General features: G+C 43.1%; 1 protein-coding gene and 1 long non-coding RNA gene across 2 annotated transcripts; both read right to left on the reverse strand.

The window, feature by feature from the left end:
- Positions 1–29,903: 29,903 nt before the first annotated feature.
- SPRY4 (sprouty RTK signaling antagonist 4) lies at positions 29,904–47,374 on the reverse strand. The gene is made up of 2 exons (XM_043988755.1): positions 47,200–47,374; positions 29,904–34,699 (listed from the first exon to the last, which is right to left on the reverse strand). The coding sequence occupies exon 2, from the start codon at positions 34,648–34,650 to the stop codon at positions 33,748–33,750; it is 903 nt and encodes a 300-aa protein (XP_043844690.1). The 5' UTR covers positions 34,651–34,699; positions 47,200–47,374; the 3' UTR covers positions 29,904–33,747.
- Positions 47,375–59,558: 12,184 nt separating this feature from the next.
- Positions 59,559–70,777, reverse strand: LOC122742857. The gene is made up of 4 exons (XR_006354957.1): positions 70,603–70,777; positions 68,297–68,392; positions 63,698–63,867; positions 59,559–59,698 (listed from the first exon to the last, which is right to left on the reverse strand). It is a non-coding gene; the product is annotated as an uncharacterized LOC122742857 (long non-coding RNA).
- Between the last annotated feature and the right edge of the window lie 1,312 nt (positions 70,778–72,089).

Raw genomic sequence — 72,089 nt, forward strand, 5'->3', positions numbered from 1 at the left:
TACCACCGCCACCCACAAGAACTCAATCAATTCAAAATAAGTTATACATGAATAGTCATGGAAAAATTCCCATATTAGCTAGTTGTGAGAGAAAACAATCAAAAAAACCAAAACTTCAGATTAAGGAATTGTCAAAGAGGAAGTGAAAAAAAATTTTAAAATGTGTTTCCATCTGTTTTCAGATACTATCAGTTCTTTCTCTGCAGCTGGGCTGCAATCTTCATAAGTCTTTATTAATACAAAGCAATGATTAATGATGAGAATTTCAATCAAGCAATTTATCAAAAGCATTTATTAAGTGCTTTCTATGTTCTGGGCATGATGCTACCACCCCTGAGGATACTGAAACACAAACTAGGAAGACGACATGTACTCATACAAGTTTATACAAGATACTTACAAAGTAAATAAAGTACCCTTAGGGGGAAAAGCACTACCTTGGGGCGGGGAGGAGGGGACACACACCAGGAAAGACTTCCTGCAGGAGGCAATGCTTGAGGATTCCAGGAGGGAGGGGTAAGAAGGGAGAGCATTCCAGGTAGGGGTCCAGCCATTGAAAAACACAGAGATGGGATGGAGCACTAGGTGTGAGGAACAGTATGTAAGCGCATGCAGCGAGGCCATCGTAAGTGTAATGAGACTAAAAAGATAGGATGGGGCCACGCTGGGAAGAGCTTGAGCAGAGGGGTTTATATTTCATGCCAGAAGTAATCAAGGGGTGCTATAGTTTATTGAGTAGTGATGGTAAGGTGACCAGTTCTGTGCTTACGGAATATCGCTTTGGTGGCTGTATGGAAAATGGCTTAGAGTGGAGAGAGGCTTGATGTAGAGATACCAATTAGGAAGCTAATGCAATGATCTAGGCAAGAAATGACGAGGGCTTGAACAAGGGTGGTGACTATGTGAGTGAAGAGAATGGAACTTAGAGGGGAGATGTACAGATAGAAATGTCGAGCTTTGACAACTGATCAAGGGAGATCAAGGAGGTGAAGATGCCGCTCAGGTTGCAAATGTGGATAAATTTGGTGGTGCCCTTTACAGTAATAGGGAACTTTAGAAGAAGGACACATTTTGAGGGAGAAGATAATGAATTGAACTTTGGACAGGTTGAGTTTGAGATGCCTATGAGACTTCTAGTTGGAAAGGTCCAATAGACAGTTTGTGAAACAGTTGTTTAGGAAAGAGACAAGAAATGGATATGCAGACCCAGGAGTCACCTTCATTGAGGTAGTAATTAACCCATGGGAGCTGATGAGATCACCAAGGAAAGAGAATAGAGAGGGGAGAACCTAGGACAGAACTATGGGGGTATACTCACTGAAACGAATGAAGATCTAGCAAAGGAGACAGAGACAGGCACATGGGAGAACCAAGAGAGAGCAGCTGTAATGAAAATCCAGGGAAGAGAGAGGATTGTCAACAGTATGAAATGCTGCAGAAAAGTCAAGAAGGATGAGAACTGAGGAAAGGCCATTAGATTGATCAATGAGAAAATCATCGTAACTTTAGAGAGAGGTTTAATTGAGTGATGGGGTCAGAAGCCAGATTTCAGAGGGTTTAGAAGACAGTGAAAGGGGAGGAAGTAGAGATACAAGTGTAAATAGGTTTTTTTCAAGGAGTAGTTTAACTGGGGAAAGGAGGAGAATAATAGTTAGCAGGAATGGTAGGATCTAGTAAGGCTCTATTAAGGATGGGGGAGATGGACATGTTTATAGGCAGAAGGGAAGGAAGCCATAGATAGGGAGAGATCAAAGATTAGGCAGGAGAGATGATAGTGGAAAGGGATACATATATGTAAGGGGGTTGGCCTTGGTAATAGCAATCTTTTCATCAGAGACTAGAGCAGAGGTTCTATTTTTTTTAATTATAAAAGTATTTTATTATTTTCCAGTTACATGTAGAGATAGTTTTCAACATTTGTTTTTATAAGATTTCTAGTTTCAAATTTTTCTCCCTCCTTCCCCTCCCTTTCCCTTCCCCAAGACAGCAAGCAATCTGATATAGGTTATATATATATATATATATGTACAATCACATTAAACATATTTATGCATTAGTCATGCTGTGAAAGAAGAATCAGAGCAAAAAGGAAAAACCTCAAAAAAGAAAAACAACAGCACCAAAAACAAAAGAAATAGTATGGTTCAATCTGTGTCCATATTCCACAGTTCTTTTTTTTTTTCTGGATTTGGAGAGCATTTTCCATCATGAGTCCGTTGGAACTATCTTGTACCGTTGTATTGCTGAGAAGAATCAAGTCTATCACAGTTGATCAACACATAATGTTGATGATACTGTGTACAATGTTCTCCTGGTTCTGTAGAGCAGAGGTTCTTAAAGTTGAGTTTGTGAACTTAAAAATTTTTTTGACTATTTCAGTATAATTAGTTTCCCCTGCAATTCTATGTTATTGCATTTCACATATTTAAAAGCATTATTATTTTTTTAAAGCATCATTCTGAGAAATCTGTAGGTTTCACCTGACTGCCATGATAAGAAAATGGCTAAGAACTCTAGTAAAGAAGGCAATCAGGGGAGATGGCATCAGGAGGGTTTGAGATGAGGATAGGGGATCTTGTGATGGAGTTCTTAATTTTCTCTGCAAGGTTTGAGGCGCAGTCCTCAATGAAGAGGGAGCAGGAAACGTTGGGGTGCTGTAGGAGGCTTGAAGAGAGGATAAGAACAGGAAATCCATTAGGGAGGAATACAAGAAATTGAGGGCCCACTTGAGATCAGATAGCATACATTTGTGGGGGATCCATTTAGCAAGGTTGTGTGATTTCCTCCAATTCTGTTCGGCACAAGTGAGTAAGAGCACAGGAGAGGGATGTTGGGAGTAACCAAGACTAACAAAGCATAAGCAGTCATGAGATAAAGGAACGAGGAGGGATTCAATTGTAGAAGGGAGCCAAGAAGGTGATTTGGGGCTAATACCTCTCTTGGCATCCCTCCAATCATATAGGCTCTGCTCGTGGAGAATCATTTGTTCAGCTTTTTGTTTCTTCCTGCTCCTTGATAACAAGCTTTAGCTTTATGTCGCTCTTCCTTCCACTCATGAACTACATATTGCACCCAATTCATTAAACACCTATTAAGCCATTACTAGGTGTGAGACACTGTGCCTGCATGGTGCTGGGGACACAGATGAAGAATGACGCGGTCCCTGCTCCCAAGTAGTTTGTGGGAATATAAAAGAAGGACATGTATATAAGTAAATATGACACAAGATACAATGTGAGAGAAGCAAAGGAAAGCTGCTAAGCAACGTGGTTTGAGAAACTGGAGGAAGGAGAGAGCGCTTGGAATGTTATTGACACAATAGATTGAAAGATAGCTTCTTTCTCTAGTCCCTGGGAGAGCTGGCTGGGGGGGGGGGGGTGCAGGGTGTGGAGATTAAATGGGCTAACCATATTCCCTAGACTTCTTTTTTTTTTTTTTAGTGAGGCAATTGGGGTTAAGTGACTTGCCCACGGTCACACAGCTAGTAGGTATTAAGTGTCTGAGGCTGGATTTGAACTCAGGTCCTCCTGAATCCAGGGCCGGTGCTCTATCCACTGCGCCACCTAGCTGCCCCCCCTAGACTTCTTTACAAAGAATTTACTGCTACTACACCTACTACACCAAAGAGGACCAAAAGAACTTTGGAATGGAAAACTAACCCTGCTTATTTCTATTGAACAAACATACACCAAGAACCCAGGCTCTTATGTGCTTAGCTCTGACAGGAGATAGAAAGAAAGCTAAGACACACCCTGTGTTATGCTCCATTTATAAGGTTTCATCCTGCCTTCCTCTTGATCATCTATTCTGGTGGGGGGGGCAGGGGGAAAAACCTTCTGAATAATTAGATAAATGCAGATTAAAGCAATGGTGAGGTTCTACCTCAAACCCATCAGATTGGCAAAGATGACAAAAAAGGAAAAATGACAAACACGGGAAGACCTGCAGGAAACCAGGTATATTCACGTACTACTGGTGGAGTTGTGGATTGGTCCAGCCATTCTGGAAAGCAGTTTTTAACTATGCCTCTAAGATGATTAAACTGATCTCGAACCCTAAACTGATCTTGGATCCAGTGATACCAATACTGGGTCTATTACCCTAAAGAAATCTAAGAAGAAAAGGATCCTTCACCATCTGGATCCAGTTTGACATTCCATAACATTTCACATCATTCTCCTTCATGCATGCTATGTTTCAGCCAACTAGCTTAATTGTGGTTCCTCTACCCCACATACCATCTCCCCCATTCCTATGTCTTGCGTATTTAGAATGCATTTTCATCCTTATTTTCTTTCAGAGCTCAGCTCAGGTACTACCTCCTGGGGAAAGCTTTTCCCGAATGCTTTCTTTCCTTCCTCAAATTCTTCTATTTACCTTCATTTTGTATGCTACCCTTTGGGGGTAAAAGTGGAGCAGGCTCTCAAAAAAGATGTATAGCCACACACTTTTAAGTTTAAGCTATATCATTAGCACCTTCCGATCCCTTTCTTAAATCTAGACAATTAACAAAATGATAAATCGAGCCTCAGTTTGTAACATTTGCTGATTTCTGAAGTGTAAATGCTCACCATTTAACAATTGCAATAGTGAATTGAATGGAGCTGGTTCTGGAACTTCCTTGAGAGTAGGGACTTGGCATTTTGGTGTCTGTATTCCTAGGACCTAGTAGAAAATCTTCCCCTGATGCTGATTTGTATTTTGATCTATTTCTCCCATTTCTAGCACAATTCCTTGAATATAGCACGCACTTCACATCTTTATTGAATTGAAATTAATTGGACACACCAGTTTATTTAGTTATCTTCAGTGAACATTTTTTGACTCTTACACTGGATTATAGGTTCTCTTAGGACAGGAATCACATCTAGTATCTTCCTGCATCCCCAAGACCTGTCTTTGCTGGCAACTTTGCCTTCCCTTGGATCCCTCCAGATGTGATAAAGCCACTTTTCCTCTGGCCAAAACAAGATTGTCCCTTCTCTCCCTTCACTTCTCTCCTCCTCCTCCAAACTTCTACCCCCAGCATAATGAAAAGCAACTGCTAATTTGGGGGGGGGAGGGGAAGGGGGCAGATTTACCATTTGAGTGACTTGGCAAATTTGAAAGTCATATAAACCCACAGATGTGTTATACCTCTCCAGTGGTGATGATTGTTTAGTCTTTCCCTCTTCTGTTAAGTCTAGACACAGCAGGGGATGATTGATAGATTATTGGATTTAAGAGTCAAGTAGAGGGGGGCAGCTAGGTGGTGAAGTGGATAAAGCATAGGCCCTGGATTCAGGAGGACCTGAGTTCAAATTTGGCCTCAGACACTTGACATTTACTAGCTGTGTGACCCTGGGCAAGTCATTTAACCCTCATTGCCCTGCCCCCACCAAAAACAAAACAAAACAAAAGAGTCAAGTAGACCTGGGTTCAAATCCCATCTTTGGCACTTATTAGTTGGGTGACCCAGGGCAAGTCACTTGACCTTTCTAAATTTCACAAATTATTGAGGGGTTACAACCTGTTTCTGTTTAAAATCTCAGGTTCTTGTTTTTTTTTTAATTAATAAAGTATTTTATTTTTTTCCGTTACATGTAAAGATAGTTCTCAACTTTTGTTTATACAAGCTTTTCAATTTCAGATTTTTCTCCCTCCCTCCCCTCCCTCCCTCCCTCCCCTAGACAGCAGGTAATCTGATATAGGTTATATATATATACACATAATAACATTAAACATATTTCTGCATTAGTCATGTTATAAGAGAAAAAATCAGAGCAATGATGAAAAACCTCAAAATAGAAAAAAACAACAGCATCAAAAACAAAAGAAATAGTATGGTTCATTCAGCATCTATACTCCGCAGTTCTTTTTTTTTTTCCCTTGGATTTGGAGATCCTCTTCCATCTCAAGTTCCCTGGAACTCTTCTGTGCCATTGCATTGGTGAGAAGAATATAGTCCATCACAGTAGATCAACACTCAATGTTGATGATACTGTGTACAATGTTCTTCTGGTTCTGCTCATCTCACTCATCATCAGCTCACGCAAGACCCTCCAGGTTTCTCTGAACTCCTCCTGCTCATCATTTCTTACAGCACAATAGTATTCCATTGTATTCATATACCACAACTTGTCCAGCCATTCCCCAATTGATGGGCACCCCCTCAACTTCCAATTCCTTGCCACCACATAAAGAGCAGCTATAAATATTTTTGTACATGTGGACCCCTTTCCCCTTTCCATGATTTCTTTGGGGAAAAGACCTAATAGTGGTATTGCTGGGTCAAAGGGTATGGACAGCTTTATCGCCATTTGGGCATAATTCCAAATTGCTCTCCAGAATGGTTGGATCAGTTCACAGCTCCACCAACAATGGATTAGTGTTCCAATTTTCCCACAGCTTTTCCAACATTTATTATTTTCCTTTTTTGTCATTTTAGCCAATCTGATAGGTGTCAGGTGGTACCTCAGAGTTGTTTTTATTTGCATTTCTCTAATCATTAGAAATAAAATCTCAGGTTCTTGACCAATTGACAGGTCAGATCATCAGAAATTCCACTACCTTCAAGGATCCCTGCTTAACTCCATCTATCCTTTCCATCTTCCTACCTCAAAAATACTGACTCTCTACTTTTGTGTTTTATTAAGCCCTTACTAAACCTAGAGTTCAGATTCCCTCAGGGCAGGCAGATTATCTAAACTGAGATACTCCTCCCCCCACATTTAGGAGGCTATGGCAGCATTTGCTGATTTGGGTTTGCTAGGAACAGCACCCTTCTCAGCCTCAACCCCCTAGATTTCACTGACCTAATAATTGGCCAAAATTCAGCATACTTTCACTTTTCAATTTTGTCTTTAGAGTCCAACGAACATAGCTGTAAAGTGTTCTTTTCTTTGTCTTGTTTTTGAAATCATCTCCATTGGTCATGCTGGTCACACTCTATCCCTCTGGTCAAGGACAGGAAAAGGACTAGAATTTTGCAAAGTGAACAAGAGGCATTTTGTATCTTGTGTGTATCAGAGAATAAGGTTTAGCAGAATATAATAATAGCCTAAACTATTTGAAAAGGGATCCTTCTAGGAAAAGGGGTCCTCACCCAAAGATCTAGTGTTTATTCACAGAGGTTCAAAACAAACACTTATTAAGCATCTATTACATGCAAAGCACTGTATTGGGAAGTGGGGGTAAAGAGACAACAACCAAAGGAATTTACCATTAAGAATCTTACTTTCTACTAGGGAATAAGTAGCTTGATCAACAAGTTCCCTGTCCATCATAGATTTCCTAAACAGTTTATGAGTATATAAACTGATCCTTGAAGGTCACATCCAATCTGGCTTGTGTGTTGGTATTCTTATCTTAGTGTCTTGACTCTAGACCTGAAAGGGACTTAGGGGCCATCTAGTCTAACTTCCTTATTTTACAATTCAGGAAATATAGGCCCTAGGAGGTTAAGTGACTTGCCAAAGGTCACACAGGTCGTCAATGTCTATAGTGGAATTTTTACCCCAAGCTTTCTTACTCTAGAGCCAGTGCTCTTTCTACTATACCCCAGGTGGAGTTGGTACCCTCATGGTTGTTCCTCCCTCCATCTTGAAGGGGCTGCCCTCAGTTGGCACTTGATGATTTGTGAAAACTGGGGTCTTGAAGAGAATCTCTTAATTAGAAAGCACCTCAAAGACCAGCTGACCCAGCCTATATCTGAACAAGAATTCTACCACCTTTGCCTCAAGCCTTTGCTTGAAGACTTTTGGTGAGCCCTCCCCCACTCCTTCCCATTCCACTTTGGGAGAGCTGTAATAGCTAGGAAGTTTAGAACATGTTATACCTGAGGCCAAAGTCATTGCTACCAGTTCTGACTCCCCATTTGTCAAGACTGCTCCCCTTTAACCCTGGCCTGTCACCTTATGGATGCATACGGGGTGGGGGTATGGACCAAACTAGGAGAAAACACTTAAATTCCAAGGGTAAAGAAAATCATCATCTCCCCTACTAAGGAAGGCATCTATAATCAAGCATTATTAGTGCATAGGCCTTTCTGAAGCAAAGAATTGTTTCCCATCAGCCTCAGACATACAGTATCCCAAGGCCTCCTCCACTTCTCTGTGGCCCAGTGATTATTTCCCTTCTACTCCCAATACAGGGTAGCCTCTTCCCAGCTGGGAGTTGGGCAGCTTTGTTTGTTGGAGCATTTTAGCCCTTAATGCTGAGCTTCAATTACCGTATTGCCTCTTTAAACAGAGTTCAAAAAGCCCAAGAATTTTTATAAATAGCCCATATCCTCTCCATAGCAGCTCAGACGGGCTATTTATTGCCCACTTCCCCAAAGACAGACAGACCAACCTACAGGTTGGAGTGCTTAAAAAACCACTGGCCCCTCCCTCGGAATGGAGGTTCCTACTATTGTTTGTGAGCCCCAGCTTCCTTTTTGCATTTTATGACCCCCTGGTTGGCTAATCCTAAAATGGTGTGGGGAGAAAGGAAGAGAGGGGGAGGCAAATGAATAAGTTATAGGCTTGCTGGTCTTGCTTTAGAAAGTCATAGGCTTTTTGGCTTGTGTTTCTTTTTCAAATATTAAAAGTATTCATTTTATCTTCTTCCCCCCTCCCCCATCCCACTGAGAGAAAAAAAAGGAAGCACCCCCCCAACAAATATGCATAGTCAAGCAAAACATTCCCACATTGGCCGAATCCAAAAATATATGTCTGATTCTGAATATTTAGTCCATCACCTCTCTGGCCGGAGGTGGCCAACATTCTTCATCATGGGTCCTCTGGAATCATGATTGCATTGAGTAGAGTTCTTAAGTCTTTCGAAGTTGTGTTTTACATTGTCATTACGGTATGTATCCTTCTCCTGGTTCTCTGAATTTCACTTTGGGTCAGCTCATAGAAGTCTTTTCATCTTTCTTGGAAACTGTCCCCTTTGTCATTTCTATCAGCATGATAGTATTCCGTTCCATTCATATACCATAACTTCTTCAGCCATTCCCCAGTGATGGATGGCTTGTGTTTTAGGGTACCTTGGAAGGAGCTTATTCAAAGTTTGACTGTGGGTGAGGGTCCTGGAGGAACCGTTAGATTTGACCTGTGAAGGATGGAAGGAAGTCTTCTGGTTGGAAGACATCTCACTAAGACAACTGGTCTAAGCAGGTTCAAAGAATGACAGGAATCCATTAATCAAATCTTTGTTCAGTTTTTACACTAGATCTGCACTGTGCTGGGCACTCCCAGAGAACGGAAGGAAAGTCAAAAGCAGAATTTGGGAGCGAGGTAAATGAGCAGAGGATCCCAGGCTCATCCACGTGGGACAATTAGAGAAAAGATTAAGAGAAGAGGCACCTAAATGCAAAACTGTGTGCTACTTCTAGCAGGAAGAGCCAGGGGGAGGTCAGGAAGGGGAGAAATCAGGTGGTACAGTTATCAGGATTGCCTCATGGAAGAAGCAGAAATTAAAGAATAGAGAAATATATAGATGTGGGGGAGGGCAAAGGGAGAGGGCAAGTGTTTCAGTGAGAAGGAAAAACATAAGCAAAGGTCATGAAGGAAGAATGAGCACAAGTAAGAGGGCAAACCAATAGTTTGAATAGGTATGGGTATGTCTTACATGAGTTGAATCTCACATTTCCACTATTCCCTAATACCTCCTACGTATATTTGGGCATTGTTTTTTTTAAAACTACTACAGCTTATCGATCTGAAAGACAAGGCAGATAAGTGACCTAGAATCCTCAGAGAAAGACAAAAATCACCATCCAATCATGCATTTGACAAATATTTTTTGACTATACATATGCAAAGCACTAGTGATAGGGGCAGAGGTGTATTGTATAGCTACAGGGGTCCCTATCTAGTATGGGAGAGGAGATATTCAGACATGAAAAGTTAACAATATGAGATGTCACAAAATATTATGGTAGGTTGTCATAGTGGAGAGGTCCCTGGCCTGAGCTCTAATCCCACCTCACATATGTACTAGCTATGTACTAAACCCTCTCTGGGTCTCTTTCTTCATCTGCAAAATGAAGGAGGAGAATGTTAGACTGACCTCTAAGATCCTTTTTAGCTTTAAATCTAGTGATATAATAATTATGCTTACTTGGTTACATTTATCTGCATCCATACCTTTCCTTCATTAGATTGCTTCACTATTGCAATGAAGATCCGTAGTCAAATACGTTACATACAACCCAAAAGACATTTCTAGATTTGTGGTGGAATATTTTTCAGAATCTCTGGATGCCTTTAAGATTCAATCCAAGTGTCACCTTTTATATGAAGCCTTTCCAGAACCCTCTGTTGTGTACTTCCTCCCCAAACTCCATTGTATTCGTATATATGTATGTTTCTTTGTTTATATGTATGCATGCATGTATGTATGTATGAGGACAGGTCTTTTCCATTAGAATGCGTTCTCCTAGGGACAGTTTTGCTTTCATCCCCACTAGAGTAGCACAATGCCTGGCACATAGTAGGAACTTAATCAATGTTTGTTGACTCATTGATTGAGGATTTATTCAGAAGAGTGGCTTTGGTGGCAAAATCCCCACTAAAGCATTGGTTTTAGAGGAAGGTTGAGTGTTATGAAAGGAAATCAGTTCTCAGCTCTCTTCTCCCCTTCCAGCTGTTCCCCTTCCCCCTCTCTCCTCCAAAGAACAATGAAGCCGCTGCAGAGGAAAGCCAAATTTCAAGCTAACTTATTCACCCACCCCCAGCCAGCCTGCCAGAGATAGCATCTGAGGCTATCAGAGGAAACAATTAACTTCCATTAATTGTTTTGCTCCCTCTCGGGCTAGGGCAGAACCTTAGGTTACCTAAAGGGGAAGTAGTGGAGGTCTCCTAAAGGTTAGGACCTTTTGTTTGAGGGTCTTGAAAGTGCCTTAGTTCTCAGGTGATCCTTTTGGGATACAATAATTGGTCTCCTGTGAAGGCACTCGTTAGCCACAGAAGCAGTCAGGTGGTGCTGTGGACAGAGCACTGGGTTTTGAGTTAGGATGATTTGTGGTCAGATTCAGCCTTGTAAGACTAACTGGCTGTGTGACCCTGGACAAGTTATTTAACGGCTGTCTGCCTCAGTTTCCTCCCCTGTAAAATTGGAATAAAATTAGCACCTATGGGGCAGCTAGGTGGCGCAGTGGATAGAGCACCGGCCCTGGAGTCAGGAGTACCTGAGTTCAAATCCGTCCTCAGACACTTAGCACTTACTAGCTGTGTGACCCTGGGCAAGTCACTTAACCCCAATTGCCTCACTAAAAAACCAAAACAAAACAAACAAACAAAAAATTAGCACCTATCTCCCAGGGTAGTTGAGTTGATCAAATGAGGTAATACTTATATAGTGCTTAGGGCAGTGCCTGGCACATAGCAGGCACTTGACAAATGTGTATTTCCTTTCTTCTATAACAGTTGTACAACCAGATTTATGCAATAGGCAGTATAAATAAAATGAGTGTTCTGGGGATCTGTCCATATTATCAAAGGGCAGTTAGGTGATGCAGTGGACACAGTGCTGCTGGTCTTGGAGTCAGGAGGACCTGAATTCAAATGTGGCTGGGTAACCCTGGACATGTAATTTAATCTTGTTTGCCTCAGTTTCCTCATCTGTAAAATGAGCTGGAGAAGGAAATGGCAAACCGTTCCAGTATCTTTGCCAAGAAAACCCCAAATGGGGTCACCAAGAGTTGGACATGACTGAAATGAATGAACGACCTTATTGTCAAAGATTTGGGTTTAACTATTCGTTGGCTCAGCATCATGCTAGCAGCTGCATAAAATACAAGATTAATCTCCCTGGAGGTGAGCTGAGTCTGAAGGATACCCCTCCCCTCCTCAACTCTCCCTCCCCCAAGCATTGGCTCCCCAAGTTCCATGATTTGGCTGCACCTGATGCTTTTGTACTAAAAACCATGTTGAAAGTTGAAGGCTTATCCTAGAAAGAGTAGTACAAAAAACATTTTACAGGAGAGGACACTAAGGCGCAGACTGGAAGTGACTTGTCTAGGGTCACATGGGTTAGAGACAAGAATTTGAACTCAGGTCTCCTAACTCCTGCCCAGTGTGCTTCTTACCTCATCAAACCACTTTTGTCTAGTCAGCCTAGGGAAATGCTAGGAGTCATGCTATCCTTGCTCAAAATTGAGTCAGCTCCTTGAGGAACTCTGTTGTGTTTCACTTTGGTATCCCTCTTATGTAGCAGTGCACTCCATAGGTGCCTAATAAATGTTTATTGACTGGGGGCAGCTAGGTGGTGAAGTGGATAAAGCACCGGCCCTGGATTCAGGAGGACCTGAGTTCAAATCCAGCCTCAGACACTTGACACCAGCTGTGTGACCCTAGGCAGGTCACTTAACCCTCATTGTCCCACAAAATAAGTAAATAAATAAATGTTTATTGACTGGCTCATAAGTATTTGCTGCTGCAATGAAAGGGGTGGGGAAAGAAAGGAGAAGACTGCAGAGAACTTAAAAAAAGGAGAGAAGTATGGTAAGCAGAGAAGAGAGGACAAGACAGGATAAATCTTCCATCTATTTATGATATTTTAAGTAAAGATGCCTCGCCCAGTAGTGCAGCAAAGACTTCCTGTTCCACCAAAAAATAGTTTCACAAGTAGGACATATCCTACCATGGGTCTAGTTTCTAGGGCCGGGGAGATTCCTCTCCACCAATCATCAAAAAAGATCATCTTCCCCTGCATTGCTCTCTGATGCCTAAAATTAATGATCTTTTCCTGGGTATTTTGTTGCACGTTAAAATGAAACTACCTTTGGAAACAAGTGACACACCAAGCATAGCTGCTGTTTTCAGTTCAGTATAAATTAGTTTTAGCCGTCTCTTTCATCAGAGCACTTTTTTTTTTAAAGTTTGGAGTCCCCAAGACAAATTTTGTAAATATCTCATTTTTTCCCCTAAGACTGGTCCTGTTTTCACCTTTATTTCCCCCTTCCACATGACAACAAGTTTCCTCACTGTTCTTTATATAGATCATGCTCATTCCTACCTTTGTTTCTATAGTTCTTGACAGAATGGCCTTTCAAGGGTTCTCTGCCTAGCTAGTCACTCCTGCAAGTTCTTCACCTAGTCCTATTATTATTTATATTTCTCATGTGGATGTCTTGCCTTCTCAACCAGAATGTAAACTTAGCTTAATCATGGAGTTGGAAGGGACAGTGCAAGTTCCTGGAGAGCAGGCATTGTTTCCTAGCTTTTGGGGGTATGCTCTTCTCTCCCTCCTAGGGCTGACCTCCTAGAAATTCAATAAATATGGAAAAAAGAGAAGGGGAGGGGAGGGGAAGGGAAGGAAGGAAGGAAGGAAAGTTGGATGGAAGGAAGGAAAGGGAGAAAAGTCTTTTACTAGCTTGTGACTGGGCAAATTACTTCTTTATGAGCCTCACCTAAAAATGAGACGACTTGACCTGAAGTTTAAGGTCCTTTCTCACTGTAAAATACTAAGAAGGATGTTTGGATAGCAAGAAGGAAAGGAAGAGAGAGGAGAGGAGAAGACAGAAGAGGAGAGGAGAGAAAAGGAAAGGGAAGGAGAGGAAGGGAAGGGAAGAAAAGGAAAAGAGGAAAAGAAGGGAGGGAGAAGGATGAGAAAAAGGGAGGAAGAGAGGAAGGAGGGAAGGAAGGAAGGAAGGAAGGAAGGAAGGAAGGAAGGAAGGAAGGAAGGAAGGAAGGAAGGAAGGAAGGAAGGAAGGAAGGAAGGAAGGAAGGAAGGAAGGAAGGAAGGAAGGAAGGCCTAGCACTTTTCTACTCAATTCAGGTTTTCCTATCACTTTACTTCTTTCTCTTCCCACCTCCCTCCTTTGCTCAGAAAACCCTATGGTATAAAAGGGTTGAAAAGTTCTTTCCCTGACCCGGATAGTTTCTGGCCTCATCATCTGAGGCATTTTATTCTCCTGGGTTTCAGAAAGAAGCATCAAATCCTATGAACTCCTAACTTTGTTTTCACACCTTCAGATACTGTTTTGGTAGCTTTGACCTGGAGAGAGTTTAAACTAAACTTTACAGCTTGGTCAAGGGGAGGCACTTTGCCTTGACCTCCCTCTAGGTCTTGGCTCCCCCCTCCACCCTCCCAAAGAAAGGAAGCCTCCCTCATCTTTGTACCGGATGGCAGCTCTGCAGGCTCCCAGGGATGAGGAGGGGGCTGTGGGGGGGGCGGGGAAGGAGCTGTTCTCCAGGTCCTTTGGCTAAGATGTGTAAAATTTTCCAGCTGTCAGAGGAAGAGTCGAGGTGAATCAGTGTGTCATACCGGAGGTTGCTATCATTAGGAAGGAAAACAAAATGCTAAGGCCAGCGATCATTATCTGAACCATTTGTCTGTCTGTCTCCAGAGAGGGCTTCAGATGTGGAGCCTGGGAGTGAGTGGTGTGCTTCGAGTCAGAGGCCCACCTCGGAGATGGGGATGCCCCTTGTTTTGAACCCAGGGTTCACCCCATCCTACACACACCTGAGGCTGTCTCATATTCGATTAAAAATGACTTATAGAATGCTGGGGTTGGGGAGATTAACGGGCGGCAGGGATGGGGGTGGGGGGAAGCAGAGAAGAATTAGAGATCTGGAAAATGTTACTCCTGTGAATAGACATAACCCAGTTATGAGTTATTTTGTCATTTCCTGTTCCTGACTTTCTCTACCTGCCCTGCCTCTATGGTGGGGCTTTGGGGGGAGGGGTGGCGGGAATGGGGGCAGATTGAGTGGTATAGGAGAGTGAGGTCAGGATAGGCAGTGAATTATTAACAGCCCTCAAATTTCTCATTGGATTTCAATGAAAGCATCCTCTGCTCATGTGAGAAGAGAAACATATTTTAATGGTCGGGAAACAGAAAACCTGTACAAGGTCTTTACCTTCTATAACTCATGCCCCCCATCTATGAAACAGGGGTCATCATTCTCTCAGGGTTATTATAACTAGGGAGAGGCTCAGGGCTTGGCCACAAAATGTATCCAGTACTGACAATACTTGCACTTGGGCAGGTAGAAACAGCTGAGCTTAGAACCTAGTTATCAAAAAGAATTAGTTAAAATGGGAGGCTACCAGATGGCACTTCCTTCCTGCCCCTACCCCCCACCTCCTTCTGGACACATCTCAGGTTAGCTACCCTTTGCCCAGTTGTGCTTGGCTCTCCTCCCCAGTGGGGATGGTATCCCAGGATCCCTTTCCTATCAGCACCTTGTGTCCCAAAGTTTGAGGTCTCTTTCCTACCTTCCACCCTCATTAAATTTGTCCTAAAATGTTGATTTGATGGAGCCTTTTGTTCTGTTTCTCCAGGTGCAAATTTTGTAGTGTTTGCCCTGGACCAGAATTGTTGGTTAAGGCTCTGCCTCTCAGACCTACAGTTATAAGTATGGGCACAAACTCCTTTTAGGGTATGTGCTTGGCAAAAGGAACCATTTTTTTAATCACTGAGCCTCCCGGGGCTTTGTTGATTTGCCAGCCAACAAAGGTGACTTTTACATGAAAATTTCACCCAAGCCCCCGGAAGAAGACATCAACATGCCAGGCACAGATTTATTGCCTTGGCCACTATGGGAGCAGACAGAAAGGAAATATCCCAGCTGTCTCCTTTTTCCCTTCAAGTGCTTCTAATATAATCACCAGATCATCCCCTCCAAACCTTCATCTGTCGAGGCTGGTCTAATATGAGGGTTGGGAGGAGGGTATTTAAAAGTCAGGGTCAAGGTAACTCTTTCTTCTGGTATAAACAGATCCAAATACAGATCTTTCTCTACAGGAAAGAATAGGAGAGGAGGTGAGGTTGGGATAATTGTATAACATCAACATTTATGAATTACCCATCTGTGTTCAAATCATCATTCTAGTTCTTGTAATATTTAGATGTTCTACATGCTCTACCTTCATAGGACTTAGAGTCTGGTCAGGGGGAATGACACAAGCACAGATAGCCATAATGCACAATATTACCTGACAAAGTAATGCAGTAGAAAACAAGGTCGCTATGGAGTCAGAAGACGTGGGTTCAAATTCTGCCTCTGCTGTTTACTATGCCTATGACCTTGGTCAAGTCACTTTACCTGGGGGGTGAGGGGGGGGCTCAGTTTCCACACCTGTAAAATGAGGAGGTTGGACTTCTGAGGTCCCTTCCAGCTCTATATTTATGATCATATATTCTGCCATTACTATAAATTTCTTTCCTGTAAGAAGCTTAATGAAGATGCTACCAATATATCTGACAACTGTTGGTCTTAGGGGCTTGCCAGGTCACCCTGAAAAGTTAAATGACTTTCCTGAGATTGCAGCCTTTCTATATCAGAGCAAGGACTTAGTCCTTCCAACTGTCAGTACAAGGGGGCAGCTAGGTGGCATAGTGGATAAAGTACTGGCCCTGGATTCAGGAGGACCTGAGTTCAAATCCAGCCTCAGACGCATGATATGTACTGGCTGTGTGACCCTGGGCAAGTCACTTAACCCTCATTGCCCTGCCAAAACAAACAAAAACCAACTGTCAGTACAAGACCCCAAGTGCATTATAGGGTTACAATAAAGTCCAAGGGGGAAGAGAGGTTGTTACCCAATGGAGAAATAAGAAAAAACTTCATGGAAGGAGGTGGCCATCTGAGTTGGGCTTTAAAAGGAGAGTAATAATTCAGTGGTGGAGAGGAGGGAGGTTATTTTTGGCCTTGACAAAAGGTTAGTGGAAGGGGGGAAAGAAGGGAGGGCAGAGGGATTATTCTGTAGTGGTTTTTACTTCCTCAGAATAAATGGAATGAAATTAAAGTCCTGTAGGAAATAATAATACCCTGAAGCCCTAAACCCAACAGAACGCCTTGCCAAGCTCACTTGGAATCCTACCTCTCTGGCATATCTTGGTGTGATCTGTTTGAGACCCACTGCTGAAGCCATCCAGCCCCAAGCCTGGAGCCTACAGACCTGTTTGTTTATAAGCAGATCTTCTGATTAAGAGTGGGGGTTGCTGGGGGGGTGGGGCCTGATGGGCTTTAGGGAAGAGTTAAAGCTGGAGGAGAGAGGGCAACCACAACTCAACAAACTGATTTGTTTCACGTTTTGCTTATGGTGCTCTCTTTTACTTATGTTTAAGTACTGAAATGGGGGTTTGGGAGGGGGGGGGAGAAGCTACCATTGTTTTAGCCCTATTGATAGAAAACAGGGCATTTCAAGTCTCTCCCCCTTAAAACAGGGAGAAAAAAATGCCTAGATCAGTCAACCTTACACTTGATCATGGAGCCTTCACTTCTGGGAAAAGTGTATGGCTGCCTTGGAAATAGTCAATCTCCTAGTCACATTACTAATTTATGTCAGGAGGACAGAAGGAAGTTCGGATGAATTATATGATCTACCAATGTCACATCTCTTTGGAGAGGAGTAGGCCAGCAACGGTTTTATACTTACAAGGCTGGTTTATTAAGTTTTCAGGGGTGGAGAGCCTGTTGTTGAAATGCAAGCTGGGATTGAGAAGACATCTAACGAATAAATGATTTATAGAGACATCCGAGGGCCTCAAGAATTCCCATACTTAAACATTCCTAGATGGTGTGGTCTTAAGCTACACGGGATATTTAAAGTAACAATAGGAGCCGAATTCTTCCTTGCATATTTGGCTGGGCTCCAGCGTGAAAGTCCACAAGAGAAGGAGAGATTTGTTGTCGGGGGCTGGGCAGCAGATGAAAATAAAATGGCTGGTTCTAATTTGGAACCTAGTTAAGATCTAAGTTCTTCCTCCCCTTCCTTGAATGACAAGGGAAACATGATTTTGATCTGAAAGACATTTCATGTAATCCACTTTGATAGAGTCTAAGAGGTACAGTTCTGAACCTCCTTTTCCTTCTACCTTGGAAAATCAGGATGTTATTAAATGAGCTAATAGGATGCCATTTGAAAAACTTGAGACCCCTTCGTTGGCTAGTATCTGGAGGTGAAAATAGCCACTGGCACAGGGGTAGCCTGCTAACTAAACCTCTCTAATGTGGCCGAGAATTGTGGCTATTTATTTACATGGCTCTGTGATCCAGCAGCTAAGTACACGGTTGACCCACTTTCAAGACATGAATTAGTGGCACTGGTTCCAAACTAAATCTTAGAAATCTTTCTGTCTGTTTTGGAAAACTTAGATCACCCTTCTGAAGTAGAAGTTCTTAACCTTTCTTGTGTTGTGGACCCCTTGAGCAGTCTGGTCAAACCAACAGACCCCTTCTCAGAAGAACATTTTTTAAATGTTTAAAATGAAATACCTAGGATTACAAAGGAAACCAATTATATTGAAATAGATATCAAAGTATTTTTCAAAAAAAGTTCACCGATCCCAGGTTAAGAAACTGTTGAAAGGCAGGAAGATAAACAGGACGACGATTCTCCAAGTCCCTCTCCGCCTGTGATATGGGAGGACTCCAAAGGCTCTGGGTTTTCTTGTCTCCAGGTAATCTCAGTTGACAGTCTCAGTTCTCATTGTCTCTCTCCCTCCTAAATGGACCATTTTCAAGTGACACATTTATTTAAATTTTGAATAAAATCACTCAGGAAAGGGAGATTAAAACCAAGTCCAATGAAGTGATAGGGGCTGAAGATGGAGAGGGATAGGAAATTCTAGTGAATGGGAAAGGTCAGAAAACGTGGATGATGGATGTTTCTGAACTCCCTGGAGCTCAGCCCAGTCTGTCCTGCAAACCTTGGATCATATGAGTCAGCTGAACAATCCTTCCAGGAGGGGGTCTTTCTTTTAGTACAGTTAAGGGGAGGGCAGCTAGGTGGACACTTAACTAGCTGTGTGACCTTTGGCAAGTCACTTAACCCCAACTTCCTCACCCAAAAATAAATAAATAAATAAAAAGTATTAGTACTGTTAAGGAGGAATAGAACACACCTTCTTTCTTTTTTTTTTTTTTGTGGGGCAATTGGGGTTAAGTGACTTGCCCAGGGTCACACAGCTAGGAAGTGTCAAGTGTCTGAGGCTGGATTTGAACTCAGGTCCTCCTGAATCCAGGGCTGGTGCTTTATCCACTGAGCCACTTAGCCGCCCCTAGAACACACTTTCAAAGATAAATTAGGAAAATTGGATTATCAGCCTTCTGCAATGTCAGTAGAACTACTCCCTACTCCCCACTCCTCACCATTTTGAGGAACACTTTTTGCACCATCATAGCAAAGAGTCTCTTTGTCAACAAGAAATATATGGCTCCTCCCATTTCTTTATTTCTTCTATACCTCAAAGATGCTTCCTAAGTCTCCTGCAGGATATGGGGCAGTTGGTGGTGGGGAGGAATGAAGAGGATCTTGGGGAGAATGGTCTCAACAACTTGGGGGCTTTTTAAGGCCAAGGGCTTTCTACTGGGGGTGGCATGGTCTTGCTTATCTTGTCAGCTGGGGTGGCCTGTGAAGTGAAGATAATAGGCAGAAGTTGTAGGGGAAGAACCACTGGGGCTATGTATGTAACTAGTGGGCTGAGAACTCAGAGGGTATGCTCATGGGTTGGAAGAAGGAACCACTGGCTTAGAGGTATGAGGGAGCAGCAGGGGGTTGGGGGGGCAAGCCTAGAGGATACTCTGGAGGTGGTAGGAGTTCCCTGAAGACTCAGCACCCTTGTCGGGCAAAGCCCAAGAATGTCTGGTGATGGTGGAGAAGCAAGCAGCTATGGGACAAGCTGCTAAGTGAAAAGAAGTGAAGGAAGTGGGAAAGGAGAATATAAAGGGTTGGATCCAGTTTTGCTACTTCTAGTCTGCAAATTGTGAAAAGGAAAAACCCTTGGAGGTAATTTAGGTCATCCCCTCATTTTAAGAGGTAGAACCTGCTGCTTCTTGTGTATTTGGGGAGGGGGGGGGTAGGATCAGATAATGTTAAGATCACTCCCAACACTGACATTCTATGTCCTAAGTTCTCTCCCAGCCTTGACATTCTATCTTCTTTGTTTGTTTGTTTGTTTTTGTTTTTGTTTTTTAGTGAGGTAATTGGGGTTAAGTGACTTGCCCAAGGTCACACAGTTAGTAAGTGTTAAGTGTCTGAGGCTGGATTTGAACTCAGGTACTCCTGATTCCAGGGCCAGTGCTCTATCCACTGCGCCACCTAGCTGTCCCGACATTCTATCTTCTAAGGTCCCTTCTGGATCTTGAATTTTTAAGTTCTGGGTTTCAAGGACCCTTTCAGTTCTCAATCCCATGATTCTTTGACAAGATTCTGGTTATTTTGGCCACTGAGGTTCAACAGACTGAACAATCTTTACATTTTATGTTCAGTGCCGGGGATACATAGATAAACTAAGTCAAATTCCCAGTGCTCACACATCTTTAACATGTAATAGGAGTGAAGCAACTTCTACACGATAACTACAATAACTAAGACACAGAGGAGCACATGACAGGGACAAAGAGATGTCTGGGCAAGAGTGGCTGCTTCTTCCAGTATGGGTTGGACTAGCTAGGCCCCTTCCAACTCTGAAGGTCTATGATTTTGTACCAATTTAGATGCCCCAAATTTTACCTCTTCCTCTTCTTGATGATGACTTGGGTGAAATAAATGTTTATTCTTCTAGTTGACTGCCTAGAATAGTTAGGTTGCAACCAGCTGGGAAAGAGAGGTTTAAACATACTTGGGTTTCTGGACTCTTCTTTAGGATCCCTATACTCTAGAAAACACTGGAGAGCAATAATGCTCAAGCAATTGAGTCAGTTTCCTTTTTTCTTTTTCCCTTAAAACAGTGACATAAAAAAAAAATAAAAACAAACAAACCAAAAAAATTCATTGACAAAGACGATGGAAATGAGCAGGGACAGATGGGCAATGAAGTTTGTTGACCTCCTAGCCCTAAAATGTTTAGCAGCATGAAGTATTATTATTTGTAATAATATAGTCAAGTTTCCTAGGAGTAACTCATTCCTAAGGTACCCTGGCTTAATTTTTCATTCTCATGCTCCACAGATGCCAAATTTTATGAGCGTTCTTCATGAACCTCTAGAACAAAGTCTTGACAAAATGTTGGTTGGACTACAGGGTGGGAGACACTGCTTCTGCTAGCTTATCAGCTTTCATCATGAAGAAGGTTTTTCCCCATGAAAGTCAGTGGCAGATGAAAGCAGGTTGTTTCCCTAATGAGGGAAAGGTGTATGTAGTACATTTCTACTAACTACAGCACTGCCCAAGACTAGGAGTCAGGATACCTGGAGTGTGAGGTGTTCATGTACATCAGCTCATACCAGGGTTGATTTGTCTCTGCTGAAGACTTTGTCCGGGACAAATGTCCAGGAAACAGTCCTTTCCCCTTAGCTGAATGTTACATAGGGGCTTGGTGGAAAGAACATTAAATTATGATTCAGAAGTTCTGGGTTCTAGTTTCTGCTTTGCCACTAACTAGTTATATGACCTATGAACAAGTCATTTTCTTTCTTGGGACCTCAGTTTGTTCATCTGTAAAATAAGGGTGTTGAACTAGATGATCTCTAAGGGACTTTCTTACTCTGACAGAATGACAGTAGATAGAACAGCATGAACACCTGAGGTCAAAACCTAACTCTAGCACTTGCCAACTGTGCATTAATTGACAAGCCCCTTAATCTCTCTAAGCCTCAATTTACTGATCTGTGTGGTGTATGGGGTGTTCAGGAGAACTAACATCTCTGTTGTGAGGGCTCGCTGAGACCTTTTCAGGGCTGCTCATCCACCTTTGGTGTCCACTTGTCACCTGGCTCTTACCCATGGCTCCAAGAAGCAGCAGCTACACCCTAGTAAACCATCTTGGCAGACAGGCTAAACCTGGTTGAAGGTAACCCACAAACATCATGTGAAGATATCCCCTGGGCAGAATGGGTGGATGAGAACAATGTTCCAATGGCCACAAAGGCTGTGGAAGCAGCTGCTGTGGAGAGCTTAGAACTTGGTCAGACATCAAGAGCACCAATGTTATCCACTGCAGCCCTGGCCATTGCCAGTTGTCTTAACTCTTGTCCTGCCACTGGACTTCGATGACTCTGGAAGACAGAGGGAGGCTGGTGACTATGCAACTCTGCCTCACTTAAATCCAATTCACTAGCAAGTCAAGACATCACTCCATGATGTCATCAGTCCTCTTTGAAAATGGAGACCAAACAACTCATCTGTAAAATTAGGGAGTGGGACCCGATGACCTTTAAAGTTCCTTTCCAGCCCTAAATCAATAACCTATCTTTTTGTTTTGTTTTGTTTTGCAGGGCAATGGGGGTTAAGTGACTTGCCCAGGGTCACACAGCCACTAAGTGTCAAATGTCTGAGGCTGGATTTGAACTCAAGTCCTCCTGAATCCAGGGCCAGTGCTCCATCTACTGCGTCACCTAGCTGCCCCGAACCTATGATGTTTTATTTACATGAACTCTAGAGAGCCCGATTCCAATAACTTTCTCTGGTTCTTGGCCACTCTTTAATATACTTATCATGTAACATTAGATATTATAGTTATTTGTACCTGTCTTATCCCACTACCAGATTGCAAGTTCCAGAAGGGTAAGGGAGTGTGCCCAAACCTAAATTTTGTCTCTTTTCCTAGTGCCCAGAATTGTGCTTTTACACAGTAGTTTCTTAATAAAGGAAGGATACAATCTAAACAGCATTTCTGACAAGCACCTGTGAAGAACCCAGACGCAGGCCTGGGAAATCATCATATATTTTTATCAATGGCTGATAAATCTTATAGAAAGATAGTGAGAGTCAGCTACCCAGAGGAAACAAGAAAACCAGCCAGTGTTTACAAATTATAATTTAGAGGGCTATAGTGGGATTCACTCAAATTTGGGGCTCTCAGTGATTAATTAGAGAGCTCCTTTCCCGACTCAAGTGGTATTTGGGTTCAGTCAGGGTGCAACTACATAGTAGAAAAAGATTAGGTAGTTAGGCCACAAGGCTAGAGTGCTGGCTTTATAGTTGTGAATATGTGGGTTCAAATCCCATCTCTAACACTTATTTGCTAGGTAACCATGAGCAAAGTCATTTAACCTTTCCTCATCTATAAAATGAGGACAGGAATCTTGCAGGGTTCAAACAAGATAATATATATAAAAAAGAACTTTGCAAACTTTTAAATGCTATATAAATGTCAGCTATTATCATGAAAAGGAGTTAACTAGACTTTAAAATGCCCTGCTTATAAAGTTCTCTCTTCCATTGACTAACCCTTGGAGCGAGTTTTCTCCTCTCTTAAAGAAGAGAGAGGTCTTACTCCAGAGTCTGTGAGTCCCCGGGACACTCACAGACTCTCCTAGGTTTGAGCTACAGTTTGGAAATTCAACTCGTTCTCTAATCTGATCAGGTGCTTGCAGTTTCAGAGCTTTTTAGTAATCCAGACTGCACAGGAGGCTGGCTACATGGGGTTTGGTTGCCAAAGTGGTCACAGGGCAGTCTTGCGTGGGGGCAGGGGTAGATTCTGACGGTAACACAGAGGGCAGTATGAGGATCCTAGAGATTTGGCACAAAGACCCTTATCCAATCTCCTTTCCTCCCTTTCTAGACTGTTTTTGAAATCTGGCACAGGTCTGAGGTGAACTAGGTCCTTGCCTTCACTTTGTAGTTTAAAGACCTGAGCTACTCTTAGAATTTGGCACAAGGAGGCAGGTGGTCTTACTAGAGGAAGTGAGTAGTCTCTGGGTTGGAGCCATGGAAGAGTTCAAGGAGGTCTCAGAATGGAGTAGCTCTGGGGGCAGCTAGGTGGCACAGTGGATAAAGCACTGGCCTTGGACTCAGGAGGACCTAAGTTCAAGTCCAGCCTCAGACACTTGACACTTAACTAGCTGTGTGACCCTGGGCAAGTCACTTAACCATCATTTCCCTTCCCAAAAACAAACAAACAAAAAAAAGAATGGAATAGCTCCTCATCGATGGTACCCAGCAAATAGTTCTTTTATCCCTTTTTCCTTTACCAACAGGGCTAGAATCCCACCCCCTTCTCAGCAGTGATGTGGTAGCCCAAAGGCAAATAGAATCTTGGGCTGCACAGAGAGACATAAGAGGACCCCATTGCATTGTATTTTGCCCTGGTCAGACCATGCCTGAAAATATCATGTTTAGTCCAAGGCATCCCATTTTAAGATGGACACTGACAAGCTAGAAAGTAAGCAAAGGAGAGTGATCAGCTAAATGATGGAACTAAAAACTATGCCTCTTAAGAATCAAAGGTTCCAGCAATACCACTATTAGGTCTTTTCCCCAAAGAGATCATAAAAAAGGGAAAAGGACCCACATGTACAAAAATATTTCCAGCTGCTCTTTTTGTGGTGTCAGGGAATTGGAAATTGAGGGGATGCCCATCAATTAAATGTAACGGAATACTATTGTGCTGTAAGAATCCATGAGCAGGGCGGCTAGGTGGTGCAGTGGATAGAGCACCAGCCCTGGAGTCAGGAGTACCTGAGTTCAAATCCGGCCTCAGACACTTAACACTTACTAGCCATGTGACCCTAAGCAAGTCACTTAACCCCAATTGCCTCACTAAAAAATTAAAAAAAAAAAAAGAATCCATGAGCAGGCAGATTTCAGAGAAGCCTGGACGGACTTAGTTGAACTGATGCTGAGTGAGATGAGCAGAACCAGGAAAACACTGTATACAGTGTCAACAACATTGTGTGTTGATGAACTGTGATAGACTTGACTCTTCTCAGCAATACAATGGTCCAAGATAGTTCCAAAGGACTCATGATGGAAAATGCTCTCCAAATCCAGAAAGAAAAAAGAACTATAGAATCTAGATGCAGATTGAACCATACCATTTCTATTTTTTTTTGTTTTTCTTTTCTGAGGTTCTTTTTTGCTCTGATTCTTCTTTCACAACATGACTAGTGCAGAAATATGTTTAATGTGATTGTACATATATAACCTATATCAGATTGCTAGCTGTCTTGGGGAGAGAGAGAGAAAAACTTGAAACTAGAAATCTTATAAAAACAAATGTTGAAAACTATCTCTACATGTAACTGGAAAATAACAAAATACTTTTATTTAAAACAAAAAGGAATTGGTCAAAGGAACTGTGGAGGTTAACCTGGAGAAGAAATAAAGAAAGGGCTCCTGATAAATGTCTGCAGGTATTCGACAGCCTGTTGTGTGCAGGAGAGGTTAGGTTTTATTTCGATTAGCTCCAGAGAATGGGGTAGAAGTGACAGAGAAGTTCTCTTGAACTTCCCAAAGGACTGCCTAACAACTGCAGCTGTTCTGGATGGAATAAATGGTTGCTTAGTAAGGATAACCTAACGTTTGAGAGAGGGCTGCTTAGCCTCTTTTGTGTCATGGACACCAGAAGCCTGATAAAGGCACTGGTGGGTCTCTTCTTAAAATAATGTTTTCTTACTATTTTAAATTTATTATTTTATTATTATTTTAAATTGTAAATAATCGGGAAGACCCAAGCCTAAATCTTGCCTCAGATAGTTACTAGCTTGTGGGTCCTGGGTAAGTCAGTCTCTCAGCTCTAGTTCCTTCATCTGTAAAACAGAGGTAGAAATAGCATCTACCTCATTGTAAGGATTAATAAGATAATATTTGTGAAGCTGCAAAGCAATAGATATCAAATGCTACCTATTGTTATTGTTGCTGTTACTATCATTATTCAAGCAGGGGTATGCTGGTGCCAGCCTGTACCAGATTGTAAAATTTTCAGCATGAGCATTTAGACCTCAGAAATCAGCAAAGGCTATAAATTAGGGCTTGGTTTATTGTTTTGACAATTGCCTAGACTTAAGAAAGTGATGGAGACAGTGTTAATAATGCAGATTAAATTTAAAAGTGGTATATCCCCCACCCCTAGTTTATCACTGCTGAGATGGGAGCAGGGTTTAACTGGTTGTTAAACTTTTACCAACAAACACAGTCCTGAATGGAAGGAAATGCTAAATTTCAATTAGAGATTAGTGAAAATAAAGATGAAAAATTTTCAAGTTCAGTCTTCTTGAGTCAGGGGTCCATGGACTGCCCCCCCCTCCCAATTAGGAATTCCTGCTAAAGAATATAGAGGAGATTCTTGTTTAGGTTAAAATCTGATATTCAGCCTCCTAGATGCTGAAACCTTTATTTATTTATTTATCTCAAAACCTTTTAATACCAAATTATTCCTCTACCCCGAAGATCATTAGCCTTTCAGAATTGCCTGGATTAACTGAATGAAGCATTGTTGCTGCCATCAATCCCCGCCCCCCCCCTTAATTATACCCTCCCCATATTCTTTCCCTTCCAAAGAACCCTTTCCCTAAACTTGTCCATCTTCTCTCTTCCCCATCCCAAGACTTTCTGAGACCTTGAAAAATTCATCTTTTCAGTCAGTAACAAGTAAACACCACATTAAGATAGTATCAGAATTTATAAGGTTGGCACAATATTTGTCTGCTGTGAGTGCTAATATATATGACTGATTTTTTTTTTTTTTGGTGGGGCAATGGGGTTTAAGTGACTTGCCCAGGGTCACACAGCCAGTAAGTGTCAAGTGTCTGAGGCCGGATTTGAACTCAGAAACTCCTGAATCCAGGGCCGGTGCTTTATCCACTGCGCCACCTAGCTGCCCCCGGTTAATATATATGAAATGATTGTTGTTGGAAGCAGCCCGGGACTGGATCCGGGGTTGGACTTGGAGTCAGGAAGACCTGGGTTCGAAATGCACCTTTGACTGTGCGGACAGGGTGAATCACTTAAGTCTAAGTTTCAGTCTCCTGGTCTATGAAATATTGACAATAGCCCGTACCTTTGGGGTCACTGCAGGCTTCAAATGAGGTATCATTTTGCAAGTTTTTTTTTTTTTTTGGGGGGGGGAGGCAGGCAGGACAATGAGGGTTAAGTGACTTGCCCAGGGTCACACAGCTAGTAATTGTCAAGTGTCTGAGGTTGAATTTGAACTCAGCTCCTCCTGTATCCAGGGCTGATGCTTTATCCACTGTGCCACCTAGCTGCCCCCACAAGTTTTAAATCACTATGTAAATGTGAACTACTAGTGTTATTGCTCTTAATGCTAACAGTCATAACTTGACCTACAACTGCATTCCTTTTCCCCTAATTGGCTTGTCCTTCAGGGTATCATATTCTTTCTTGGGACCTTGTTACTTCCAGTATAACCATTCTGAAAGGGGGGGGGGGGTCAGCCTAGACCAGGAAGCTCTCTGTCTCCTCTCATCCCCTAGAAAGAAAATGATTAGGCTAAAGAGGGTAAAGAAGAAGAAGAAAGGGAGGAGAGGGGCAGGAGAAAGAAAGGGGGAGGGAGGTAAAGAGAGAGGAGAGAGAGAAGGGGGGAGAGAAAGAAAGAGAGAGAGAGAGAGAGAGAGAGAGAGAGAGAGAGAGAGAATGGGAAGAAAAGTTTCCAAACCTTGCATCAGTTAAGTGTTAATATAGGTGTCGGCATAGGAAGTGTCTTCTAATGACATAAGGAAATGAGGGGAGTTTTTCAATCATCTCCTGCTTAACAGATACAGATGTATTCATAATTATCCCTTGCCTCAGGGCAAGAGGCCCAGGTGGGCTCCAGCAGGACTTGTGTTCTTGCCAGACAAGAGCCCTCAAAGAACAACATGTAGACAATTGGAATGCCATTTATCGTGCAAAACACAATAAAACCCCGAGCTCTCTTCCTGTCTCAGAGACCCATAAATTATGAAAATTACACCTGCCCCAGGCAATGGACATATTGTTTTATTAAAGTTTCGATGAATAAACTTTAGGCTCTTAAAAATGTCCTCCCCAGCTTTCATCTGGCACACACCTCTAGCACAAGAGTTGTCTACTTGCACTAATTCGATTAGTCACGAATGTACTTTGAAAAGTTTACTAATTTAAAGTCACAACAGGGGGCTGGTGGTTGTGGTAGGGGGGGGGAATGGAGGAGGCTGTACTTCAGGAGCTGCACAGGGTCCCTGGCCAGATGAAAACTCCCACTGCTGTAATGAATCTGGACCCAAGGAAATTCCTGTTGCCCTAAGGATAATGGGGCAATTGTCTGACTTATATGGAGGGACCCCCAAATCCCCGTTTAAAGATGAGGGTGGTGTAGGCAGTGGTTTGGTCTCCCAAGAATTTGCCTAGCCAACCCAAACTTAACTTCTTTATTTTAAAATCAGCTCATCTTCCTCAGTGTAACATAGAAGGAAAAAAGAAAAAAGGATGTAGAATATGAGGGAATGGGTTAAAAATCTCAGCATTGCCACTTACTGAAGAGGTGACAGGGCAACTCAAATTCTTTAGGCTTCTTTCCCTGTCATATGATGGTTAGACTAGATAACCTCTAAGGCTCTTTATAGATCAAAATATTTGGTTCCTTATGGCTGTGAAATCCAAAGTTTTTTCTTTATAGCACTAATAAATTCAAAGTTTTCTACTCTTTGCATCCCCCATGCCCTGCCCCACCCGCCCTATCCACCTCACACCAGGTGGGGGGAAGACAGGACTAACCAGATGTTGATAAGAGAGTAAAATATACCCCCACAATGGCATATTTTAGGAAGCTGTGCATTACTTTAATTTATTCAAAACACAAGTTCTGATCCAGTTTTCCTGGGAAACGTGGTAGGGCGAGATTTCAGAAACCCCAGCCTCTTTGTAGATATTAAATAGCATTTCACAGAGATGACTGAAGCATAATCACAGAAGGTTGCAGCTTGAGAATGGAAAATATAAGACTAATGGGGGCCTATCCTGTTAAATGTATATGTATATACGTATGTGTATGTGTGTATATGTATATAATTATCTGCTCTTTCACCTAAGGAAGATTTAAAAGTACCAATTACCCTTGGGAGTTCCTTCAATCAATGAAATCACATGGCTAGTCTCTATCCTTAACTAACCTTTTATCCATTCTATGTGAGCCAGTGTGGTCTGGGCATAGATCTGAGGGGGGAAAAGTCTGATTCCGTCTCTGCTAGCTCCCCGTATAGACAGGACTAGTCAGTGCTGGGTCTGAGCTGACAATATCCATCACTCTCTTCCTTCTTAGGGGATGACCCAGCTGCTAAGAAATGTTAATCATTTGCAGTGACTGCCTTGGAAGGAAGTGGAAAGAGTAGCAACTTTAGGCTTGGAGGGGGAATTTTGAGACAAAAGGCCTGCAGGAAGTAACAGTCAACAGGCCAGGAACTAGAGCCAGGTGTTCTGAGCCCCTCTCCTCCCAAACACATGCCTGAAGAGCTGTGCATGCTGAAAAATTCTCTCTTGTCCTAAAACACAGACAGATGTCAAGAAAAGAAGGCAATCCTTACCTTTCCATAAGAACATGTTCCTGACCTTAGGATCTTTAGAGATGGATTGACAGGAATGTTCTGCTCCCTCAAATAACTAAATAAATACAGCTACATAAACAGATGGGGGAATTGGCCAGGTTTGTCCTGTTATTGGGACCTTCTGATATATGATTCTCTGTACACAGAAGAAGATATGGGATGGGTTGTAGCAGAACACACATGGATGAGATCACAGATCTATGGTAAGAATCAAAGGATGACAATTACTCGGAAGGCTTTTAAAGCCAAGGCAAAGATGGACAGATATCAGGGAATGTTCATTAGTCCCATTAAGGGTGTGTGTGTGTGTGTGTGTGTGTGTGTGTGTGTGTGTGTTGGGGGGGGGCCAAACAGAAAGAGCTTTGTTTCCTCCCTTTCACCTTGAAATCCTTAGCTCTTCCTGGGAGTTGATACATTAAACCAGTTGTTCTACCCTGCTTACAAATAAGGGGAAGATGAGTCAAGCCACTCAGATGTCCCAGAGTTAGCTCTTCCCAAATGCTTCCTTTTCTAAATGTTCTGGAAAATGTGTGCACTAGGCTTTTATTGGGGAAAGGGTTTGTCATTTTCCAACCTGAAAGAGTGAGGGGCGACCATTTGGTTACAGGATACAGAAGAAATTTAGCATCACATCCCAACAGACAGTGAGACCAATTCAGGGTCTTTTAACACATGGGGTTTAAGGTGGGAATAAGCACACTCACTCCCATGCATACACAAACACACCACAGCAGTCCTGGATATATTTAACAATATATATTTATATATATTTCTAGATCAGTACATTCAGTTTTTAAACTTGTTTTTTTCTTCACAAACAGAAGAACTCTTACAATAGTAGACTTTCTAAAATAAATACTATTAAAATAGAGCTTCAAAATAAATATTCTATACAAAGGAACCCTTCTGTGGTAACTTTTTTTGTTGTTGCAGGGTGAGAGGGTGAAGGGGGAACTGAAGGAGAAAAACAAAGGCAAGGATGGATTGGGGGGGTGGGACTTCTACAGCTTTTTGTAACACAAAATCAAACTTTGGGACAGTGAGAACGGACACCCTAGGCACACAGTTACCAACAGGGAAAAAAAAGGAAACTCAGGATTTACAGTTTACAGAAGGGGTGTGAAACTGCTTCCAAAAGGACAGGGAACCAAAAGGCTAGCAAGGCTAAAATGTTGTGCTAGTTAATTTCTCATGGAGACATTCTGAGGAGCTCTGCTAAATTGGTGTTAAGAGGATCACTCTAGCCCTCATTCACCCCTACCCCATCCTGAGCATTAGTCAAGAGAGCACAGGCCTTGTGAATCCCAGGGCCTGGGTTTCTGTGATGTCCTCTCAGGTCACCAACCTCGGGTAAGCTACTTCAGCTTTAGTTTTTTCATCTGCTACATGAGGCCTCAGCCTCTGTCCTGTCTAAACCCACAAGGCTATGAGGTTCAAATGTCATAATGGGAATACGAAGGTGTTTTATAAAGCTTATGAAGATTTCTTATGTCTACCCCTTGGGTAAAATAAGTGTGGCGCATCTTAATGGGAATATGCTAGATAGCTCATTGAGAAATATTGGGCCAGGGCATGGCTACCATCATGGCCTGAACACTTTCCTCCACCTACCTGGCTCCTCAAGGTGCCACGGTAATACTGGGAAACCTCCAGTCAAAGACACATCCTCTAAGCTCAAGGGGCTAGGATTTATTACCTGCTCCAGATGATCATTGACTTTCTAAATGGATATATTTGCCCATCATCTTCTCTTGAGCCTTGGCTCCAGGCAAGGACAGGTAGTCTGAGCCAGGTAGATGTGGGAAGTGGTACCATTAAAAGGAGAGGGAATGAGGTCTTCTTGTCCACCAATCTCTCAGCCAATGCAAATAACCAGATGTATGAACTCCTATGATCAGGTGGCCCTGTTGCAGGTCCCCCTAATTAGTCCCACATTCATAGGCATGAACCTCAACAAGCTTGTTACTCCAACTGGGGGAAGCCCCCATGCAGAAACAGGCTAAGGAATTGTTTGGAGATCAGAAGTTTAAAAAAATAAAATAAAATTAGAGGTTTTCATTTGTTACACTGTGCTAAAGTGGCCACAAATAGTAGAGGCAGTGAAAAGTTCTGGGGAGGGAAAGAGGGAAGGGGGAAGAGAGAGCTGAAGCCGTTTAGCCCAGTAGGGCTAAAAACAAACCAAAAGGGGGGAAAAAGAAACCCAAAGAAATCAGGCGTTTACAAACTATGTACACTGGAAGTTAAGGTCCTGGAGGCTACTTTGTAAGGAAAAGTGTTAGTGTAGAGGATCAGTTTGGGTGTGCGCATGGGTCAATCAATTCTCCACAGAATGGGTGTGCAAGGGGGAATGGTCATCAAAGTGTAGCTAGCCCACCACTCAGTCCAGGTTCCCATGGAGGCAAAGTGAGGCCCTTCAGCACCACCCACTGCCTAGCAGACACAGATGGATGACTGGCTAAGCAGGCCCGGGATGTCTAATCCTCTCCCCAGGAAAACCTTGATCGTCATCTCCTTTAGTAGTGACATCTGATACATTCAATTGGTATAAGTGGTTGGCTGTAAATGTGTTTCCCTTCCTACTGTTCCCTCAGATTTGTGCAAGAACATTTATATATATCTATCTATATATATACCCATCATAATATGTCTATGGCAAGGATAGCTACATGAACCAGCACCGGAAAATGCAGGTGTGGTAATTCCGTGTTCTGCTTTTACAAGCTAGCAAATATTTATATAAATAAGAAAGTCTAAAACACAAGCCCCTCCTCCCCCCAATCAATAAATACCTATGGTTATAGTTAATTTATTTTAAATCAGATGTTACCACTACTCTTAAAAAAAAAAAAAGGTCCTTGGAAAGTATCCTACACAGGACTATAGACTGCCTCCCTTGTTCCTTCCTAAAAGGGCGATTATTGTTCTCCGTGGAACACATGAGATTCCTTGGAGAATGCTATCTACGTCTGGCACAGCCTTAATGCTGCTGTGCCCGCTCTATCTGCCCCAGCGGCCTTGCCCAGGACACTTTCTCCACTTGACAGGAAACACAACAAATGGGGGAGGACCAAAGAAAGCTACAAGATCAGCTTTTGCATGCAACAAGTACGTACCCATTTCACGTGTGCCCATTCTACTTCCTCTAGCACCTTGAGAGAAAGGGTCACTGCATCTTTGGGGGGTCCACCACTGGCTAGCATTCTACTCTAGAACCCCCTTGGGAAAACTTCCCCCTTCTGGGCCTTTCTGGCTCTCCCCCTAGCACTTGCTAACACTAAAATATAGACTTTTTTTTGTCATCTCTCTATTTACAAGGATATAGACACACTATTGTACATGAGAAGCTATGAAGCTGAGCAGCAGCAGCAGGCAAGAGGAAGAAAACCCACCAAGCTTCAAATGTCATTTGGCCAACGAGAGTGACTGTCTCTCTTCAGAATTAAAAATTCTATGGGTGGGGGAGGGGGGAGGTCAGAGACAGGGATGGGGACAGAGAACAGAGATTGTGTTTCCTCAAGATGTTCTTCTCCCCTCCCCCAACTGGACCTAGAAAGCAGCACTTGGGGATAGCAGAGAAGGAAATGACTGTCTTTAAAACCTGTTACCATCTAGTTTACTTAGTCCAGCAAAATGTAATACAATAACTGGATACGGCGACCAGATTCTCATTGGCAAAAATGACATTTGGTCTCTTTCCTCTGCCTGCCCCACCCATATTATTTCCAAAAAGAATGTAGACAGAGGTAAAAAAAAAAAAAAAAGGACCTTTGGTGGGCAGTTAAGTCTGTGACAGCTTATCAGAACTAAGAGAGAATGAATTTCAGAGGCTATAGGTAGGAACATCTCAAAAATATCAGTGATGAAGGAGGGGGTTGGGGAGAAAGGTATTTGGGAGTTAGTCTAAAACTCACCCTTAATATTGTAACTTGGGGTAGGGAGCGAAACAGGGAGACACCTAACATCCGCCCCCCACCCCCAACCTACTTTGTACTTAACTGACCCCTCTCCTTTTGCAAGTGTGGATATAGCAGTTTAGTTCTTTACCTTCACCAAGACATTGGTGACACATGGGGGAAAAGGGGAGAAATCGAGAATCCAATCCTCTTCTACAGAGGCACCCAAGCCACCTAGTTAATGATTCCTGGGGTATTTAGACTCCCAGGCAGCCAGCCCCTATCCGTCGAGGGAGGGACAAAGGGAGGGAAGGAAGGGAGGGAGAAAGGGGGCTGGGAAGGCATTCCAAGCAACTGCAGTTTCCGGATGTGTGTGTACATCTATGTTCTGTCTTCTGAAAAATCTCAAGTCCATATCACACAACACTCCTCTCCCCCCTCCCCGCTTCTGTTCTAGTTAATCAAAAACCACACAAAAGTTCCAAAACCCTGAATATAGCCCAAAGTGCCTTGTTTGGGAAGGGAAGGAGGGAGGTGACTGATCTGATTCTTCCCAGAATCTGAGGGGGTGGGAGGACGAACCAAGGAATCTTCAGGACACAGAAGACCTGGCCCCTTTGCAGTCTTCTCTGGCAATGTTGTGGGTCAGGAACAGATAAAGCCCGAGGCAACAAGGTGGGGAGGGAGCAAAATCAGAAAGGCTTCTCGGATCTGTTGGTCTTGCTGCTGTCCACTGCCGTAGCTGCCTTGCAGATGACGCTGTTGGTATGTTTGCAGCGGCAGCCTGGCCGGCTCAAGCGGTCATAGCCCCGTTGGGCCAGCTTCACACAGCCAGTTGCTGGTAGGTAGCAGAGGAGGCATGGCAGCACCAGAGACAGGGCCCCCATGAAGGACCAGCGGGCACAACAGTTTGAATGGGAGCAGGAACAGGGGTGGTCAGCACAGGAACCTTCATCATCTTCATTGGTGCAGTGGTAGAAGACCCCTTTCACCAGGCACATGCAGGTGCTGTAATTGACCAGGCTCTGGGCCGAACAGAGACATTCTTGGTTACAGATCCAGCAGGAAGGCAAAGTCCGAGGAGAGGCACACTCCTTACATTTGCATTTCCCACAGGCCTCACAGAGCAGGAAGTGTTTGTCCAGCTCTTGGGGTGGCATCCCCTTCAGGTCCAGAGGCTTGCAGTGGATGGCCTTGGGCTGAATGCGCACTGCCCTTGGGGAAGCCTGGTCAGCCACAGGGGGAGGGGCCATGTGGTCCAGGAGCCTCTGGTCTGAGGATGTGCTGCTGCTGCTACTGATGGAGCTGGGCCTCCCACTGAAGGAGATCCAGGGGTGGGTGACATCCTGGTCACATCGAGAGAGGCCTGGCGCTGGCTCAGGATACCCTCCTCGGGGCCGCTTAGAGCCAGTTGTCGGGGCCAGGCCAGGGTTGTCGATGTAGTCATTTTCTACATGGGTTGTCTTCATCTGGTCAATGGGCAGGATCGTGAGTGGGTGCTGGAGCCGGCCATAAGGAAGGCGGCTGTCCAGCAGGGGCTGGACCATGACTGAGCTTGGGCTGACAGGAATACTATGGGGAATTGGGGGCTCCATAGGGGCCAGAGGTCCAGTACTGCTTGGAGAAACTTGACTTCTAGGGGTCCTGAAAAAAAGTCAAGAGAGAAAGAGATAGAAAGAGAAGAGAGAAATTAATTATTTCAATTGCCAATATACCCATCAATTTCCTGATTGGCTTGTGGCAAATATTTGCCACCAGGCAGCTAGGTGGCACACTGGATGGAGCACCAGCCCTAGAGTCAGGGAGACCTGAATTCAAATCCGGCCTCAGACACTTGACACTTACTAGTTGTGTGACTCTGGGCAAGTCACTTAATCCCAATTGCCTCACCAAAAAATAAAATAAAATAAAAAACTATTCACCACCATCTCCTAGGGCACATACAACTACTGCCGAAGCAGGCCCTTCATTGGAGGGAGTCTCATAAAAGGAGAGGTTAAGAAAGCTATTTCTGACCTTTCTGCTCAGGGACCAAGACTATGAATGCATATATACCACTGTCTATAATAGCAGTGCATCCCTTTGTAGCCACCTAACTGCAGGGGAGCTTGCCATAAAACTAAGGAAATATATCTAGAGGGGAAAACGAGTGTTCCCGATTTCCAAACACAGAACAGCATAATATTTAGGATAAATGGTATTTACTAGAATAGCCAGCCAGACCTCACTTCAGTTTCTGATTTCACTGGGAGAGTGCAATTTGACGTTGGAATGGGGCCAGAGATTCAACTGCAGAGCCTGACACGGAACCCCAGGAAGTAACTAAACTTAAATCAAAGAGCGGAAACTGCTTGGTTCAAATTTAGAAAGTGCACATTGTTTTCTATTAGAAGTGCAATTTCCTCGCCTGCTGACCTTTACTTTTGGAATTCCGCTGCAGATCAATTTAAAGTAGCAGCCGCTTGAGCATGAGTCTCAGAGACCTTTGCCCAAGGGACAGTATTTGGAATCCAAAAGGAAAAGGGAAAAAAAATGGCCCAGCCTGGGAAGATTCCATCCTGAAGCTCATGAATTCCAGGGAAAGGGGAGGGTGGAATGTAGAAGAAAAAAATGTTTCCCCAAATCTCTATTTGGACCAATGGTACGGCATTTCCCAGACAAGTTTTTTTGGGGGTGGGTGAGGGGGTGGCAGATGGGGAGGGGAAAAGGAAGCAAGGAGAAGAAGCTGATATTATTCAAATGCCCAGGAACCATTTCTTGGTACAACTACTCATTCTGACTTAGAAAAGATAGTTCTCATTTATTCACTTAAGTACCTCAAGAATATATGAAAAAGCTCTAGCCTTCCTGGTGGCTATTTTTGACAAATTATGCCCATTTCTCTGTTCTTCGGGAGAATTGGCCACTTGGGTCCAGACATCCTCTGTCTATAAAGAACATTTCTACTCTTCAAAGAATAAGCCTTTTAGGTGATTTGTTTCCCTCTTCAGATATTTTTACACTAAATACCGTCTCATTAATTCTTTTTTTTTTTTTTAAGTGAGGCAATTGGGGTTAAGTGACTTGCCCAGGGTCACACAGCTAGTGTTAAGTGTCTGAGGCCAGATTTGAACTCAGGTACTCCTGAATCCAGGGCCGGTGCTCTATGCACCACCTAGCTGCCCCATCATTAATTCTTAATTAGCAACTGATTCTTCCTTATTGATGAGAAAAGCCTGATCAGAAATATGAAGTCATCTCAAGACCAGCTCCTCACTTAAAGAAGGCTTGAATTGAGGACTCAGACTAGAGGCAGAATGTGTTCTATTCTTCCCTAAAAATCACCATGGAATCACCTCAAAGTGATTAATGCCCCCTGTGGAAAAAAGCGATATTTTTATAAAGGAGTGATTAGGAGATGACAATTTTTTTTCCTGATTATCTATAGTCATAGTCAAAAAGCAATTATTTTGCAGCAGTCAATACTGGACAGATTTTTACATTCATATAGAGCAGGAATGATCAATTAGGAATGACAGTTCTACTAAAAGGGAATGGGATTTCTCTTAGAAAAGAGAAAGGAAATGAATACTGGGGAGGAAGGATTCAATTCTGTTCAGTAGTGTATTTCTCCCCAACCTTGCATTCATTGGAGCCCAAAGACCCCTTTCAAGCCAGAGAAATGTTTGTTGAATTGACTATTCCTGGCAAGTGGAACAGTTCTCATCTATCTCCTATTGTGCCTACTCCTACTTAAGCAAGTAATTGAGGCCCCCAGATTACCTTGGAAGTTCTAGGTTTTTGCTAAGCAGTGGTTCTACTTCCTCCAAGGAAATACAAGTGCTGCTGGGAAAATGGTGCGGAAAGAAGGATAAAGGAAGACATTTCCTTTCAAGGATGGTGTCTCTAACTGGATCAGACATATTTATCCAATCCCAGTCTTGCAGTCTACCCTCCACTGGAGCCATAGGCTCTTTTTTTTTTTTTTAAAGTGAGGCAATTGGGATAAGTGACTTGCCCAGGGTCACACAGCTAGTAAGTGTTAAGTGTCTGAGGCCGGATTTGAACTCAGGTACTCCTGACTCCAGGGCTGGTGCTCTATCCACTGCACCACCTAGCTGCCCCAGAGCCATAGGCTCTTTCAGAACACATGAACTCTTAGTCTTGTAGAACAGATGGTACTTTTCAGCAGAGTAGAATATCTCAGCAGAGTCTGGTAGAAAGATACAAACTCCAAAACAATAGAATTTTAGAGTTGAGAGGGATTTAGAGCTCAAGTCCGGGGCCCTCACTTTATACTAGAAGGATGAGCCTCAGAGAAGAGTGACCTTGATGAACAGACATGAATCTGTTGGGTATGGTCCATTTGCCATTGCCCACTGTAGGCTCTTACATTCTTTCTCAGGCCATTTAAAAAAAGGAACATCCCTTTATGAATAAATACTGTATTGGGGGTTAGAGGACCTGAATTTCAATCCAGGTTTTTCTGCTGTCTGTGTGATACTGTTCAATTGACATTCTTAAGACCATGGTCTTAGATCATGCCAACCTTCATGCCCAAAAAGCTTCAGTTGCTCTCTCAGACATCATGGGAAAATAGAATCTGCCTTTGAAAGTCCTCCATAATCCAGTTTCAACTTATATCTTCAGACTGATTTAGTCTAACTCCCCCTTATGTACTTTCCATTCCAGACACCAAAAACCTATTTGCTTCTCCTTGTACTCGGTATCTATCGCCTACCACTGGGTGTTTGTGAAGGCTGGCCTCCTGTTGGGAATGCCCTCTCTCCTCACCTCCACTCCTCAGAGGAAAAGGTACTGAAAAAATGTTTGCTGAAACAGAGCTGAATTGGAAACATTTGGCCTATCCAGGTACCTGTGTCTCTCTCTCTCTTTTTTTTTTTTTGCAGGGCAATGAGGGTTAAGTGACTTGCCCAGGGTCACACAGTTAGTAAGTGTCAAGTGTCTGAGGTTGGATTTGAACTCAGGTCCTCCTGAATCCAAGACCAGTGTTTTATCCACTACGCCATCTAGCTGCCCCGTACCTGTGTCTCTAAGTATCTTTTGGGCTTGAAATTTAGGATCCTAGTTACCTACTGGTAAGTTGAGCCTTTGAGCCTCAAAGGCCAAAAAACAAATCCTGGCGAATAGAAAGTACAAGAAAATCTGAATGAAACAAATGATTCCATTCTTGAACCTACTACCAAACTAAGGCTTGGTCCCTTCAAAATTGCTACTTCTACTGAGACCACATTTCTAATTACTATTGTATACCTGGCAAACCCTTGGCTATTTAGAATAGTGCAACGTGACTTTAAGACTCCAATCCTAGAATCAGAGGGCACTAATTAGATAGGAAATCCTACCAGGGAATCCCCTGGGGAAGCAGCTTTTGCCTCAACAAAGTAACCTGTACAGGAGCTAGTGCCATAGATTCACAGCATGTTGGGAGTTGGAAGAGACCTTACTTAGAGTTACACTGAATCCCACCCAGTCATTTTGCAGAGCGGGGATCTAGGCCATTAAGGAAAAGCGATTTGCCCAAGGTTATGTGTCTAATTATTTAGTTATTGGCAGAGCCTGAGGTCTCCCTAACTCCCAGGTTGTTCTACTATACCATTAACCATAGTCATGTAATTCAGGCAGCAGCCTCTTCCCCCAAATGAGCTGCTCCAAAACATTGTGAGCTGCAGGTAGAATTAACATCTGGGATTAAAATGTACATTTTGATGCAGATATCTGTATGCTGTCCTCTCAGAGAGAAGCTGGAACAGGCACAATAATCCTAAAGTATACTCTTCTACTAGCAGCATCATTTTCCTTAATCCTCCTTCTGACCATCTATTCAGCAAGAAGAGTCAGACTTCTTTCTCTTTTCTTTCTAATTCCTCAAACTTTCTCATTTGGTGTTTTCCTTCTTGATTACTGTAGTCAAAATAAAAGGAAATTAAAGGAAGCTTTCACTGGATCTGCTTACGTCACACCATCTGACTGGAGATAACACTTTCTTGAATAGCTAGGCACTGGAGCTAAATGATATTTCTTAGATAGATAGGTAGGTAGATAATAGATAGACAGACAGACAGACAGACAGACAGACAGATAGATATGGCTTCCTTCTTGTTGACTAGAAGATCAGTTTTCCTACTCATTGTGACACTGCCTCACTGGCTTGTCTGAAGCTAAGCTAAAAAACTTAAGTGGAGTTTAATAGGTAAATCATTTCCTCTACAAGGAAGGAAGAGATTTATAATATAAAGTGGAGAGAGGAGACTACTGCACTGGGGTTTCTTAAAGTGATTGTCTGCCAATTTGATAGGCCCAGGACAGATAGTCCAAAGCCAACATTACTACATTTAGTCAGAGAATCCATCTTGTCAAGTTTTAGGTAGCAAGGAAATGGGGCAGCATTAGCTAAAGATGAATGTACCAACCCTTCAGGAAAACCTCCTTACATTAAAGATGGGAAAGGTGGAGATGGTTTCTCACTTTCAGAAACAATCAATAATCACAGGGTGAGGCGGAAAACAGCTTCAATACATTTTGTGAACATGAATCTCCAATACTCCTTGTTCATCACCAATCTTGTGGAACACCAAATAGACTATAAACTCTTTGAGGGTCAGAGACCAAGTTTTATTTATCTTTGTATCTCCCAAAGCCCTAGCACAGAACTATGCACATGGTTAGTGCTCTGTATGTATCCCTTCTGTGGCTCATTTTATATGTGAAGAAACTGAGGCAAACATGGTTAAGTGACCTGACCAGGGTCACACAGCTAATGCGTCTAAAGCCAGATTTGAATTTAGGAATATGAGTCTTCCCTACGGCAGGGTCAGCAGTCTATCCACAGCGCCACCTAGCTGCTCTGAGGCTAGAGCACACCTACTAAGAACCAAAGAAGTTTGCAACTCAATTTATTACTGAGGGTGAGGTTTCTCTCTCCTCTATGTTTAGAGATAGCTAGTTTTAATTTTTGCTTTCTTAAAACTGTATGCCATAAAAGTCTCCTTTGGGACTTTTTGCTGTATTAACTCTTTTTTTTGGGGAGGGGGGGAGAAATGAGGGATAAGTGACTTGCCCTGGGGTCATACAGCTAGTGTCAAATGCTTGAGGCTGAATTTGAACTCAGGTCCTCTTGAAATCTAGGTCCAGTGCTTTATCCACTGTGCCACCTAGCTGCCCCTCCTGTATTAACTTTTGATGGGTTAATTAGTAATGTAAACTCAATCTCAGGGTAAAACATGGTTAGTTTAGCCTTTCAGATAGTCACCATAGCATAGGAGATATAGGAAAGGGAGAGAGCTATATGGCAGTATGTTTGATGCAAAGGAGCTAGATTGGTAGATATTCAGAAGATCCCTGTTAGGTTTTCCAGTATAGGTGCTAGAATGGTGCGGCTTTTGACTAGCTTGGAGAATGAAACAGGCTAGAGTTTTTTCTCCCTCTCAGCAATCTGGGGATATTCGAAAAGCCTGTCCATTTTTTTTTAAAGACTCACTGAATCATTTGTACTTCCCAAACTACAAAACAACTAATAAATGCCCATTTCTTTCTTGAGTGGTCCTACATTCAGTTATCATGCAGACTTCTAAGAGAGGAAAACTTTCCCAGGGCATCCTCAGCCTTTAAGGGAGGTGAAACCCAGATTAAGTTGATGGGATTATAGGATCATAGATTTAAAACTGCAGTGAACCTTAGAAATTGTTGAGTTCAACCCCTTCACTTTACAGAAGAGGAAACCGAGGCCCAGCAATGTTAAGTGACTTAATCTCAACAATTAACTTGTGACAAGGTCACAAAGATATTACTTAACCAGCTGAGCAGGGACCCAAACCTCTGACCCCCAATCTAGTGCTCTTTCCATTTTCACAGTGGGCCACACTCCACTGGAAGACCTGTGGTTCTTCAGGGAACATTACAGTCCAGCCAGATCCAAACTTTATTTACTAAATCTAAAAGACTGAGCAGCCTTGTGCTAACTTTCGGAAAAAGAAGAAATGAACATCAGCCCTGAGAACGAGAGTCACTGAGGGTTTAGAACTCAAAGGAACTTGAGATGCCCCTTCCTTTCAAAGATGCCCTGGGAGACTAAGTGACTAGTGTCTAGTCAGGCAGCTGATTAGGACCAGAGCTGGAGACACTTTAGTTGTCCTACATTCAGTTACATGCAGTGAGAAAGCTAAGACTTAGCAATGTCAAGCAACAGTATCTGCTCTTTCCTTCCTCCAAATCCTCTTTCCATCAGAGTTTAGGGTAGAGGTTCAAACCCTGGCTTAGCTACCAGGTGACCTAGGGTAAGTCATCTAATAAATATTAATAATAAGAGTGAATTAACATTTATATGGTGTTTTAAAGTTTGCCAGGCACTTTCCATTTATTAGAGACAGCTATGTGATGGTTCAGTGAGTGATGTTGGATCTGGGTAAAAAACACAACCTCTCTGAACCTCAGTTTTCCTTATGGTAAAATGGGAATAATAGCCTCTACCTCACAGGGTTGTTTGGATGATCAAATGAGACGACAAATGGAAAATGCTTGACAAACCTTAAAGCATTATATAAACGCTACAGCTGTTATCATTACCTTCTCGTTTGATCTTCATGATGACCCTGTGAAGTAGATGCTAGAAACATTTTATAGACGAGGAAACTGAGGCAGAGAGAAAGATTCAATGGCTAGCAGAGCAGGACAAAGGGTGCACCGATTTACATCTTCCAGATTCCCAGCTGAATGCTCCATCCACTATGCCACCTAGCTGCCTAGTTTTATCTGTAAAATGAAGGGGTTAGATTAAATGACCTCTGCTATTCTTTCCAACTCTAAATCTAAGATACTCTATTCTGGAGTGGTGTGGAAAATTGGATTACTCTGCTATAACTGAGAAAGAAGCCATTTGAGTCTGAAGGTAATAAGTTTCCTGTCACTAGAGGTCTTCAAGTGGAGGATGGATGACCTCCTGTTAGGGGATATTTAAAAGGTATCCTGCCTCTGGTAGGCATTGAACCTCTTATGGTATCTTCCATCCCTAATAACATAAACCATGAACTTTCCTCCCTTCCACCCACAAAGAAGAGTCACCCGTTGAAAGATACAGACTGGGAATCACAAGAATAATTTCTTTTCAACAGCTAACCCTGCCATAGGAAGATAGAAAGACTATCCCCTTCCCAAGTCACTCCAAATTCATGTGGGCTTTCAATAATCAGTTGAAAGAAAGACAAAGTTCTGAAACAGCATACTGACCAGTAAAGAGCCAGAAGGACTTCCAGCATGTTATTTGAATGAGTTCTTAACATATAGAACTGTAATCTGCTTGTCAATGTCAAGTTTTATTATACCAGCCCTGAACGGTATTTTCTTAACATTCATTTGATTCAAACATATATTAAGCACCTAATGCATGCAGAGCAACATTAGCCTAAGCTAGGGGCTGGGAGGTTTAGTGTCTTCTTCCATCAAAAAGCTAAGGCTCATTCTTTAGAAAAGGGGGTAAGGGAGAAACCTAAAGAATTTTCTTCATTTTTACCTCTTACCCTAATAATAAACGGATGATCAGAACACCACTGATATAGGAGCATTCCATGATTAAAAGATAGCCAAAGAAAGCCAATTCCGATGGATGGTCCAATGATCAGAACTGAGAATTCCCCCTTAACCTGGAATTCCAGAACTAACCATTCTGGTCTGCTTCCCTAATGTCCCTGTGAGCCTGGATGCCAAAGAGAAATGCATGTTGTGTGAACCTGTGATTTCATCCTGGTAGGGACTCCCTTTCCTGTTGCTTAACAGCAAACTCAATTTGGAACAACCTTAGAGAGTACATCGGGAAGTTAACTGACATGCCCCAATGTTTCAGAGCTGTGTCAGACAGGACTTGAATCCAGCTCTTCCTGACACCAAAACAAACCAGCCTTCTTTCCCCTGCTTTTCATAAATCATATTTTATATCTCTCTGTATCTTCTATAAATGGGAACAGCAATTGTGAGAATGACTGCATAATGTGGGTATCTGGAGTCTCTCCATCCATCTCTACCTTCTCCAGCCCTGTTCTGCACCCTGATGGAGTACAGAGTATATATCCTGAGGGCCCAGAGCTCCCATGAAACAAACTTATAGAATGATCTTCTTTAGAAGCCAGAGGCTTTGCTGTCCTGGGGAATGAGAAGGACACTAGGTATTTTTCCCAGTGCTCCCCAGGGTTTTGGCATCAGCTACATAACCCCTTATCATCCCCAAGGAGTAGCACTCTCCCCATTTTGCAGATGGGAAAATTAAGACCTAAAAGTTAAGGATCTGCCAGCACATAAACTCATCTGTCTTCTTCCCAAGTCAGTACTAAGGAGTAATAAAGCTATTCCATCATTTCCTACTTCTGTACTTCACTGGAGGCTTCTCTTCAATCAATGACAAGTAGATCGAGCTAGAAGAGAGGCTCTGTATAGCTTCCTGAGCAGCCTCCATTGGTACAGTCAGAATGATAACGGCTAACATGTAGAGTGAATTAACGTTTGCAAAATGCTCATATGTATCATTTTCCACTTAGGTCAGAACTCCTCTAAAAGATGGGTCTATACCAGATCACCAGAGTGATTAGAAGATTGATTCCCCCATACAAGACATAGTACCTAGAACCACCCCCCACCCAAATTGGTACCCCAAATCCCTTCCCTCTCTCTTCACTGGGGATCAGTCTTTTCGGTGTGCCCATGGGATTCAAAGCCAAGGTGTTCTGAGGCCAAAACACTGGCCAGCTCAGCACAGACCCCACAAAGCAGCTGCCACTTGCTGCCTGCTCAGATGGGGAGAGGAACACAGATCCAAGGGTAATAAATCTCCCTTGAGTAACAAGGATCAGGAGACAAAGTAATGAAATCGACCATCAGATTCAGACACTGGATAGCCTTAGGTGCTGTATCAATCAACCAATCAATCAATTTACCAATCAGTATTTATTGGTACTATATGTCAGGCCCTGTGTTAGATGGTGGGGGGAGATACAAAGAGAATAAAACAATCCCTGCCCTCAAGGAGCGATTATTAATCCAAGAAGAGAAGGTCACCTTCCTGGGCAGGAGCTGGGCATACCAAGTAAAAGGCATTTCTGATTCACCATTCATTAAAATCAGGTAAATCTTGGCATAAACAATGATAAAAATCTAGTGGTGGGGTGTTAAAATAAAAGGGAATCTAAATTCAGCTGTGAGAAAAACTTTATACTTGCGTCTTGGGCAGCTATGCTAGGAGGAAGGTACAGTCAAAAGGAAATGTTTTAGCATCTCAAATACTAGCTTCTACAGTTTCCATCAAACCAGCTGGGATTAGAAGGCTAGATTACCAATTGATTTTTAAATACAGAGAGGCAGTGAGGTACAGGACTGGCTCTGGAGTCAAAAGTCCTAGGTTCAAATCTCCCTCTGATCCTTTTCTATATGTGATTTTGGACAAATCACTTAAAACTCCCTGAGTCTCATTTCTTCATCTGTAAAATGAGAGGGTTAAGGTGAATTAAAGAATCTTTGATCCTTTTATATTTACATAGCTATGTGACCATGGACAAGTCACAACTTCTCAGTCAGTTTTCTCATCTGTAAAATGTTGATAAAGGTACTCGTACCATCTACTTTGAAAGGTTGTTGTGAAGCTCAATTAATATGGGCATAAAGTGCTTAAAACATGTGTTAGTTATTATTATTATTAATGCCACCCCACCCAGCCTTTTTTCTTATCTCTGGAGATGCTACAATTTCACATGGGGAAAAATGAACTGGGAAAAGACTAGGTTAGTACCATCTGAAAGGGAGAATGATACTGGAGTTTACAAATTGGTAGGGAAAGAAATGGGTTTCTTAAAAAGATCCCCCCCCCCCTAGAAAGAGCATTGGCCGGATAGGATAAATTTCCCAAATCTAGTACCCAAAAGGCCATCTTCCTGGATCCTATCATGGTGGTTCAGCTTCTCAGTATGTTCTGTATGGCCAAAGGAGGAAAATGCCTGATGACTCCTGGAAATGGATTAAACTCTCTAGGGGGTTGGGAAAGAAAGGAAATGCTATTTCCCATTAGACACTTCTAAATCTTCTCTCTACTCTTTTCCCTGGAGAGCCAAATGTCAACCCTCCCTCTCTACTCTCTGCCTAAAGGAAAGGATAAAAAAAAAAAACAAAAACCTGAGAACTCCGGATGTTTGATGCTCTACTTGGGTGAAGATCCAGAGAACTCTAAATATTGTGAAATCTACTGCTGCAATGCTGGAGAAGGCCTTCAGTCCATATCATCTTATCAGAGGTTGATAACCCAACATTTCACAACTGATCCAGCAGTTCCATATCCTTTTCACCAGCTAGCCTTTAATTTGCTGTTAATCTAGTGGAAGAAAGGCAAGAAGATCCTTAACTAACCCTCAGGGCCCAGGCACTGGGATGGGGGGGTGGGGTGGGGTGGGGTGGGGGAAGACTGCTTCACAGTTTCCTAAAAACCAGTTTCACATTTATTAACACTACTGCAGGGTTTCTCTCAACATCACCTGTCTGCCCCTGCTTAATACAAAGTAAAGCTTCCAGAAAAGCATCAAATATGTCATCAGCACTCTACCCTTCGAACATCTCTATTTCCAGGCATGGGTGGAGGGGACCTAATGGACTGGAGAATTCATGGGAGATCTGGTGCATTAGACTGCGGCTCCACGACTGAACTCAAGCCATCCATGAAAACATGGATTCCTGCCCCCCCCCCCCCAAATCAGCCGTGATATAGGTGAACTGGAAGCAGCCCTTCCACGTCCTGCATTTCTTTCTCTCCAACTCACCTCAAGCGAGATTGGGGCACGTCCAACCAAGCTCTCTCTCGCCTCTCCTCAACACCTGGGCCAGGAAAAGCAACAATTTTCCTCTCCTCAAGATCTCTTTCTCCTCACCTCCCTCCCCACCCCTTCCCAAGCTAAAGAGAATTGAGAAATCTCTTGCACAACAGAAGCTACTGTCTAAATGCTTTTTGATGGTCGGCATGGGAAAGAAGACATGGAAACCCCTTCCCTAGTGATGCGGCCGGGATTTCTCCACCGGCTAGAACTGCCTAAGCCGGTGCCCCTGAGCTTCACCTCCAAGCCCTACTCTGGGTTTCCCATTTCCTGGTCGACTATGAATTTTCAGAATGTAAGGTCTCTATCCCTTTCTTTCCCCGGTGACGTCAAGACTGGTACCACCAAGAAAGCAGGAGAGAAAAAAAAAAAGCCTTATCTTTGCTACGCATGCAACCGTTTCCTCTCTGGATTTCTCCATCTCGGCATTATATAAACCCACTTCCCTTCCACCCCCTTTACAGCATTGCCCACCACCCCACCCCTCAAAACCCAAAGGGAATCCCAGGGGCAAAGCAAGGCGACCAGGGTCGAGAAGGGTGGGGATGGGGCCCGAGGAAACCGGAGCCCTGCACAGCCCCAAGGAAAAAGGCGACTGCGAAACAGTTGCACAGAATAAAATGCTAAGGAGCAAAGGTCAAACAGTAAAGATCTTACACGCCAAGGAGCCGAGATCAAAAGTGCCCCAGGAGAGAGACACCTAGGGAGCCCTAAGCTCCGACGAGACCCACCCAGGGGGAAGGAAAAGGGATCACATCAGAGATCCAAGGGGCAGTGGGGGAAAAATCTACGTCGAGTGCTTAGGCCACTGCGGTTGAGGAAGGAAAGTTAGGGCGAAGCGGTCCCCTTCGGCAAAGGGCGACGGGGCGGGCAAGCAGCCCTATCTACAGGGCGCCCCCCGAGCCCCGGGAGGCCGATCCTTTGCCCCTGCCCGACTCGGGGCAGATGCTCTCCCCCCGCGTCCGAGGCGGGTGAGTGCAGAGAAAAGGTAAGCCGGAAAGACAGAGGGGGAGTTGTAGGGACTCGGAGATCCTAACACAGAGTAAGGGCTGGAAATGCCCCAGTCTGAAACAGCGCATCCCGTTGCTGTGACCCGGTGACGGGTTTGTATGGGAGACTGCGGGACCGGGAGTTCCTCGCAGCTGCCTCGCTGCCGTCTGCGGAGGCGCAGGGACAGAAAAGTTTATAGGGACATGCACCAAAAAGGGATCAACGTTTGCTTCTTTTGGAGGAAGGAAATGGCCTTCAAGATCAAATTTGCTGGGGGAAGAAGTGGGATCTAAGATTCTTAAATCAGCTACTTACTTTAAATAATCCAGTCAGGAGCATTTCTCCATAGGTACTTAATCCTAAATTCCAAACAAGTCAATGGCTGTCCCTGCAAAACCCAGCCAGATGAAACAGCATTGATCCCGGCGACCTGAAACGCCTGCAGAGCGCTGTCAGCTTTCCCCGCTCCGCCTTGGTGTTGCAACTACTGCCTGGGAAAATGGCTTTTTTATGAATGGGAGGGAAGGGGGCCTCTCTGCGCATGCGCGCCGTCCCCAATTCTATGAATGGGTGGGCACAAGAGACCCTCTAGGCGCATGCGCTGCTTCCCTACACTTCCCCCCTCCCCCCTTTTTTATGAATGGGGGGCCGGAAAGGAACTTAACCCATCGTTGCTGGGGGCTGTCGCTCCTTACCGGGCTGTCGCGCCTTACAAAGAAGAATGATTGTTGGTTTTTCTTTCTTTTTTTAAAAAAATGAATGGAGGGCGGCGGCAAGCAGCAGCTGCAGCTGGATCAGCTGCGCGTGCTGTACCCCACCCGGCCTGGGAAAGAAGGTAAAGAAAGCCTTCACGCCGCGGGCCTGTCCAGTATGTGTGCGTGTATGTCGGGGAGGCGGTGCAGCCTCAGTTGTTGGGCCCGGGAGCTGAAAGGGGTCGGGGAGTTGGGGAGGTATATGCACACCGAACTCCATATGGAGATCTCCACCCGGCCGCGACGGCCCCAGACAGCACTGGCTGGAGAGGCCGGTGGGAGAGTAGGAGCCGGGGTGGAGGGAGGCACAGCCGGGGAGCCCGCTCGTTACCTACTGCGGAGACAGTGCTGATTAGCTCTTCCTACTTCGAGCCTCTCGGACAAACTCAGCGATACCTGAATCCTAGAAACTCACGTTGGGGACGTGCTAAAACCTCATCCCTATGTCCATATCTGCAGTGGGGACCGCCCTAGGCTCCTCGGGTGTGTTCAGTGGTGGGGAAGGAGATGCTTTGGCCTCCAGCTACTGAGCAGCACAGAGGCTGATGAAGGAAGATGTAGGGATTGCGTTTCCCTCACTCGCTAGGTGACCTGGAGAGGCCTTCTTCCTTTGATCTGACGTTTCTCCTCACTCTCAGTGAAATTACCGTTGCGACTTTTCAAGTCCCTCTGGAGTATATCCCTAAGCATCCCTTCCCCACCCTACCCCATCAGCCCCAGTAAGGTTCCCCGCCCTGCAGATATTTTTTGAGAACCTATAACCAAAGGACTAGGGGATGGGAAAGGGGGAGGATTCCCGTAGAAAGCCGAGGGACCACGGTGAAGGGGGGCGGAGAGGGGGGGTTGCCTGAGTGGGGTTGGCTGCTCTCCCCTGCTCTGGGTGCGGCTCCCAGATGCTGCAGTGATGGCGACCAGATTAAATAACAAACAGGACACTTAAAAGGTAGAAAAAGGATTTCAAAGTATGTGCGATTGTCAGAGATAAGCCTTAAGGTAAAGTTGGAGAAATGTGGGCCACCACAGCAGATACCGTCAGATTTAATCGTCCCTTTCCCTCTTTTTTTTTTTTTAAATCTGACATCTCTAAGGCCTAGCTCACAGAGACTGGGCAGTCGCTGGTGCAGTAAGAGAGATCAATATGGCATTTCCTGGTGGCCTTTAAGATAGCTTGAATTTTAGAGTAAGGTAAACTCAGTGACCTAGGATTAGGGAAATTTAGGATCATAAAATCTCAAACTGGAAAGGACCTTAGAGTTCATCTAGGCCATTATATTTACTTATACAGATTAGGAAATGGAGGCCTAGAGAGGATGATTTGAGAAGGTCATACCAGGCAGTAGTATCAAAGCCAGGTTTTAAAATCAGGTCCACTAGTTCCAAACACGGTGGTCTTTCCACTACATCGTGGCTAGAAGGTCTGCTTAACAAGGATCTGGTGCTCCTGTCAGTAGAAGGCTGGAACAGAAACTGAAAAGAGCATGTTAATATCAGGCCACCCACTAACAAAACAGAGATAGCTTTGGCTCTCTGAACCATTTTTTTTTTCTAGACAGAGATCCTCTCTTTCCTTAATGGATATATCCTTTACAAGGAGATAGTGTGTGTGTATGTATATATATATATATATATGTGTGTGTGTGTGTGTGTGTGTGTGTGTGTGTGTGTGTGTGTGTGTGTGTGTGTGTGTGTATCCCAGAAAGAACTGGAAAGAATTGACATTAAAAAATTAACTGAATACCACCCTTTTCTCTCCCAAACTGGTTGCTATGGGTGGTCATTTCCTTAGTGCTTACAGTCTAACTTGATCTGAGGTAAAACCTAGTCATCGGAGCTGGAAAGGACTTCAAGTTTATGTGGTCTGATTCCTACAGTTGGGTAGTAGGAACAAAACATTAAAATAAAAGAAATAAAATCAACTATTTAAATCAATTAATTAACAAATATGTCACCTGACAGAGGTACATTACATCTAGTCCTGTCCTTCCCAAATTTCCCATCTTTTTACCTTTTCTCTTTTTTGCCATTACAACCAGGAACAAAATCTCCCTGTATGTTCCAGGTCTCCTTTTCTAAATAGGGACTACTAGTCTCTGCTCCCTTCCTCTCAGAATCTCCCTTTCTGTTCCTTTTGCTTGCCCACTTGCTCTGCTAAGGACCCTGACGGCTTAGACCAAAAAAGGGCCCTAACTCTCCAGGGAGTCTTTGTCTTTCCATCAAGGCCAAGCCTTTTTCCTCAGCCTAATGGTCCTTCCATCTCTGCTCAGTTATGCTATCCCATGCTGGAAACAGCTACTTCTCAGGTATTACAAACAGCCATGTTATTTCAATTTTTTTTTTAACAAAGGAAGGAGGAGCAATTAATTTTCCAGCAGGTGGTTAACCCAGTTGTTCTTGCTTACACAATGAAAAGGTTAAACATAAATAAAATCATTCTGGAGCATTTTAGAAAAATGAAGTGAGAAGAATAGTCTGCAGAGTCTTCCTGAGAGAGTTTCCTTTATCAAAGGCATTAGCAAAGGGGCAGAGATGATTCCATTTCCTGGTCCTTTCTCAGCTTTCCTGAAGGAGGATGAGGGAAGCTCATATTGCCTGCCCTCTGCAGTGCTAAGAATGAAGGAAAACATATTTCTGAGCAGTGAATCTAGCAGTTTCATGATGGAGGCACAAAGCTAGGCTGGTGATGGGGGTTAAAGGTATAATACTGTGAGTAAGGGAATTTTTGAAATCACTGGCTAATTTAGACAATTATATAGATAGATTATTATAAAGCTAGAAATATTTGGCAAATTAAATTTTAATAAATTCCCTGAATTGGGCACCTAATTTACATGCTTTTGATTATATTTGTGGAATGGATTGTTTCCTGCCTATTCACAGTAATTGAGAGATTTTATTTAGTCTATGATTCTGTGATTCAATTAAATTAAAATAATCCAGGTTGTTGTTCACCCCATCTCTTCACCTTTCGTCACTGTATTCTCAGCACACAGTATAGTTCCTGGCACAAGGTTGGTACTCAATAAATTCTTGTTGAACTCTACTTGAAATTGCCTGAGAACATCCCCATTATTTATACTTATGTAAATCACATATGGATGACATTGTCCCTCTTCTTCCACTTGGATGTGGTTCTCAGGAGAAGCTAAAGGGAAATGAGTGCTGTTGAGTTGAAACTGGGAGCTTTGCAGAGCTAGAGGGTGGAGTCCCATTCATTCACTGACTCCCATGGTTAAGGTGGAGATGGAGAAGCATGGCACTTTGCCTGCTTCAACAATTAGGTCTGCTACCTTCCTGGCCATGCTGCTTATAATAAACTCTAAGTTGACATTTATTTTGATTCTTTAAACTGTACCAAGTGTTTTATGTTCATCTTCTCATTTGGGCCTCACAACAACATTGAAATGAATACTATGGGTATTATCATCCCTCCTTTACTTATGAGAAAACTGGGGTTCAGAGAGGTTGTTAGCTTGCCCAGGGTTGCTCAGTAAGTCTCAGAGGCAGTCTTCCTGCTTTCTGGTCTAAGCATACTATCTACTCTACGCCCTGCCTATCACCTTTGGTATTTGGTACCACATAGGTTGCTAGCCTCACTCAAAGACAACCCCAGAGAATGTAGCTATAGTGGAAAGAGCACAGAATTTGTTTTCAGAGTGCTTAGGTTCTACTCTACAGGCATCGAGGTGGTTCAATGGATAGAGTACTGGGCTTGGTCATGAAAACCTGAATTAATATTCAGCATCAGACATTTCCCAGCAGCATGACCCTGGACAAATCATTTAATCTCCAATTGCCTCAGTTTCCTCAACAGTAAAATGGAGATAATAATAGCATCTACCTCCCAGAGTTGTAGTCAAGATCAAATGAGATAATATTTGTAAAATGTTTAACCCCATGCCTGACACATAGTAGGGGCTTAATAAATGATTGTTCCCTTCCCCCACTTTGCTTTGCCATGGTTCAGCTATGTGATATTGGGAAAGTCACCTTAACTTCTTGGTGTCTTAATTTTCTCATCTGTAAATTAAATTGGCTTGGCCTGGACCATCTCTATGGCTTGTTCCAGCTCTGAATCCTTTAACACTACAAATTTTGACTAAATGTTCTCCAAAACCCCTTCCAAGGGTCTCTCTTTGAACAAATCTACCCTAGAGTTGACAGGAAGAGGAAAGGGCCTTGAGATATACTTGTTTTCAGAGCTCTGATCACATTCCACGTGGGAACATTTAAAAATGTTCATCACTGTGTGCTGCCTGTTTAACCTAGCTGTGCAGGCTCTCTAAATCACTCTTCATGGGGCCATGTATAAATACTCAGTTGTTTTTGGTTTTTATTAATTGCATGCCCACTATGTGCCCGTTACCTTCCATGACCATGTGAACTAGAATCAGGCCTCAGAGGCTGCCTAGCTCAGTCCTTTCATTTTACTGAAGAGGAAACCAGGAATGTTGACTTGACTCACCTTAGTTCACACAGATAAAAAGCACCAGAGGAGGCATCTGAAGCCATGTCCTCTAACTTCCTTGTACCAGATTACCTCTTTTATGAGAAGTATCTCTTATGGTGTAGTTCTTAGCCTCCTAAGAGTCTATAATGTCATCTCCACTTGATAGATGAGCAAAATGAGGCATAGAGGTTTTACAGGCTAGTTGGAGAGGCAAGAGACAAAGCAGAGAACAATAAGAAGAAAATAATGAGCCAAAATATGTGGTAAATGCCCTTTCTCACCTTCTTAAATAAAGATAAGGGCAAGGAATTTTCCTCAGGAACAATTGGGGTTGATGGCATTCTAAGGTACATTGGCTATTGACTTAGTCCTTAGATTGAGAATTCTTTGAATGATTCCTTAGTCTATGAACCAACATATTTATTTGGCACCTACTGTGTGCAACTTGCAGAGAGTTTTTCCAAATTTTCATGTAATAGGCCTCCTCTATAAGTGAGAGTTGGAGGATGGGGAGGTCTTGCTTTCTCTGTATATTCCCTGTTTGGCTGCCATGAGTCTTTTTGCCTGTCCCTGGATTCTTCCTGTCTCTCCGGAACTGTCTCATCCTTTTTCTCTACCACCACATTATTTTTTTAAAAATTCATACAAACCACCTCTTTATTACTCCAAATGTACAGCCTCCCTCGGGCTGTTGTTGTGTGTCTTCTCCAAAGTGGTCAGACCAGCTTATTCACTAGGTTGGTGTAGACTGGTGACCAGGCCTGGCTGGCCTGACACCAACCTATGATAACAACTAGCTTCCCCATTAGCAAAGCTGGGATCTCATACAGGTAGAGGATCTTGGTCTTTTATTCTATATAAAATTCTGTTTCCTTCTGTGGTGGGACTAGACATATCCCTTGGGATACACAGCTTTTTCTATTGGAGTAAAGTAGGCACTAGATAAATATGTCTTGATTGACTAGCCAGAAATAACTAGATATATTGCATTTACACAGTGGTGGGGGTTTTTTGTCTTTTTTCAAAAGACTTTGACAAATATTAGCTTAATTTTTAATTTTTTTGCAGGGCAATAAGGGTTAAGTGACTTGCCCTGGGTCACACAGCTAGTAATTGTCAAGTGTCTGAGGCTGGATTTGAACTCAGGTCCTCCTGAATCCAGGACTGGTGCTTTTTCCACTGTGCCACCTAGCTGCCCCCAAATATTAGCTTAATTTTAATCCTCACAATAACCCCATGTGTTATGAAGGGCAGGTTTTAGTGTGCATGTTTTAAAGATGAAGAAACTGAGGTATAGAGTCCAGTGTGCTTTATCTTACACTATAAAGCGCCCCCTTTCCCCAGAGGGGAGGACTTATGGCAGAGTTCCATCTTCTGAAAATCCCTGTATCATTCCCACACATACAAAGAGTATGGTAGTTCCAGTTCAAAGAAGGAGCAGAAGTGCCTCACTTCAGGGAGAGATTATAGAATTTTAGAGATGGGAAGAACCTCAGGGAGCATCTAGTCTAACTTTTCCTTACGTTTTATTAGTTTGAGAGCCCAAGGCCTGGCAGTGTTAAATGACATTCCCAAGTCAGTGTAGATTTTATAGATTTAGCACAGTCAAGGGAATTTTGAGATTATCTAGTTCAAGCCTCTCATTTTACAGATGAAGAAACTGAGGCTAAAAAGGGAAGTGACTAGTTAAAAGATACAAAGGTGATATGTAGCAGAACTGGGATTTGAACCCTAACCCTTTGACTCCCAATAAGTTTTTTGTTTGTTTGTTTGTGGTTTTTTTTTTAGTGAGGCAATTGGAGTTAAGTGACTTGCCCAGGGTCACACAGCTAGTAAGTGTGTGTTAAGTGTCTAAGGCTGGATTTGAACTCAGGTACTCCTGACTCCAGGGCCAGTGCTCTATCCACTGCGCCACCTAGCTGCCCCGACTCCCAATAAGTTTTTTAAATGTGGAAAAAAAAAAGTGGGGCAGCTAGGTTACACAGTGGATAGAGCACAGGCCCTGGAATCAGGAGGACCTGAAATCCAGCCTCAGACACTTGATACTTACTAGCTGTGTGACCCTGGGCAAGTCACTTAACCCCAATTGCCTGACAAAAAACTAAAACCAAACCAAACAAAATCCACCCACCCCCCCAAAACCCAACCCCCCCAAAACCCCACAAAAAAATAAAATGTGCTAGGGGCTGCAGATACAAAATGAAAAATTAAACATCCCCTGCCCTCAAGAAGCTTCCCTTCAATCGGAAGGACTGCATACATACCTGTGATTATATAATTGTATGTAATTATGTATCTAATTTTGGAGGGGTGGGGAGTAGGGGTTATAGCATATGACATGGTAGTTGAGTTGATCCCATATCCTTTGGAATGCCACCACAAGGCAGTGAGATGCTAGGGCAAAGTACTGAATTAGAGATGCTTGGTTCAAATGCTAGCTCTGAGGCTCACCACCCCTATAGTAGTAAGGCTTCTGGTTTCTCATTTATAAATTAAATAAGATGACCTCTAAGATCCCTTCCAGCTCTGAAGCAATGATCCTGAGATCCCATGATATGATTAATGACAGATCAGGAGGTAAAATCTAGGTTTCCTCTCAAAATTGGTAACAGAGGAGGGTGGGTGGCTCAACAGATAGAGCCCTGGGCCTGGAGTTAGGAAGAACTGAGTTCAAATTCGGACTCAGACACTTACTAGCTATGTGACCCTGGACAAGTCCCTTAACCTCTGCTTCTTCAACTGTAAAATGCCTGGCCTATAGTAAGTGCTGTATGAATCCTAGCTCTTATTATTATTGCTAACAGAACTAAAGTTTCTTGACTTGCAGAGAAGTAAATTTAATCCATCACTGACATGACAGGAAGCCTAGAAATGCTTCTTAGTGTGGGAGGTGGGAGGAGGGAAGATGGTGCACACATCATTGGAGACAGCTAGAAATAAGGTTTCTTTATTCACTCCCTAGTACTGTGTATATATCTCCCTGTGCTTCTGTACTCAGGAAAGAACTATTATCCAAGATTTAGAATGAGAAAAAAGATACCTCAAGGTCATCTACTCCAGCCAGGTGATACAGTGGATAGAGTGCCAGGCCTGGAGTCAGGAAGATCTGAGTTCTAATCTAGCCTCAGATACTTACTAGCAGACAATAGATGCTTATTAGCTGACTTACACATCGGACTGTGTAACCCTGGACAAGTCACTTAACCTCGGTTTGCCTCAATTTTCTCATCTGTAAAATGGGGATAATAATAGAATCTGCCTTCTAAGGGCGCCGTGAGAATTAAATGAGGTAGTACATGTGAAGCATTTAGCACTGTGCCTGGCATGTAGTAGTATGTACTATATAAAGGTTAGCTGTTACTGTTGTTATTATTATTATTATTATTATTAATGGATGAGGAAAATAAGCTCCAAGAATATGAAGTGGCTTGCCCAAAGAAGTTTGCCCAAGCAGTAAGTAATGGGTCTGGGATTTGAAGCCATGTCTCTTGACTCCAAATCTCGCATGTTTCCCATTTACCATATACCATACCAACTTTAGTCATAGCTTAGAATATAATGACACCTGGAAAGTACTTTCCCCAACAAGACGGGGCACCAGAATAGCACCTGCAAGAATAAAAAGAACTCACATCTTTATCATGCTTGAAGGTTTAAAAAAAATTACGTATTTTTTTCTGAACTGAATCAAATAAATAATAGAAGAGGAAAAGAGGATTGCATGTGAAACTGGTAGGTCTCTGTTACATGAGCTTTTTAATATATAATAAATTTAACCTGCAGCTTTTAAAACCATCCTGCTGCATGAAGATCTATAAAGTGCTTTCCTCACAACAACCAGTATGTGATGGGCAGTGCAAGAATTCTTGTCTCCATTTTGTAGTTGAGGAAACTGAGGCTCAATGAGGTTGTGGCCTTGTTGGTGGTCACAGAGGAAGTGGCAGAGCCAAGATGAAAACTTCTAACCCCAAGCCACTGGAGCAACCCATCACAACACATTATCTCCCCAAGACAAAAGGACAAGACAATTTTAAAATGATGAGCTTAATGAAAGCAATAGGTTCTGAATCATGAGACATATAGAAATTGATTGATGTTGAATTCAGTTCTGATGACAATAAAAGAAAATTCGCAAAGTGGAAAGAAAGGTCATGGGCTATTATTTATGCCAAACTGATGTCCATCTCTGAGCAAATGTTAAAATTTTGAGCACACAAAGAATGACACAGACTTAGCTCAGGTTTATCAGTAAGGTGCATTAAAAACCTCTTTGGACTTGGGTGGGGTTTCTTTTATCCCCCCACTCAAATGCATAGGATTGGAGATTTCAGTGAGCCAGAGAGTTGGGAGCCCAAGTTCACATCCCATTAACTTACCTAAGGCAAGAATCCCAACCTCAAGGTAAAATTAATCAAGCATTTATTAAGTACCTACTATGTACCAGGCACAGTACTAAGCAATGGGGAAACAATAAAAGGCAAAAACATAGTCCCTGCCCTCAAGGAACTCACAGTATAAAGGGAAATAACATGCAGATACATACAAAATATATACAGTATAAATATGAGGTGAGCACAGAGAGTAGACATGAAAAGAAAGGGGAAAGGGCTGGAAAAGGTCTCTTGCAAAAGCCAGGAGGTAGAGTTGAGGAGGAAGAGCATTCTAGGAATGTCAGACAGCCATTGAAAAGGCATGGAGGGGGGCAGCTAGGTGGCACAGTGGATAAAGCACTGGCCCTGGATTCAGGAGGTCCTGAGTTCAAATCTGGCCTCAGACACTTGACACTAACTGTGTGACCTTGGGCAAGTCACTTAACTCTCATTGCCCCACAAAAAAAAAAAAAAAGAAAAGGCATGGAGTTGGGAAATGGAGCAAGAAGGTCAATATCACTGGATTGTAGGGTACACAGACTGGGAAGGTAGGAATGGGCTAGATGGCGATGGGCTCTAGAAGCCCAACTGAAGACTTTTGGAGGTAATAGGGAGCCACTAGAATTGTTGAGTGGAGGGTGTAAAACCTTCACTTTAAGGAGGTAATTTTGGTAACTATGTAAAGGATGGACTTTAATGGGGAGAGACTTTTGGCTGGAAGATGGACCACTTAAAATAGTTTCACTGAAATAATTCAGGTATGTGATGAGAGCCTGCAACAGGATGGGGACAGTGTTAGAGGAAAGAAAGGAATGTTTAGGAGAGATTTCGTGAAGGTAGAAATGACAAGACTCGGGCAGCTAGGTGGTGCAGTGGATAGAGCACCAGCCCTGGATTCAGGAGGACCCGAGTTCAAATCTGGCTTCAGACACTTTACACACTTACTAGCTATGTGACCCTGGGCAAGTTACTTAAGCCCAATTGCCTTACTGAAAAAAAAAAAAGAAAGAAAGAAAAAAAGAAATGACAAGACTCAGCAACAGATTGGATATGGGAAGGGGTAAGAGAGAGTGAAAAGTGGAATATGACACCAAGGTTTTGAGCCTGGCTGATTGAGAGGATGGTGGTATCCAGTTTGGGGGAAAGATAATGAGTTCTGCTTTGGACATATGGGGATGTCCAGGAGACAGTTGGTGATATGAGGATGGCTCTCAAAAGAGAGGTCATATATGTATATGTGTGTATGTATACATGTGTATATATGCATGTATGTGTATATGTGTAGATAGATAGATGGATAGATAGATAGATAGATCTGGAAATCATCTGTATGGAGATGATAATTGAACTCATGGGAGCCTATGAGATCATCAAAAAAGATAGTATCTAGAGAGAAGAGTAAAAAATAAAAATAACAGCAAAGCACTTTTCAAATGCAAAGTACTGGCATCCCCTGCCTACTATCATTAATGTGATATTAGGTGAAGGTATCCCATAGGAACAATGTTCAACTGCACTTCAGGGCTCTCATCCATTGGGGGCAATCCCTTGAAATCTAGATAGCAGCATGGCACAATTTAAGAACCTCTTGGCTAAGATATTACTGAGACCCCATGAATCTCTATTATTCTTTGGATTATTTTGATATCATTTTGATTTTTCAGAGGTTAGAGTGCCTCATGATTCATTATTATAGAGCATCACTGGGAAGAATGTTAATGTTAAAAAATAAAAGGATGTATTTTGTGTTTGGGAGTGGTTTGGGACGCTTGCAAGTTCTGCACAATTGACCTCTTCCTCTTTGCCTTTCCATGCATAATGACTCTTTGTTCCAGATGTTCCAGGCCAGGCTTGGTTTCAAGGAAAGTAATCAAATTAATCAACATTTATTAATGCATCTGCAATGTGCCATGCACTGTGCTAGGCCATGGGTACACGAAGACAAAAACCAAAACAGTCCCTAACTTCAAAGATCATTGTTCCCGTCCTCCAGTAATGCATCTTAGACTACCAGGGTTCATTCCCAAGAACCATCAGTGACTTAATGCAAAAAAAAGATTACATTCTAATTGGAGAAACAACATGTATACCTAAAAATAAGTGCAAAATAGACACAAAATAAAAACGAAATAATTTTGTGAGGGTACCAGCAGCTGGAGTAGATGCAGAAAGGCCTTTTGTAGGAGGTGGTGCTTGATTTGAGCTTCCAAGGGAGATAAGGATTTTAAGAGACAGAAGTGAGGAAGGAGTTCCATGCTGATCATGGGTGACAGATGGACTGTGTAAAGGTTAAGACACAGAAGATGGTATACTGTATATAAAGAAGGGCCAGTAGGGTGGTTTGGCTGGTTGGTAGAGCGCATAGAATATGCCAGGGAATAATGGAAAGGTAGGGTGGAGCCAGATTTTGGAACTCTTTAGGATGACGTTTGTTTTTTTATGGGGCAATGAGGGTTAAGTGACTTGCCCAGGGTAACACAGCTAGTAAGTGTCAAGTGTCTGAGGCTGGATTTGAACTCAGGTTCTCCTGACTCCAGGACCAGTGCTTTATCCATTGTGCCACCTAGCTGCCCCCATTTTTTTTCTTTTTTTTTTTTTTTGTGGGTCAGTGAGGGTTAAGTGACTTCCCCAGGATCACACAGCTAGTAAGTGTTTTGGAACTCTTTAAATGACAAAAAGCATAATTCATGTTCTTTCCTTAAAGGTAGTAAGGAGCCAATGAAGTTTCCTGAGTAGGGGAGTGCCCTGTTCAGACCTGTGCTTCAGGAATATCATTTTGGCATTTGTGTGGAGGAGAATGGAGAGAGAAAAGACTTGAGATGTAGAGCTCAATTAGGAGGTTGCCACATTAGTCCATTAGAGAGGACCATTCTTTTTCTTTTTTTTTTTTGTTTTGCTTTATTTATTTGCTTACTTATTTATTTTTTTTCTTTATTTGTTTAGAATTCTCCCCAAGTTACATGTATAAACCAATTTTCACATCGATTTTTAAAATTTTGTGTTCCAAATTCTCTTCCTCCCTCCCTTCCCATATAAGTTATACATGTGCAGTCATGCAAAACATTTCCACATTAGTCAGGTTGTGAAAGAAAACAGACAAAAAAACTTTAGAAAAAGGAACTAACAAAAAAATTATACTCCAATCTGTATTCAGATACTATCAGTTCTTTCTCTGTAGATGGACCATTCCTTTTCAGTGGCTCTCCTTCCTCATCTCTACTTCCTGACTTCTTCTAGGATGGTATCTGTGTGGGGTAGAGAGAAGGGTATGAATGTGAGAGATATGGAGTCAGTCAGTGCATTTCGCAAAAGGAATATCTTTTGTCAGCCTGTCTAGTCCAATTTTGGCTATAAAAATACAGACTTCATAGGTATGGTTGGTTGATAATATTACATGGAAATTGGGTGCTTTGCTGTACTAGCTGACAGAAGGCAAAATGTGTCTGCCCAGCACACATATTTTTAGGCCAGGCAGCAAAGCCTGTTCCTATACACTGTTCCTTACTCTATGATGTCCTATTCTTTTGGGGGCCTTGGTTCTCCTCAGTTTCTTCATCTGTAAAATGCAGATGATACTTGTATTAGCTTTGCAGTCAAAGGGCCCAACACCTACTAATTATGTAACTATAGGTAAAATCATTCAAACTCCCTAGAGTATACAATTAGTAGGTTGGATTAGATGGCTTTTGAGGGCCCCTCCATCTCTAGAGCTCTGACCCTTCTGCTCACCTCACAGAGTTGCTAAAAGGAAAAGGTGCTTTTCAAACTTTACAGGACTCTAGAAATATATTTTGGTGATTGTTGTCATTGTTACTATTAAGGTGGAACCACAGCCAAGCCGCATCTGTCCATCCAGGAAACCTAAACAGCTTCATTGCGGGATGGGCCTCGGGTTCATCAGTTCTCAGCCTGTAGGTTGTCTGGTGAATTGTGCCAGGAGTCAGCTGGAGAATCAGCACAAATTCTTTGCCAAAAACTCAGTTGGAGTGGAGGGAAAAGGGAAGAGGATAGGAGGAAATAGAGGTCAGTGAGTGAGAAAAAAAAAAACAACCAAACCAACAAACAACAACAAAAAAAACCCAACTTGACTTATAAATAGCAAAAAGAGGCCTAAGGATGAGACATGAAGGATTGAGGGGTGGTGCAAGTGAGGATGGAGGATGGTCTTAGGGCAATTTTTATGATTCCTGTTTGACTTTTTTGCATCTTGGGAATGGTCCCTGGTTTTCTAAGATGCATTACTGGAGGAAGGGGACACTGAGGTGGCTTTGTAAATAAGCACCCATGCTTAGTAGCCTGCAAATGTTTTCTCAGCCATGCCTTTATCCAGGCACCCATGAGGAGGCTGTGCTCCTTGGTTTTCCTCCCAGGCTACTCTCCCAGGGTGCTTGGGTGGCCCTGAGCCAGGCTGCATGGAAGACTAAAGGATTGACTTAGGATCTCAGATGAGTCAGTGACAGTGCTAGGATTAGAGAACACTTTGGTTCCTGTATTCAGACTGGGCAAGAGGGTAGGGATATGGGTGGGGTGGGGGTGGGGTAAGAGGACAGTTGTTGGATGTTGGGCCCAGACAATAGCATCGAGTCATCAATGATGAAAATTCCCATGTCTGCCTCCTCCTGAGCTTGGTGAATATACACGTATCATGGAGACCAGTCTCATTCCCTCCCCCCAATAAAACAGCTGCTGTTGTGTCTCATTAACCAAAAACCCATTTCCTTCCTTCCCTTTGGCTTCCTCAGGGTTACTTGACAACATGCCCCATTTTTGAAATCCCACAATTAAGCGGGCATGTGAATCTGCTCCTGGGATTTCCCCCTCCAACTTCCAGAAGGGGAGAAACATGAAATATTGGAGCCTCTTTTGAATATAGCGGGTGATGGGACAGGACAGGATGGTTATTAAAAGGGCTTCCTTCTACCCTCTGAGCTGATCAGGGAGACAGACAGACTTTAAACAGAACCCTATACTAGGGTGCTACAGATAGATAAAAAAGAAATAGAATACAACTTTCTTACTCTCAGGGAGTGTACTGTCTAGGTGAGGAGATAGACTACCCATATGCAAGTTGAAGTGTGGGGATGCATTTCAATCAGTCAACAAATATTTATTGAATTCCTTCTATGAGCCCTTAGGCACTTAGCCTAGTGCGAATTACAACATGTCCCAAAAGACCTGGTGCAACACTCTAAAACACTAGGACTTTTGGAACACCCTGTATAAAGACAGAATCAAATCAGTCACTGCCCTGAAGAAGCTTACATTCAACTAGGGTAGACTATATGTAGACATAAATATATTTACAAAACAAATACAAGGTAATTTTTGAGGGAGAGGCAGTAGCATCTGGTTAGCTGGGGGTGGGGAGATGGATTGAGAAAGACCGCATAGAAGAAGCAACAGGAGCTGAGCTCTGAGGGAAACTTGGAATTCCATGAGGATACAAAGAATCTCCCAGCTCTCAAGTGCCACCATCTTCCTTTGCCATTATAGTCCTTGAAGAAAAGACCAAGTGTGGCTAAATGGGGGGGGGGGGCGCGGAAGGGAGCAATGGAACTGGTGGATAAGGCTGGCTTATAGTTAAAACACTAAATCTTAAAATTCCAGATTTGAAATCTGGAATACTTATCTTTTTTTTTTTTTGAGGCAGTTGGGATTAAGTGACTTGCCCAGGGTCACATAGCTAGTGTCAAGTGTCTGAGGCTGGATTTGAACTCAGGTCCTCCTGAATCCTGGGCCAATGCTCTATCCAGTGCTCCACCTAGCTGCCTCTGGAATATTTATCAATCAATCCACAAACATTGATTAATTGCCTACTATGTGCAAGACACTCTACTAGATGCTGGGGAATAGAGAAACTGATAAATCTCTAGATATTTATTGGGCACCGACTACAAGCTTAGTTAGCATTATGCTAGATTCTAGGGGTGGGGATGGGAGAGAGAAGCATAAGACATGGTCCCTGACTTTAAGGAGCTTCCATACTGTTGGGGAGTCAAGACTAAAATACATACAAATGATTTCCCAATGGGAAACAATGTAATTAATTACTAATTTGTACAACATAGACTGTGTGTGCCATTTGGAGATCAGGCATGGTGGAGACCAATGAAAACAGGAATATTTAAAGAAATCTTCATGGAAGAGATGGAATTGAGCTGGCCCTAGTAGAGGGGCTAAGATGCAATCAAGTAGGAAAGGTATTCTAGAGGTGGGGGTGGGGGGGTGGGGAGTGGGGGGTGGGGGGGAAGGGGGGGTGTTGGAGGGCAGGGGACAGGACAAAGGCTATTGAGTTGGAGGGTGAGAGAACAAGCCCGACTGAAAAAGAGGGTGTATCCTGGGGAATAGTAGGAAATCAAGCTGCCTGAGTAGGATGGGATGAGACAAGGGAGGTCCTTGAAAGTCAGGCTGAGGAGTTCAGACTTGATGCTGTAGGAAACAGGAAACCATTGTAGATTTTTTTAGCAGGGAAGTGATATAATGATAGTGATATTTAAGGAAGTTAAATATGGCAGTGGTGTTCGGGGATGGCTTGGAGGCAGAGATACTAATGAAGATGCTCCTGTAATCAGAGCATCAGTCTTCCTCATTTGGAGAACAAGGGAGTGAGAAGGCAGTATGGGATAGTTAGAAAGAGCACTGGATTTATAATTAGATGCCCTGTATTTGAAGCCCAACTGTGTTATTTAGTAACATCTGACAGCTAGCATTTATGTAGCACTGCCTGTGTGACCTTGGGGTAAGTAACTTCAATCCATCTGGACCTTATTTTCCTCATCTGTAAGACCTGAGTTCAAATCCAGCCCCAGACACTTACTTGCTGTGTGACTACACCAGTCACTTAACCTTTGCCTGTCTCTGTTTCTTCATCTATACAAAGGAAATTATAATAGCACCTAATTCCCAGGGGGGTCATGAGGATCAAATGAGATAATATTTGTAAAGCTCTTTGTGAACCTTATAGCACCACACAGATGTTGTTGTTATCATTAATTTTTACTAGAGGCTCTCTAATGTCTCTTCCAACAGCCCTAAATCCTGTGAGCCTATGAGAAGTGATGAGAGCCAGAAGGACCATAGATTTAGAGCTGGAGAGCACATTACAGTTCAACCAGTACCACCCCCTCATTTTACACATGAGGAAACTGAGGTCCAGAAAGAGGAAACTGACTTCTCTGTAGTCAGTCAACAAGTGACACAAGTGGGATTTGAACCCCATGTCCTCTGATGTAATCAGTACTTACTTTTCCTTGGCGCAGGCTGCCTCTAAGAGACTCACAGAAGACATTTTGAAGGGAAAATCGACATGATTTGATCTTTGACTGGATACTGGAGAGATAATTTCAAAAGGACACGTTTTCAAGGCCAGACAGGAGAATCTTGGGTCCAATGACAAAGGTGGCTGGGAAGGGTTCTATTTAAAAAAAAAAATAGAATGTAAGGTCCTTGAGGGCAAGAACTATTCTTTTTTTACTTTTAGATTTCCCAGTACCAGAGAATACACATAGTAGGTATGCTTAGTGCTTGACTAATTTACTTTTGTGCATGGGTGGCATGAGTGGGGAAAATGAAGTTTTTTGACTTTATACCACATCTTTCCCAAGTAGATAAATACTCAGCCTGAACTCATTTTCATTCAGAGTTCTCTCTGGTGACAGCTTAAATATGCAACTTGCCTCTTCTCTGAATCTATTTATCACAGCCTTGCTATGATAAGCTCCTCTGAGTTTCTTCTCCTCCCACTACTATTCCCCATTTCCAGATCTTGAGCCTGGTCACATCTCCCAAGGGCATATGTCAAAATTGTTATTACAGGTCAAATACCATTATGACAAACATCTCTATGTGAAGGGAAAAAAAAGTCCCCAAGTTCCAAACATTAACCTTCTTTAAGTAACATGCAATACAATAAAATTCCAGACGGATCAAAGAATCTGCATAGTCTTTGAGTTGTCTGCAGGAAGTCATTCTGGCCCATGGACACATATGTAATCACCACCTAAGAAAACTTATGTGAGGTTGGAGGCCCAGAATAGAAGGGCACCTCCAGGGTCTGGGGACAGTGGGTTGGAGGGGCCAGGAATTTAAACTTGCACAGGTGTAGCCATTGATCTGAAACAATGGGGTGGGGTGACAGTTCCAAGGATAAGCAAGCTGTGTGGAATCACATTTCAAGATGACTGTCATTCTCTCTTCATCAGGGAAGTCAATCACAGGAAGAATATTTCTAGCAGTTAAGTCCTGCTTACCAATTAAGTGCTAGAGCTGTCTTCCCTTGTGACTTCTAGCCTGCCAGCAACTAAATGAAAAAAATGCAAACATATGGGGGAAATGTACAATGTTGCTAAGGCTCTCCCCTCCTGAACTTCACCCCAGCTGGAACAAGTCAGGTTGTATGTCTGTCTGGGTAGGTTTCAGTGGGTTCGAAAGAAGTGGTGGATGTTCCCAGAACATTCTCTTTTTTAAATAATGGTGCAAATTGGGGTTGAGGATGGAATAAGGAGCCAAGTGTTTCCTAGTCACAGGGCCAGGGAGAATATTTGGCTTAAAGCTTTATCTTGGCTATACATTGGACTGATGGCTTCCCCCACCCCCAGCATCTAATTTTGATTTGTTTTGGTCTAGGCCTGTGAGTTCATTAATGTAGGAACCTCCCAGACTGGAAACTCCCCTCCCCGAATGAATGAATATCTGCAGCTCTTGTAACTTATAGCCTTACCTTAAAGAATTGTGCTGGACACTGAAAAGCTAAATGATGTGCTCAGGGTCACACTGATCTGAAAGGGACCTTAGAGGTCATCTAGTTAAGTCCCTTCATTTTGCTGAGGCCTAGAGAGAGAAAGTGACTTGTCCAAAGTCACACAAGTAATGTGTGACAGGGCTGGGATCTGAAGGATTAATACCACAAAGTCCAGAGCAAATTAAATACATTTTACTGATGTTTAAGAGGTCTTGCTTACCATAAAGTCTCTGTTCCTTTTTTCCTTAGGAGCTGGGAGCGTTTCTTCCCTACCCTGACCACCAGCATTACCCTCTTCATCCCCACCCCCAACCCCCAATGAATTTTAAATGCCACTGTAAAGGGTTGGCTGGTGACCTGGAAAATTCCTGCTTGCTTTGTTACTGTGTTAATGACCCATCAGTTTAAATCTTAAACCCCTGTGAACCCTTCCTCCCCCCTCCCTTTTTTCCTACAGGAGCTAAAGTTTTTCCTGAAAAGATTCTTTGGAAAGGGAAAGGGAAAGGGAAAGGGAAAGGGAAAGGGAAAGGGAAAGGAAGGGGAATTAAAAAGAGGAACTTAAAAAAAAAAACTTTGGCTGATAGGGGGTCATTCTATACCACTGTAAATGGCTACAAGGAAGTAGGGCCTTTAAAAATTCTTCTAAATGGTGCTAATCAGTTTTCTCAAGAAATAGTATCATAATCTTGTGGATCCTTGGTTATTTATTGGGAAAACTGAGGCACAGTGCAGTGGATGACTTTTGTCTTGTTATTACACAGCTTCTGAACCTTCACCCCTGTTGTAATTACTGAATCATCTTGGGAATCTAGAGACACTATGCAAACAGAATACAGTGCTCACCAAAGGGGACAGTGTGTTTGTGGAGATGGACAGTGTCCTCCGTGTCTGGAATGCAGGTCCTCCTCCCATCCTCTCCTCTATCTTCCCCCTCCCTGCAAAATTCTCACACATAAGGCATTCCGATCCTTTTAGTTAGCACTTTGTCCCTCTTACTTGTATTTACTTATCCAAGTACCGTTATACTCCCACGGCAGAATCTAATCCCCTTGAGGGCAAGAACTATTTATTTGTCTTTGTACACCTAGCACAGAACTTGGTAAGTAGTAAACATTTAACAAGTTATTTATTGTTGACTTTAATTGAATATGAGATAAATTTAGATTTTGGACTCCCAGAGGCCAGGATTTCATCTCTAGACCATAGAGCCTCTCTCTCTCTCTTTTTTAAAATTTTAAATAAAAGTATTTTATTATTTTCCAGTTACATGCAGAGCTAGCTTTCAGCATTTGTTTATATAAGATTTCCAATTTCAAATTTTTTCTCCCTCCCTCCCCCCCAGACAGCAGGCAATCCTATATAGGTTATGTTATATATGTGTGTGTGTGTGTATGTATATGTATCTATGCACATATATATGTATATTCACATATACACATACACACATACATTAAACATTTCTGCATCAGTCATGCTATAAGAGAGGAATCAGAGCAATAAGGAAAAACCTTAAAATAGCAAAACAATAGCACCAAAAACAAAAGAAATATTATGGTTCAATCCGCATCTATATTCCATAGATTCCATAGTTTTTTGTTTTTTTTTTCCTGGATTTAGAGAGCCTTTTCCATCATGAGTCCCCTGGAACTTTCTTGTACCATTGTATTGGTGAGAAGAATCCAGTCTATCACAGTTGATCAACACATAATGTTGATGATACTGTATATGATGTTCTTCTGGTTCTGCCATAGAGCCTCTCTCTCTCTCTCTCTCTCTCTCTCTCTCTCTCTCTCTCTCTCTTTTTGGTTTGTTTGGTTGGTTGGGTTTTGGTGAGGCAATTGGGGTTAAGTGACTTGCCCAGGGTCACACAGCCGGTAAGTGTTAAGTGTCTGAGGCCACATTTGAACTCAGGTCCTCCTGACTCCAGGGCCAGTGCTCTATCTACTGCACCACCTAGCTGCCCCCCATAGAGCCTCTCTTGACAAAATGGTGGTGGTAGGAACGGAACTGTTCATTATATTTCACTTTTCTGTTATAGAAACAGGAACCTGAAGTTTAGTCTCAAAGGAAAGACAGGATTTGGGGATGCTCCCTACCTTGTATGCATATATTTAACTTTTTCACATATCGTTGGGTTGTTTTGTTTGTTTTGTTTTTGTTGGTGGGATGTCAAAAGTTACCCATCCATCTTCTCCAAGAAAGAACCTGTATGTATGGTAGCTATAAAGCTTCCAAAACCAAGGTGAAGCAGCAGCAGAGCAGAACTACCCTCAGGCAGAGGGGTGGGGGAGCCAGATTTACCTCTTGGGTTTAATTTCCTTGAAAATGAATTTGTTCCTGGATAAAACCACCACACAAAAGATTGGAACCATCTGCACTTGTCTAAAAACCCAAGAGCAAAGAGGCTGCAGGTTGCCTAGCCTGAACAAGGCATTCCTTTTTTTTTTTTTTTTTTTTTTTTGGTGAGGCAATTGGGGTTAAGTGACTTGCTCAGGGTCACACAGCTTGTAAGTGTTAAGTGTCTGAGGTCAGATTTGAACTCAGGTACTCCTGACTCCAGGGCCAGTGCTCTATCCACTGCACCACCTAGCTGCCCCCTGAACAAGGCATTCTTGGAAGGTCTACATACCTCCCTTGTCCTACCTTCTCTCTATATGCACTCCCAGGGACGGACTCTAGTATACAGTCTGGTTCCATTTCCAAGCATGCCCCTGCCCAAGGGAAGAACATCATGGAGAATGTGGCTAAAGGTGAAGGGAAGGACAGGAGTCAGCTGGATTGGCAGCAGGCGTTTCATGTGTCCTGCCCCCACTGTTATTTGAGGTACATAGGAAGTTCATGCATTCTCGTTAGCATCTTCACCAAATGGTGCCTCTGTCTAGTTAAGGCCAAAACCCAGTGTTTTATGGGGATTATCTTTGAAAGGAACCAAGAGAATAAACACAGAGAAACTGAAAAGGTGTCTAAGGCTGTTTTCTTAACACATCAGTTTTAAGCATAAAATCCTTGCTTGGAAGGGATCATTGGAGGTCATCTGCTCCAATTCCCTCTCTTCACACTTATGTTAACTATTTTTGCAAGTCTTTAGGGAAGGAAATACCACCTGATCTGGAGTCAGTTGACCTGGGTTCAAATCCTGGGCCTGTTTAGTGTGATCTTGGACAGGTCATTTGATCTTTTGGAGCTTCAGTTGCTTTATCTGCAAAATGAAGGGAAGTGGGTGGGTTAGATAATATCTAAGGTCCTATCCAACTCTAAGTATTATAAATCTTCCTTCAATATTTAAAAGTTCAATAAAGTTCTTACATACCTCTAACCAGACTGTTTTTGCTGCAGTTTGAGGCTATTTCCACAGATAAGTGGAAATATACACACACACATGTAAATCGAAAGGAATCTTAGCGATTATCTACCCCAATCCCTTTATTTTAGGGATGAGAAAAGCCAGATGAATTGTTTAAGGTCACACAACATCAGCAGCAGAACTGGGTCTGGAGTCTTGCACTGGGGAGACATACTCTGTTGCTTTTCCCCTATTGGCTGAGGCCCAATTCTTTGCTCTGTAGTGAATCCATTCCACATCTGCCCAGCTTTTAGGACTCTGGTGGAAAGAGTGTAGTTATGGCTGGCTCTTTATTTTTATTTGACTGCAGTATAATAACTTTCATTTCTTTTATTAACTCTCCCTCTGCCCAAGGGATTTTTCTCCCTTCCTTGATCAGAGCCAAGGTCCCCAAAACCATAGAATCCGGGTTCTTAACCTAGTGTTTGTGAACTTTCAAAAACAAAAATTGTAATTGTTTCAACACAATTGATTTCCTAAGCAATCCGATATGTTTTATTTTATTTTAAAATGCATTTTAAACATTTTAAGAAGGGAACCACAAGCTCCACCATCTGGCAGAAGGGTCCATGTCCTGAGGTCCAGGGAGTCTCCATGGCAGTACTGATCTTTGTAGGTCCAACGATGCCCTCCGAATTGTGTTCAGCAAAAGCTTCCGAGGCATTGTAAATATAAATATATGGAAATCGAAATCAATTGCAACACAAGCTGCGTGTGCTTATCTCTGTCTTTCTAGATACATAGTTCTACACACTTATGTGTATGTACATATATTCCTATCATTTTTAGAGGTACGTATAGCTCTGTGTTTCTAAGACTCAGCTGTTTAATTCTGGAGTTCACAGAGCTCTGTATATTTTTGAGGCTGGAGAGGCTGCAAAGGAAAGGCAAGCTGTGACGGGAAAACAAAACACGGAACCCCCCAGGCAGTCGAGGCTGCGCTGCTGGGAGGGGCCGCTGCTCCCGTTCAGCTCCTGCCCCGGGATGCTGGCCCCCACCCCCCGCCCCCTCCATCCCCCTCTTAGCCCCCTCCGTGGAGGATGGCCCGGATACTGCCATCAATCATGGATCTCTGCGGCAAGCTCTCATTCGCCTCCCCCCCCCCTTTCTGGGCAATGTTCAGAAGGAAGAGATGGGGGGGGGAGATGCAGAGAAAAGAAGTTGGGGGGGTCCCTGCCCCTGCTTCTCCCTTGGTGACACTCGCCCCCCCCCCCCGGTTTTGCTGCAATGCTCATCCTCCCCTTCCTCTCACTGCTGCTGGTCCTCCTCCCTGGAAGTCGATCCGACCTCATTAAGTTTTCAGAGCAGATGCTCGTGCGAAAGGGGGCGGGTGGGGAGGTCAGGCGGAGCCCCCTCCGGTCATTCTCCGCATTCCGGCTGCGCCCCCGGCTCCTCCTCGCCGCCCGGGGTGGAGCCGTGGCTGGGGGGGAAGGGAGCCAGGGTGGAGGCCTGCTCTTTCTCCCCTCCCCCCATCTTCCCCTCCTCCCTCATCCTCCCATCCCCCCTGCCTGGTCTCCCTCCTCCAGGTTCCCGCACCCCGCCTCTTTTCACGGGCGGCAGGGCGGCTATCGCTTTAAGAGCCTCTGAGCTGCCTCCGCCTGGCAGGCGCCCGGAGCCTCACAAAAGAACAGGATGTTGTTGATTTGTCACCAAACCACAGAGAGGAAATGATTGTAAATTTCCTTTAAACATCCCCACCGCGCTCGGCCTCCCTCGCTTCCGCCTCCGCCTCCCCCGCAGCAGCCCGGGAGCTGCCTCCACAGCCTCAGCCTTTCCCCTGGGGCCGCCTGCTCTCTCCAGTCCTCGCTCTGGGCTCGGCTCCCCGCAACCTCCAGAGATCGGGTTCCTATCGGAGCCGGTCTTAGGAGATCCCCTTAGATGCACCCCCCCCATTTTTCATCTTCATGTGTCTTTTGGGGGGGGGGGGTAGAGAAAGGAAGGCACATAGAAAGCCTTTAGATCCTATCTGCCAGTTTACACGTCCCTTTGTCTTTTTCTCTCCTTTATGCCTTTTCTTTCGGTATCTGTTTCTTACTGCTTTTAAATCCTGCCTTCTTTACACTTACTTGCTGTGTGACCACGGGCAAGTAATCCAACCTTTGAGCTTCAGTTTCTTCATCTGTAAATTGAGGCATGGGTCAACGCTAGAAGTCCCCCTTCCAGCTCCGTGATGTTTCGTCTATGATCATCTCGTTTGAAAGACAGGAGGGTGGTTTGCAGTAGATGCATGCTATAACACTGTTCACACACATCTTAAATTCAATCTTTTCTTCCTAAAGATAATTCTACTATTTGAGGACCGGGATGGTGTCATTCATATTGTCCCCGGGAAACCTCAGACTTAGCATTTGCACATAGTAGGCATTCAAAAATAAAAAAAAAAAGGTTAGTTGACTGAATGAATAACTGAATACTTGATTAATGCAATTAACTAGTAACTCTATTACTCCAGTCCCTGAAGAGCAGCCTCATAAAGGAGTTCCCTTGTTTGGATGGAAGTGTAATTCAATGAGTCTTTCCTATAAATGAGGCTACAACAGTGTCTTCATTCCACACAAATAGCCCCGAAAATGCTCCCAAAGTGGATGCATTTTTAAAAGCAGAAAACTGTAATGACCTCTGGGTCAGTTGTGGTGGTCTAAATGCAGCTGTCTATAGCACTTCAAATCTGAATGCATTTGTTTATAGATTTCAAGAGCTGCCATAGCTCCCCACCTGTCCTTTCCTGTTCAGCTTTCCTGTAATACCAGTCACTGAGACACTAAGGCCATTTGCGTTTGTGAGATCCATCTGTTTAATTATTTCCATTCTACAGATAGGAGCCTAAGGCATCGGAAGGTTAAATGATTTGTCTTGGGGCACACAGTTGGTGAGTCTCCAAGCTCGTCCCAAGCCTTTTCTTTTTATTTATTAGTGATTAAGTATGAAAAACAGCCTGAGCCCATTACATAGTGTTATTTGAAAGAAGTGACCTGAATACAACTATTGAAGGACTTTGAGCATTTGGGGATGGTTAGCCTGGAGAAAAGACCCAGGGGGTGAAGAGGATACCTTCAAGTATTTGAAGGGCTGTCATGTGGAAGAGGCTGTAGGTTTGTTCTGCTTGGCTCCAGAGGAACTGCAGAAAAGCAATTCCATTTAAGGAAAACTTTCCTTATAATTACAGGTGTCCAAAAATGGAATGGGCTACTTTCTGGGGTGTGGGGGGTCACCATTATTGTAGGTCTTCCACTGGAAGCTGAATGATCTGTAGCTAGGATATCTTTTAGAGGGTTATTCCTGCTCAGATACGGTTTATGCCAGGTACCCTCTCAAGTTGCTTCCAGGTCAGATATTCTTTTTATTTTCTGTGGATATTTCGGTGATGCTTTTGGAAATGTGTGTTGGGGGAGAAGGGAATTATAATTTTCTGGGTTTTGTGTGTGTGTGTGTGAGTGTGAGGCAATTGGGGTTAAGTGACTTGCCTAGGGTCACACAGCTAGTAAGCGTCAAGTGTCTGAGGCCGGATTTTGAACTCAGGTCCTCCTGACTCCAGGGCTGTGCTCTATCCACT

Source organism: Dromiciops gliroides, chromosome 2 (genome assembly GCF_019393635.1).
Source record: "Dromiciops gliroides isolate mDroGli1 chromosome 2, mDroGli1.pri, whole genome shotgun sequence".
NCBI lineage: Eukaryota > Metazoa > Chordata > Mammalia > Microbiotheria > Microbiotheriidae > Dromiciops > Dromiciops gliroides.

Excerpts from the sequence above, each read along its gene's own strand:
- SPRY4 (XM_043988755.1), bottom strand. The coding sequence starts at position 34,650 with ATGGAGCCCCCAATTCCCCATAGTATTCCTGTCAGCCCAAGCTCAGTC.